The sequence below is a fragment of the Drosophila erecta genome, unplaced genomic scaffold (genome assembly GCF_003286155.1).
Source record: "Drosophila erecta strain 14021-0224.00,06,07 unplaced genomic scaffold, DereRS2 tig00000021-arrow-pilon, whole genome shotgun sequence".
Taxonomy (NCBI): domain Eukaryota; kingdom Metazoa; phylum Arthropoda; class Insecta; order Diptera; family Drosophilidae; genus Drosophila; species Drosophila erecta.
Window position 1 is genome coordinate 23,934,714 of NW_020825198.1, and position 72,089 is coordinate 24,006,802.

General features: G+C 39.3%; 1 protein-coding gene across 9 annotated transcripts; it reads left to right on the top strand.

Moving 5' to 3' along the window:
* The first annotated feature begins 222 nt into the window (after window positions 1–222).
* LOC26527012 (cholesterol 7-desaturase) lies at window positions 223–45,155 on the top strand. 9 transcript variants are annotated; one of them, XM_026977353.1, is made up of 8 exons: window positions 223–304; window positions 460–621; window positions 14,783–14,921; window positions 15,060–15,176; window positions 38,728–39,031; window positions 44,531–44,642; window positions 44,709–44,882; window positions 44,943–45,155. In XM_026977353.1, exons 1-8 carry the CDS (start codon window positions 230–232, stop codon window positions 45,099–45,101), a joined length of 1,242 nt encoding a protein of 413 aa, XP_026833154.1. In that variant the 5' UTR covers window positions 223–229; the 3' UTR covers window positions 45,102–45,155. The 9 variants fall into 9 exon arrangements, with proteins under 9 accessions (XP_026833154.1, XP_026833152.1, XP_026833161.1 ...); XM_026977351.1 differs by having other exon boundaries at window positions 14,783–15,176; XM_026977352.1 differs by having other exon boundaries at window positions 242–397; window positions 14,783–15,176.
* The last annotated feature ends 26,934 nt before the right edge of the window (window positions 45,156–72,089 follow it).

A 72,089-nucleotide genomic window follows, 5' to 3' on the forward strand; every position in this document is an offset into this window, starting at 1 on the left:
CAATAGGTACTTGAATACTAAATATATTTACGATTACTAGACCCGAATTCTAGAACTGTAAAAGTCTGGGTTAGATGTTAATTTTCAACAATATTTTTTATGACTATTCTTTAACTAAACTTCGGCAGACTTCAGTAAAAAATGCTTATATATAAAGCCAACATAATTTAAAAACGGTAAAACATTAAATAGCTTTATTCCCTATCCAAGGTCCACCCTAACAAAATTGATGAATTTTAATTTTCGTTTTACTGAAACTGTAATTCAAAACCACAATTTTAAAACAGTTGTCAGCCAATGTAGTGTAAGTTGTAGAGGAGTTTTCAGACAACGAGGACTTTAACTGAATTATAAACATAAAAACCCTTTTTTATTATTGCCGGACCTCTAATATTATGTATAACTTCTGCTATATAGTTTAGCTTTATATACGATTTAAATTACTTTTATTATATGCAGATACTTATTAATAATATGGCGAGCTACTCTTTATTTTGGATGTCATTGCTTAAGAATTATTGGAAATCGATCGGTAATGATTTTGTTATTTACCTATGGATTTTAGCTGTGACTGTCTTATGGATTTACTGGATATTTTGTGTTCCACTGATATGGAAAAAGGTATGTATTTATTTACTGTTAGTATGCTTGAGTAAGATATATTAAATTATTATATAGATCAAGAGAATATAATAATATTTTCAATGAAGTCCCTCTGTTTCCATAATTTACCGACTGGCTCTACATATTGGCATGTAGATCAAGGCCTTATATTCCAAGTGATTTTGATTAAAATTCGCCAAGCTTAAAAGCTATAAGGTATAAACTTAGTTACACTATTTAAGTCGATTTGGTCATTTCTGTCCTTACGAACGTTAAAATCTCGAAAACTGTATTTGCCAGAATGCTAATATAAATAATATGTATACCGGTTTCTCGTAAAGTAGAAGGGTATATAACCATCGTTGGAGAGTATGGAACAGGTAGAAGGAAGCGTTACCGACTATATAAATTATATATATTCTTGATCAGGATCAATACACGAGTCGATCCGCCCATGTCCGTTTTTCCGTCCGTATTAACGTCGAGATCTCAGGAACAATATTAGAATGTTGGGATTAAGCAAAGTTGAGATTGCCACGCCAATCCAACCCAAAAACTCTTACGCCCACACTTAAATTTTTTTTTAATTTTAAAAATTTTTTTTTTTCATTTTTTTCCCACTTTTTACCGATATTTCAGAAATTTTTGAAATTTCACGTTTGCACTTCCACTAGCTGAATAACTGGTATCTGTTAGTCGGGGAGTATATAAAAGTGATAAATAAAGTATAAGTATATTAAAGATTGTTGAACTTTGCTAGCTGCGTATTGTCGTAATAGGGAGTAGTACAATCAGTCTAAGTGTACTGTTGAGCTAAAAATACTATTCATTAGTTTTTTTTAAAGTATACGATTTACAATACAGCAATTTTCGAAAGAATGCATTTTGCTTCATTTGGTTACAGCGATAATTGGTACGATCGATGCGCATTTACATAGGTTAAGAAAGGAAAGGAACATGTCAAGAGAGTCTTAGCATAGAGACTAAGCAGAGACTGAACAGCAGACCGCTAGGCCAAAAGTGCCAGCGCAAGTTCAAGAGAGAGAGCGATAACGGAAGATACGTATAAATGTAGAACGATATTATTGCAAATCTGAGGTCCAGTAGATCATAATTGTGTCTCCGAAGTTTGCATGTTAACAATAAGTAATCTTAAGAGCTGATAGTGACTATCAGATCTCCAGATACTCCTCCGTGTAAAGCGAGGCTTTCAGCATTATCCTTAAGGGGTAGCAGGCACAGTTTATTCACTGCCCGCTTCATGAATTCTGTTGCTTTCTTTAGAAGAGCAACTCCAGGTAGCAGCTAAACGACTCCTTAAATCCTTAACAAGTACCAAGTCAAGTTGAATTGCGGCTGCTGTTAGGTTAAACGTTCTTCCTTCCGTCGGGACCAAAAAATAGGCGATGCGCTGCCAGCCATCTCTAATCGATGTAAATTTAAGTTCGTCACATCCCGCTTGATAAGCGATGAAAAAATACTTTGGAGTTAAAACATCGAGACCGGTGAGGTCTTCTGATATTCATACTAAAGGTCGAGAATTAACATCCGCAAATATGTGGTAAAGAACATTTCACAGCTCATCGAAAGTCAGAATTGAAGAGCTCTCAGCCTCCCAAAGACTCCTAAATGAATGAAACGCCACTCGGTGATCTGCACCAGGCAAAAATCCAACACTGTTTTGGTGTGGTCGTCAACTAGGAATAGCCATCTCGTTCTTGTGTTTAAGACCCAGCAAGAAAGCTACTGTATATAAATCAGCTTCAAATGTATCGCCTTGCTTGCAAAGCAAATGGAAATATAAAATAGGGATCAAATTACGCTAAGAAAAGCACGAGCAGTATGCTGGTTGCTTTCATGAGTGCAAGTTATAATAGTCATAGTAACTGGGTGATCCTTGATATTTAAAGTCAATTCTCGCTCATAATTGATTGGGCACAACAAAGCAAATTACTAGATGCATTATCGTCATAGTTTCCGGAGCAGCGATGCAGGACGCTGGAGACTATGGATTTCGACATGGCAAGCTATGTTACATATCCAATGTGATGTACTTAAAATTAAGTTTAGCTCAAATTACTATAAATTAATTACAAATATTCCTAACACAGATCATGAACACGGCAATTACTTTATACATTTACATCCGAAATCTCTATTTCCTTTTTATAAAATGTTTTTTAAATGTCTCAAAGAAATGTTTCGGCCCACAAAATTTGTATTAAACTTTTCGTTTCGTTGATCTTTATCTATCCCTCGTTACACTGAGTTGATTGTCCGTTGTGGGATTCTCCTTCGCCCTAGGTACTAGTGTTGCCACGCGTGATTGGAGGCGAGGAGATGGGCTGTTGGGCTTAGGGAAGCGTCACCGTTCCCAGACTAGGGTGAACAGGAGCTGGGGTCAAATGATTTGATCAAAAAGTTATGCTGCTCCGAATTGTTAGAATTGTTGTTAGAAAGAACAGAGACTGGTAGAGTGGGGACGTGCAGATGCTTCTGAAACCATGTAGTGAGTAAGACAGTAAGGATGCCGATAGTTCCACCGTAGCCATGGGGAATGGTCTAGTTGGTGTAACCCGACTGCGAGATGCGAGTTAATTTGTATGAGTTGTCCCGTTCATGTCCACAGCTCGGAGCTATGCGCACGCGTTATAGTCGTGCCGATCCGGTAGTCCTCAATGGTCTGAGTTTGTGGTCAAAATACAATTGAGTTTTAAGTCTTAAAAATCGTATATATGTAATACAAAGTTTCTTTTCTTTGTAGCGAAACCTCCTAATCTGCATTTTGTAGGAATCCAGTGTCATCTGCATTAAATGCTATGGTCAGCATTCCCATGGTGGCATTACCCGCGGGGTTTGGGGGGAGGTGACGGAATACTCAGGCCGTCACCGATAACTCCTCCCCCTCAAGACGGAACGATGACTATAAGGATGGGATGACAGGAGTTCTGGTAGGTGGGGTGGAATATAGTTTAGCTTTTCTTCAAGATCCAAGCGACGATTGCTAACACGGTTGATATAGAGATTAATATGCGGAGGTGGATTGTTGCTCTGTTTTCTATGACGGTAACAGCCCACCCATTTTTAAGGGTGTAAATGTGTAGTTTGTGGAGAATGATTGGCTCTATTGCAGGTATTATTTTTAAGATATTCTGCGTCGTTGTAATTCTTTTTATAGTGACCAATACCGTGGTGGTAATATCAGCGAATTAAGTCCCATTAGCGAAGACGGAGAAATTGTCGTAAGTTATTATCATTGAACCACTGAATATTTTTTCCGGAATAAAATTTGATGTGACATTCAGGTTTTCTACTTTCAATATGAGTATCAGCTCTTTCATTGGGCTGTAATTTCGTTGTTGTTGTAAACTCTCCACCGTGCTTCATGTTGCGGTTTTGTCAGAGACGAAGTTCAGAAGACACTCTGCATTTTTAGGGGCGAAAGGGTTTCGCAAACATAAATGTTATTAATACATTAAGTACACCTTAAGGATCTTATTTTTTTTTTTTTTTTAATTATGAATTGTGGTAGACCCACAATTTCAGTTTTGTTAAATTTTAATGAGATAGGTCGGTAAACATTGAAATCGTTTTTTGACAAGATTGAAATTTTAATTTCGAATGTTAATGTATTGTTTATCGAACTTGTTTCTAATGACAATAATTTGTAAACGTCTTTGTCCGACAATATTTTTATGTTTTGTTTTCTTAATGAGTCTTTAATCTTTTTTATTTCGAAGTCATTCGAAATTTCGAAGTATATACTAGAACTTCGGTATTAGCTTAAGCTTCGCAAACAAAAGACTCACTCCCGTTTTGAATAAGCTCATTGCTTCTATAATTCTTCTATAATTCCTAAAAATATGTTGTTGTCATTTGTGCTCAAGAAACTATTTCCTAGTCTGTTATTTCCTTAAACCTAATAAAGGTTGTTAGGACGATCTAAATAAACGACGTCTACATTTGGTGAGTTATAATTTCAAACTGCCTTTATTTTGTATAAGACCTAGCTTAGGTAGCTAACATGAAATTCGTAAACTACTTATCTACAGACCGACTCGTCGCGGGGCACTTATCTCAAAAAATATGCTACAATATGCTAAGGAGGTTCAATTACGTATTGAGTATTTTCAAGTATACAGATATTTTGGTGTTACAAATTACAATTGTTAATTTTAAATTTACGGTGTGAGGCAAACAATAGTATCTTGTATAAATTAGGAAAGGTTGGCCGGCGGTTAACGCGCGCGGCTTTTACTAATCAGATGTCAGGCGGAGCCGTGACAATAAAAGATTAGGAGTTTACTTTTTAAGCTTTATTATACCGAGCCAAGCGGAGCTGTAGCGTCGGAGACAAAATCAGAACTGAATATAAAAATACAAGAATTCAAACTTATGAGCTAGCATGAAAACGAAACACATTGTTGCGATCCCATATTCGTAGCGGCCACGCAAATCTGCAGTGTCTGCCGGCTACGTATCGACTTCCGGCATAATGCTTACGTTGCAGTATGCCGATGTCGTCGTATTTCATGCGCCCGTGGGAGCGACGTTAGCTTTAGTTAACTACCCCCCCCTCAAGACGGAGGCCGCCCTCGGCCGACCTTAACTCAGCAATTGCCACGTTCAGTCGTCTTGCGGACCTCTTGGCCTTCCAGGCGCGCCAGCCCACAATGGCAACACATAACAGGAGGCAACATGATGCTGCTACGGTCAGTGCCACTCGCTGGGGTAGTTCGGCGTTGAATTCTTCTCTGAACCTCTGGATTGTCTCTAGGTTACCTTCATTTAGGCGATGAAGGTACGGGAGACTGAGCACGCTTTGGTGGGAGGTGATGTTCAGCAGAGGGAATTTCGCTACCCCCGGTACTCTGCTCTGGATCCCGTTCTGGTTGACGTACAGGGTTCCGTTAATGACGGCACGTCGGGTGAAGGTAACAAGATGCGTACCATGCACCCAGATTTCAGAGCCGTTGTCCACTCGTACCTTGGCGGCCCTGTCGTTGATGATGACGATCCCCTCATCTACATAGGTGATGGGGTCCAGGCTGCTGGGTTGTATTTCGCAGTGCGCCTCGCCGCCTGCATGGAGTTCTTTCGCACAAGAGCTGCCTGATGATAGCTGGCAGAAGGTGGCGCTGGTTGATGCGGTGCAAGCTTTGACGGTGTAGACCTCGTTGTCGCATTCTGCGATAACGCCATCATCTAAACGTAGCATGGCTCCTTCGTGACTGACGGGGAAGATAGTAATTTTCTTACAGGCGAACTTAATTACCGGAAATTTAATGATAAAGTGTAATGCGTTATTGGACTGCAGAACCTTTACGGACGATACGGACATGAGGTCCCCTATGGGGGTGTTGGTGGGCTCCTCTAGCCAAACTGAACTCAAATCTGCGTGATCAAGAATATTTGGGCTAACAATGTTCATTTTTGCAAGTGTCACGGACAACATTAAATTTTGAAGCTCCATCATGAGCATTCTATTTCTCGCGAGCAACGTTTCATACAAATGACCGGAGTCAATTTGCGACGCTTTTGCTGTTTTGAGGATTAAGTTGACAGTGGCAGTTAATTTATTGATTTGACTTTGGATTTTTGTGTTGATTTCTATCTGCCTATTGTTCGCGTCTATCAATCGCGCCTCTACGACCCTACTGTTTTGCAAATCGCTGGCATCAGGTGTACCGGCTACAACCTTAAGTATAGAGCCCAGGAAGTCCAAGCTTCTGGCCACTCGATGGTGCGCGCCCAGCGCATCCAGCAAGTCCCGGAGGTGTGCTGAATCTACTTTCAGCAAATTTCTCATGTGTGACTGCGGGAAGTGGCTAAGCAGACCGACCGTCTCCTCTACTACACGTGCGTACTCCGAAAGATTCGCGGAGTGTCTCACGTAGGCGAAATTCTCCCACACCAAGATCTGGCCATCGACTATGGGAATGTATTTGGCGCGCGAATAATCGGTGATGTGAGCCGATGCCAATGATAGAGACACGAGAAGGATAAGATTGGTCCTGTGGGTGAAAGTTTAAATGGTTGATTTTTCTATTTTGTAGACAAGGGGAACCCAACACCAATAATAATAAAAATGCTTAAGAATATAATGTGCGCGGATGGCGCTACGCTTAGATCTATTAAAAATTACGCCAAGTGGCTAGAAAAAATTTAAAATTAAGCGAAACACTGACCTCGCTGCTGAGCGCGTCATTTTAAATTGTCCTTGTGGACCACCCTCCCCTCAATGAGGACCGTGGTCCCCATGTCCGCTTCTACAGCTCTTTCCTCGCACAACGGCGTGAGCTTGTTGCCGAGTCTTCGGTTGGATTTTACCAACACTTTTTCGCCAACATCGAATGTCCTATTCTGCCGCGAGGCGTTTTCTCTGGCCCTCAGCGCGGTCTGAGCCTTCTGGATCCTTTTGCGGATCTCTGGCTGTGGCTCATCGGGGTGTGTTAGGACGATGTCAGCCGGTCTCCTGTCGATGACCGAGTGAATCGACTTATTATACTGGGTAGTGGCCAACATTACTATTTCGACCGTATCACTCAACCCCTTGTCTATCTTTATGCATCTGGCTAGCTCCAGCAACGTGCTATGGAAACGCTCCACCTGCCCGTTGGAGGTGCTGTGCAGTGGTGGTGCGTTTGTAATGCTTACACCAAAGTTGTTATACAGCATGGACACGATCGTGTGCGACTTCAACGACGGTTCGATGTCGCAATAAATGGTCTTTGCCCTCGGGAAAAAGTTCATGAGCTGAAGCAGCGCTGGCTTCAGGTCTTCAATAGTTCTCGAGGTGATTGGTTGTACGACGGCAAATTTAGAGAACTTGTCGACGCAAGTGAGGAAAAACTTTTTGTCGGTAGAGAAAATGTCGATGTGCAACATTTCCCCTGTGTGTGACGGTATTGGTGTTTCACCGAGTTCTTGTTTTCTCGAGTGCCTGTCATACTTTGCCCTCGCACAAGTCCTGCAATTCTGCACGATCTCGTTGGCCAGCTTGGCCATTTTGGGGAAGTAGTATTCCGACAATACCTGCTTTACATTTTCTTGCGCTGCTCTATGCGCCCTATTATGTTCAGCAGTTAAGATTTCCCTTCTTTCTTCGATTCTGAGAACGTCCACGACACGGTTCCTGCAATGCCAGAACTTTGTGGCTGGGAACCTCCGGACTATCTCATCTTGTATCATTGCGAGCGTGTGCAAATCGCAATGGAAGGCGTTTACGGCCCTTGGGACGATTGTGTCTGCCAGTTCGTCTAATAAGGACCCCCTGCAGACGAAGTTAACCGTGTGGCGCCTTTTATTCCCAAATAAAATAAAGGTATTTTTAGACGGGAAACGTGCTTCTTCCAGTATTATCTGGTTCTGGAAGCAGTTCAATGGCTTGTCCGTTGACTCGATTGTGTGGGTGAGAGACACCTCACTGTGAATCGTTGCTGCGCAAGATTCGGGCTCTTCTTGCTCCAGCACATTAAGCTGTTGTCTGGACAAGGCGTCCGCTACCAGGTTCTCTTTACCGGGCTTGTAAAATAGACGAGCATTGAACTCGTCTATGCGGGCCTTCCACCTCTTAATTTTTGCGTTCGGGTTTGATTCTGACACAGAAAATGTTAACGGCTGATGGTCAGTGAAGATATTTATATCTTTCACTCCATACAAGTAATGCCGCAGTTTAGCCAGGGCCCAAACGATAGCCAATAACTCACGCTCGTTAGTCGCGTAGTTGGCTTCACTGTCTTTAAGAGTTCTTGAAATCATTGTTATAGGGCGGCCCTCTTGAGACAACACCGCACCTATACCATGGGCTGAAGCATCTGTCGTTAGATCAAATGGCTTCTTATAGTCCGGGTAGCTGAGCATGACATCTTCTGATGCCAATATATTGCGCAGCTTTTGGAACGCTTCTCGCTGGGACCCAGAGAAATGCACCTGAATGTTCCTCGATCTATGCCTACTAACTGTTCCATTTTCGCCCTTTAATATGTTTGAAATGGGCCTTGCTATAGCAGCGAAGTCTCTGATGAAACACCTATAGTAGCTCGCGAGGCCCAGGAACGACCTGACTTCAAATACCGTCTTAGGCTCTGGGAATTCTTTTATGGCCTTTACCTTTTCTGGGTCCGTTGTTGCACCGTTACTGGTGACAATGAACCCGAGAAAGCTCACGCTTTTCTTAAAAAAACGCGATTTCTCGATCGATACTCTCATGTTAGCTTCTTGTAAGCTCTTTAGCACCCACTCTACATGTTTGATGTGAGCCTCCTCGTCTTGCGAGAAGATGATCACATCGTCAACATAAACATAGCAAAATTTGCCTATTTGTTCCCGTAGGATGTCATCGATCGTTCTTTGGAAGATGCCGGCGGCATTCCTGAGGCCAAATGGCAATCTCTTAAACTCATACTTTCCTCCGTTTACCGAGAAGGAAGTTTTTTCGCGATCGCGCTCCGCTAGTACGACTTGATGGTATCCTGATTTAAGATCCAGTGTCGAAAAATAGTGTGCTTTGCCCAAATTGCCTAATATCATTGATATATTTGGCATGGGGTATTTATCGGAAATGGTGTGCTCATTAAGCTTGCGAAAGTCTATCACCAAGCGCTTCTTGCGGTTTCCCGCATCATCGGTGCCCTTTTTATCTACTACCCATATGGGGTTGTTGTAGGGGGATGCCGATTTCTGAATTATATCGTTTCTTAGAAGATCTTGGATCTCCTTATTAACGAAGTCAGCTACGCCCATGGGATATGGGTACAGCTTGGCATAGATGGGCTCTTCGCTCACCGTTCTGATGGTGGCGACCACCGAAGTATTGTATGGCAGAGCCTCGTTTGGGTCTGCAAAGGCCTTTTTTCTGGCCTTTAATAATTTCCGAAAAGTCTCCCGCACTGAAGCGGGTGCATCTGAGCAATCCACATCGGTGAAATTGACATCAGTGCATTTGTGGAAGGAGATTTTCTCAACTTCCGTACCCCATTTGAGCTGACCGGAGGCCAAACAGAGTGACGCCCCAGCCTGAGCTAACAAATCGAGACCGATTATCCCATCGAAGGTTGACAAGTCTGGTAAAATAAAAAATGTTGCTTTCACGTTGAACAGCGCAACAAGGCATTTTTGTGTGACGGTGGTTGAGCCATGGATAGAATGCAAGGTGAATTGTGAGTTAACCGGACGGACGCCACGCAACCCCTTGTGTGGTTTGATGTAATTTTTGGACGTGCCGGTATCAATAAGGAAGCTCATATCCTGCCCTGCTACTCTTCGTCTGATGACGGGTAGCAGGGATTTTCCCCTAAAAAATTGAGGGCGTCAGAATCACTTTCGGCATCGTCCTCGATCTGCGCCACAGCGCCGTTGGCGGCTTCGGCGTACGAGGTCTGCCCCTGCCCGGCATCTTGGGTTACATGATTCACCCTTTGTTGCTTGCCCTTTCCGTTAGAGCGATCGGACATGGCCGACCGCTTGCTGACGCCAGCGGAGGCCTGGGTGGGCTGTCTATATCTTGACAGCGAAGGGTCTACCTCCATTGGTTCTGGAGCACTGGCGCGAGTTTGCTGCTCGGCATTTCGCAGGCCGAATTGGCCTTGCTGCTTGTTCTGTCTACTAAAATGTGGGTTCTTTGACCCGCTTGCCTGTGCTTCTTGTTGGGGTGGCTTGACCCGCTGTTTGGTACTTGCCTTGTGTTCTTTTTCCTCAATGCTTCTCGCGAAGTTGGCAGCGAACGCATATCTTTCATGGTTCGATTCCACCTCTTGCGCGAGCGCCAGAGCTGACGGCAAGTCTCTTGGCTTTGCTGAGAACAGCACATCTGTGAGACTACGCTTGAGTCCCGAAACAAACACACGTAGTGCATCTTCGCGGAACTTTTCGCAGAGGCCCTTTGCTAGGACCGGCTCGTATGACATGTTGACTTTATTAGTCAACAATGTAAGCTTTTTGCCGACTTCATCATAGTATTGCAGCAGAGACATGCTGCCTTGTCTCAGCGTGGCCAGCTCTTGCTCGATTACGTGAACTGGACGTTTGTCGCTGTACGGGAAGTCGAGGCGACTTATAATCGCGTCGAAGTTAAGAGCTGTGCCGAAAGAGGCTAGAATGATGATTTTGTTTCTTATAATTATGACCGCCTGATAATGGCGTGAACTGCCGTCGTACGGCCTAAAAATATGATAGGCTGCGAGAGCCGCCTGTCTCCATGAAACATACGATTCATGTGCGCCTGCAAACTCGGGCAAGCATTTGACGGCATCTAATGGCTCGTCGCAGCGGATATCATTTCTTATCTCTATGGGTGCATAAGCTTGCACCTCTGGTGGCGTAATATGCGCTGCGGCCAGCTGCTGGGCCATTGACTCGACTTTGTCAATCAAGACCTTATTTGTAGCGGCTTGCTCAGCTAAGGCAGCGGTGACGGCTGCCTGTATTATGAGTCTCAACTGGTCTGGGTCCATGACGCTGTCTGTAGGACGAGGTGAGGGTGGGGGTGAGTGTGTGCGTCTTGGCACTGAACGGCGAATGCGATGGTCGTCGCAATCAGAGTCAGAATCACTACACTGTCGGCGAGTGGTTCTATAGAGGAGGAAGGGTGAAGTCATATGCCTCTAATATAAACAACGAAAACTTGAACACAACGCTTGAGGATGGAGGCAACAAAGTTGCCAAATTCCACGGATCGTATTACGTTGAACGACCAAACAAAACAAACGAAACAAAGGCAGACGGAAAAAAAATATTTGTGCGCGCATGCGTTTGGTGCGCCGCTTTTTGTAATTATTCAACAAATATTTATGTATTTTTGCTGTCAATAGTTTACTATTTTCTGTCAACTTAATCCACTACTAGTTTCACGTATTTTAAGACTTTTTATTATTTAATTACATTTAAGACAAGACACTTGCAAAAACTGTGCTTATGTGCTTATTTTTATTTCGCAGGTTTTAGGGCAGTTTAAAGAAAGGTTCCCACTTACATTTTTTGGTGTTGTGTTGCGTCCCAAACTGAAGTCGGTGTCTGTTGTTGTACACCGCTTGTCTCTGCCTCCCCGTTGTCCAGATAGCTTGCGCGCTAATCTGATAAGTCGCTGCCCGAAGAGCTCCAGCGGCTTCGGTGTTACGTGAAATTAAATTTGCGCTATAGCGCACCTCGGCCAACTGCACTCAAGAGGCGAGTTCAATGACGTTTCCGCTGTGCTGCCTGTGTTGACGTAGGTCAGCAGTAGCCACTTGTCAGATTGTTCTGTTGTAAGCAACAGTGGTCACAAGCACTTGTTTTTGTTGTTGGCACTTGACGTTTGTCACTACAGCCCTGTTGACGTGGCTGAGTTTTATTCACTTTTAGTTAGATTTTAGATTTTTAGAAATTTTTAAGTTTGTGGGTAATGACTGACGCACTGTCAAATACCACTGGTTGGGCGCCAATTAGGAAAGGTTGGCCGGCGGTTAACGCGCGCGGCTTTTACTAATCAGATGTCAGGCGGAGCCGTGACAATAAAAGATTAGGAGTTTACTTTTTAAGCTTTATTATACCGAGCCAAGCGGAGCTGTAGCGTCGGAGACAAAATCAGAACTGAATATAAAAATACAAGAATTCAAACTTATGAGCTAGCATGAAAACGAAACACATTGTTGCGATCCCATATTCGTAGCGGCCACGCAAATCTGCAGTGTCTGCCGGCTACGTATCGACTTCCGGCATAATGCTTACGTTGCAGTATGCCGATGTCGTCGTATTTCATGCGCCCGTGGGAGCGACGTTAGCTTTAGTTAACTTATACAATGTGATTCTCATATGTTAACAAAGGTTTCGTAGTTGTGCATTTATTTATAATTTTCGCTAAATTTCCTTTAATTTCGCCATATTTCTTTCTTCATCAGTAGAATCCATGTCTCCGGTTGGGGATTTCTTATTAACTCAAATAATTTGTTAGTTGTGTCCTAAAGGTTGTAAAGTAAAGGTTGTAATTAGTTTGGCCGTTCCCAGATCGATCTTTACAAGGCGCTGGTCTTCGCCTAGTACGTTCCTTATAAGTCGTTGGGCATACCCTATGGTTAATCTGTAAGATTGTAATTGTTATTTTTATTGTAATTGTTAGTTGTTTGTTTATGGTAACATAATCTTCATAATTTTTTGCTTGTGTAATTATTGGTTCCTTATGGTGTGTAAGGTGAGTCCGTTGTCTTTTTGAAGGGGTTATTTTGTTTCTCCCATTTTCCTTACGAAATATTTGTGTACCAATAGATAAAACAGGGGGTTCCTTTCTGAATTCGTTTAATCGTTAAGTTCGTTTTTGAAAGGTGTATCCGAATTGTTGTTCTACGCCGGAGTAGAGATCGGTTTAATACTCATTTAGCTTTATCAAATAATCGTGCCCGTTATTGAGTTTGAAAGTTTTTTAAAAACGTGGGTACGACCACTAAAATGCTCAAACGGTTTAAAGTTTGTACTGGAATGAATTGAGTTATTATATGTTATTAGCGTTTCTGCAAGTTTTTCGTCGTGGTCTAATGATAGATTCCTTTCCTTCGTTTTGGCTAGGACGATTCTGTAGATTTTCGTTAGGGTTGAGTGCTGTCGTTCTACCAGTGGAATTACTGGTAGACTGTTGAACCGAAGTGGCATGTAATGTAACGTTGTATTGATCCAGGAAGTCTCTAAAGACAGCCCCAACGAACTCAGCTCCTTGATCGAGGACAATTTTCTTAGGTATTCCAAATTGCCAGAAGAATTTCTTAAATTTCTTAAGTGACACAAATTGAATTCCTATCGAGCAAAGGATATACCTGAGCGAATTTGGAGATTTTGTCGATGACAGTAAGGTTGCGGTTGTTGTTAATAGTATCTGTGTGTATTTCTATTTCTGGAAGTTCATAAGGTGGTTTGGGTCAGACATATTTTAGGGTAAGGCACGTTTCATAGTCAGAAATTGTATACAATATTAGATGTTTTAACGTGTTACATAGATTTCCCTTTTCCAAAGGTGCATACATTTCATCTATTGCTCGATGGCTGTTTTTATGTGGTGGTCCCTGATTATTGAATTAGTTTTGTCCTTGCTTGGTGGTTCATATAAAAATATTATGCGTCTAAAAATTGTATTAGCGTGAAGTGTTTTTCGAAATTTGGGTATTGGTGTGTAAATGGGGTCACTGAAAAGTGTTTTGGAGACTTCTAATGCTTGTTTAGTGGCCAAAAGTCCTAAAAATGATTTGATCTGTCTACGTCTTTTATTGCCTTAATTTTATTTGATGTGTTCCTGGATAATAATGTGACCCAAAAAATTTATTTCTTTTCTGGGGAATTGTGACTTGGTGAATTGAATTTTTAGGTTGGCTTGACGCAGTTTTTGGAAAACCGAACCGATGTCCGACAAATGTTTCTGAAGGGAAGCAGAAAATATAAATATGTCGTCTAGATAGACCAGGCAAATGTCCCCAACTATTGGCGGCCAACCTTCATCTTTTTATTGAGCCGGATTTGATACACTTAAACTTCAATCGCTTGGATAGCTGGCAGCACATCGGCTACCTGCAGCAGATCTTCTAGATCGCTTCACCAGCGATCGAAGTGGGGCACTCCCAAGCCTAGTTTAATTGTGAGTGACATGGTTCATGTTAAGTATGAAAACTTGCCACCCATGAAGTGGCCATGAAGTCGTTGAGCTGCTACCCGGCAGAAATGGAGTCGCCCGAGGTGCTGTACTGAGGACAGCAGTGAATAAGCTGTATCTGCTACTCCTTAAGGATGGTGTTGAAAGCCACGCTTCCAACGGGGAAGTATGTCGGGTCTCGCGGCCGCCGACAGTTTCTTAAATTTGGTTTATATTCTTTGCCAATCTAAGCATCTAAGCTTGCCTTATCTAAGCATATAAGCTTCGTGAGCATCTGAGCTCTCCACGCGCTCCATCTCTCTCTCTCTTGTATTCACGCGCCAGCACTTCTGTCTTAGTGCTATGCACTTTATTTCTCAAAAACACTCACTTTCGTAACTCATACATACGCGCATCAATGCTCTAACAATCAACATAAGATCTATTCGTTCGAAATCGCTAAATACAAATAGTAACAAAGAGTAACGGGTATTTGATAGTCAGGGAAATCTACTTAAGCGTTTTCTCTTGTTAATACTTAACCAGTAAGTTCCTTACATGATAAATAACTTGTCTTTTTAACCTCTTTAGGATCTGGACAACGAAAAATATTCATTTTTAAGAAAAACAGAAAATGTCATTCGATACAATCCCAAACGAGATACAATAAATCGGTTAAGAAAAGTTAAAATTCAAAAAATCATCGAACTACCTCCCCCTTATCCAAATGGTTGGTATGGTATCCTTAAATCGTCTCAGCTTAAAGCTGGGGAAACAACTTGTGTATCATGTTTAGGGGAAGATCTAGTCATCTTTCGCACACAAAAAGGTATCGTTTTTATACTGGATGCATATTGCCCTCATTTAGGAGCTAACTTGGGTGTTGGTGGAAGCGTTGTTGACGACTGTGTTATATGCCCTTTTCATAAATGGAGTTTTCGAGGGACAGACGGATTATGCATAAATATTCCATATAGCACATCAGGTATGTTATGTCTTAAAAATTTAATGTAATTATTTTTATTGTTATTAGACTACTATTGTCCTTGTACTACTATAGTCCTAATAAAATAAAACTCCACTTAACATTTTTGGCAAATACTTTTTTCCAAACCGATATTTTCATTACTGATAAAAAATCAAAACATTTTTCAAGAGTATGTTTGTGGCAGTTCTGGATGGTTTGAATCTGCATGCTGTCTAGCTTTTATAGTTCGATGATTTCTTTCTATTATTATACCCGTTTCTCGTAGAGTAAAAGGGTATACTAGATTCGTTGAAAAGTATATAACTGGCAGAAGGAAACGTTCCCGACCATATAAAGTACATATGTATATTCTTGATCATGATCAATAGCCGAGTCGATCTGGCCATGTTCGTCTGTCCGTCCGTATGTCCGTCCGTATGTCTGTCCGTCCGTCTGTTCATCTGTCCGTATGAACGCCTTGATCTCAGGAACTACAAAAGCTAGGATGTTGAGCATTCAGCTTCCAGAGACTTAAATGCAGCGCAAGTTTGTTTCCAAATGTTGCCACGTCCACTTTAATGCCCACTTACCGAATAATAGAAAACAAAACTTTTGAGAAATGTTGGGATATTTTTTCATTTTTTAATACATCTTGTAAATTTCTATAGATATGCCAAACAACTTTTTGCCACTCCCACTCTAACGCCCACAAACACACAACACTCACACTCGAAAACTTTTTAAAAACTTCGAAGTTTTATTTAATTTCTACCGATATTCCAGAAAATTTTGAAATTTCCCTTTTGCACTTTCACTAGCTGAGTGACTGGTATCTGATAATCGGGGAATTCGACTATAGCATTCTATCTTGATATATTTTCTATTACTTTCAATATAATATATATACTATACTATAGTATACTATACCTAGTATATATATATATATATATGTATACATTATGTATACATATATATATATATACTAGGTATTTAAGTGGGCTTGCAAGGCGAGAACCACAAGCACTGTTTGAATTGTTTTTTTTTTTAATTTAATTTTAATTCAAAGTCATCTTTATTTGTGTTAATCGATATAAGTGTTAAGCTCTTTGTTTTTTTTTGCGATATTGGTTTTCTCCATTCTGCTTAGGTTTTTTGTGAACTACCCATACTAGGAGATTATTCCACCACGCATGAGTTCTACAATTTGTTTATCCACCTCCTCTCTTATGTTAGTGGGGTAGGGATAACTATTGGTGTATGATCTTAGACGCTCGATCGAATCTCAGGCTCGATGGGTTGTCCTGTTTTTCTTGATCGTCTCTATCCGTGGTATATCCAGCTTTAATTCAGCTGCGCCAAGCTTCTCCACTGCCTCGTATTGGACGTTGTTCACCATTGTCTTGCAATGGCTAAATTTTATTAAGGCCGATCCATTCAATGTCCTCTCCGGTCCGCAATCTGTTTGTAGTTTCACGTTTTCTCCATTAAATATCGCGATGTACCCAGCCTCTGGTTCGAATATCGCGGTGATGAATCCTGCATCCTTCGTCTCACATTCCGCCTCTCTTCCACCTATCAGCCTTCTTATACATTTTTCATTAGCTTGGTTTACAATCTTGTCGTTCTTACATATATATATATTCCTTATAAACTGACATTTTTTCTTATAATAATACATTTCGTCTTCATAAATCGCCAAATAATTTGGTGTTATTACAAATTCTGTGTTATTCATTGGGAGTGCGATTATTCTTCGCAGCGAAAATATTTCTTTCTTAAAAATAGGTAATCTAATTGAAAATATGATATCCGTTCTGTTCATTATGGCTCTTAGGTCTAAGAATTAATACATGTGTTCCTCTGAAATTAAATGTACATCCTGCTCTTCTAGCTCTTGCATACATTTGCTTGCTTCTTGCCTGTCGAATATGAATCTTGAAATTACACCTATCTTAGCCAATAATAAGCTCTCGGCAACATCATTTAAGTTTAACCCTAGCATATCAATCGTTAATGAAATTCTATCAATGTATTCTAATCTATAGATCCTCTTGTCTTCTTCAATAAATGTCTTGCTTATTCCGTTTCTATAATTATTTAAGAATGTATTTACCCTAATTTGCTCCTCATTTATATATCTTGTCAAGTTCCTGAACATAATGCTAACCTTGCTACTTGTCTTTTCCTGCGAACTCATGCTTTCTCTTAATCTCTCTTTCTCTTCTTTCATTTTCCTTATTTCTTCCTCTAACCTTATTGCGTCTTCCGCATCTAAGTTTCCTGTTACTGATTTTATAACTGACCCTAATCCATTGATTAATCCTCTTGTTTTCCTACGTTTGGGACATATGCTTTCTAATCTTGCTTTTATCATCTGCAGTTTGTTCTGCAGTGATTTAACTAAATCTCTGGTTTCGGCTTCTTCTACGATGTGATTATGTGATTATTTAATTAGTGAGTCCTCAAGTGTCCGTGTGTGAAATGGAGCTTCTGTAATTAATTATCATGAATAACTCTTCAACATTGAATATTATTTTAACAAAATGGGCTTTCAAAATAAATGTCGCTTGCTTTATTTGTCTTTTTATTGGGTGGTGTTTAATATGTACTATTTTGTTATTATTATATTTTATTATTATTATTATTACTTTTATTATTTTTTTTTTTTTTTTTTTTTCGATACTTTATTCTTTAAAATACCCTGCATGCTGAAGCTAGCTGTTCAGCTGTGCCATACAGCTTCACAGCCAATTGCGGACAGTCATTGCTAAGGCATCCCCGTCTTGTCTATTCCACCGTGCATGCTGAAGCTAGCTCGTCGGCTGTGCGATACAGCCTCGGAACCAAATGCGGACAGTCATTGCACTTCGGTGTTTCCCCTTTTCTCTCACGTACTGTGTAATTTTTCCAACCCCCAGCAATACCTACGCTAGGCAGCCGCCCTGTGCGTTACAGTGCGCCGCCCAATACATGTGCATGGCTGGATTGCTTAATTTCTTTTTTTTTTTTTTTTATTATTATTATTTTGTATGTGCAGTAATTTTTATTATTATTTTTTCGATATTTCTTCCAAATTTATTTATTCCGTTGTATTTTCTTTATTTCGCACCTTTAATTTTTCCTCAATATACGAATATCCATTCCTACGCTAAGCGGCCGCCCTGTGCGTTACAGTGCGCCGCCTAATACATGTGAATGGCTATCCTATTCTTTAATTATTTCTTTTGGTCTCGTCCTCACGCTAAGCAGCCACACTGTTTTCACAGCGTCCTGCCTAATACATGCGAACGAGCCTCAATTTACTTAATTTCCTCTACTTCAGGACCCGCGGTGTTTTTCGATCCGCCCCTGTACTTGTATGCAACGTTCGATTCCATCGAACCGTTACATACGACCGTTCTCCTACCGCATCGTACCATCGAACTTTTGTTGCACCGACCTTCTAACTCCGAGCGCCCGAACCGTCTGGCCTGACGTCGACCGACGACCGTTCGCTCGGCGAACTTCTCGTTGCATCGAACCGCCGACAACCATTGTCGCTTGCCGACGGTCGTTCGTCTGCTTGAGCCGTTCGACGCGAACCGCCTGCCAACATCCGCCACTGACCATTCGTCCGATCGAACCAAACTTTTTCCCGTGCATTTTATCGTCGACCGTAACTTTAAATTGATTTATTTCTTCCACAATTTTTTTCTTGTATTTTTATTTTTTTTTCATAATGAATTTCGTTTTCTCAATTTCTTCTTGATTTTAAATTTCCAAATTACTTCTCTTCTACTCCCTTTCACCTTGTTATTTTAACTTATTATTTCCATTTAATTCTTATTTTTTTTCATTTGTTTTTTGCTTTTATTCTTTTCCACATTTGTATTATTTTTCTTTAATTGTGATTTTACTATTTTATTTCTTCTTGCATTTGTTTGTTTTATTCATTTCGTTTGCCATATTTTGTTTTACTTGCGATTTATTATTATTATTTATTTATTTTTTTTTTTTTAAAAAAAACCTCCATTTCACTCACAACACTCTACTCACTGTTTTTATTTCTTCCTTACAATGCTATTGTTAAAATAATTTTCCACATCCTTGGTCGTCACGAATCCTTCGTTCCTGTTGAATCCGTCCTTAGGCCAAGGGCTGCCGACTGCGCCAGTTATGATAAGTAGGTTCTTATTAAGTTGCAGGGAGTTGCAGAGTGTCTTAAGTTTGGGTATTTAATTTGGGATTTTAATTAAGAATCAATACGTCCGTTCGGCTTGCTTTCGATTTTCAGAATGAATCTATATTTTATTCGTTGGTTATTCTCAGCTTTGCTTGTTACATTTGTTTACTTAAAGTGCTGATCTGGCCGAAAAGTGGAATTGGAGCGGATGCAGTTCTGTGGTGAGGGGTATCGGGTGAACCCCGATGTTTGTAGCGGCTCAGCATTTCAAGTGCCTTCCGATACCAAATACTTGTGGACGTCATCTGAATCTTTGATTGTCGAAGGGGGGTCTCGGCGGGGACCGCCGAGGGTAATTGCTGAGGCGACACTTAAGCCTCTGGCTGTCGAGGGGGTTTCGGCGGGGTTTCGGCGGGGGACCGCCGAGGGCGTATGCTGAGGCGGTAACTAGCTCCGTACAACAAAGAAACGGATGTTACTCTTACTTCTCAATACGCGATATCAACGTAGAAAACAAATCAACAAAGAGCAACCCGGCTCTACTGACCGTCGACAGCAAGAGAGCGAGCTCTTTTTCACCCACTCTGTTCACCCCAACTCCTACATTATGGAGTTACTAATGCCAAACCCCACCATCGCCGGCTTCGATGGTAGACGCTTCAACAACTAGCAGTGCTACAATTTCTGCTATCGCAGTAAAAGAACCACCAACAACTACACCAACTACCAATATTGCGAATTCGTTGTCAACTGCTGTAGCGCAAAATGACTTGTAAGGATCGCTACATCCAGATTAAACGTAAGCTTAGCCCATTAATATGCCAAAGATCAACCGTAACAACATAAGAAGCGAACAAACTAGGAGTACCACTGATAACCATCTTAGCAGAGGCGGAAAACAACCAAGCAGAGCTGGGGCAAGAGACCCCACCTATTAATATACGGGAAAAAGCTCAAAGCGACCTGATCAAAAAAATTGTTGCGCTGGTCGGGGACGAAAATTTCCATGTTGTTCCGCTTATTAAAGGGAATATCGTTGGTCGATAATTCGAGTTAAAGGATGATCCGAACGTGGGGAATTTCGGTGTGGGGTTTCTTGTCTCCATTTTGTGCAATTTTTCAAATTGAGAACGTCTTATGCCCGCTAATGAATGAATTTAATGCATTTCTCTTGGCTTATGAATAAAAGCGTTTTCCACCTTTGTGGAGAAGTTCATGCTTTTAATACGATTCATGATAAGAGAAAAGTGGTTATTAATTTTAAAATAGAGAAGTCATCAAGTTGTTGATTCCCTTGAGTCATTCGTGTGAGTTCGTACTCCAGGCGTTTATTTGCATAGCACCCACTTAATCTTTGGCCAATCATCACCTTGCACAGTGTAGGCATAAAGCGCTGAATCAGCGCTTAGGATCGACCCATAAATGGACTTCTCACGAACCACCTGATTGGTCTGTATCAATCCAATAAACGTAATTCTTGGGATACACCTCGAAAAGTAGTAGCTTGATTATGCTTCTCGTTATCCGTCTCTAAGGTACTAACCCTGTTGCCGGGGTCGTCAAAGCCATGATCGTGGCATCTAAGTGACTTAGAACTTCCTATATTCAGGGAAATTTGTGAAAAAGTTTCACTCACCCCCTATTTGCCTGGTTCCTTTCCTTCTTCCTTTATGTTATTTTTCCGCATTAACTTCTTACAGTATTCTAAAATTAAAATTTAATTCGTTTTTGTTGCTTAGATTGCTATATTTTATTTTTTATTTGTGATAGTGTTGTACGTTGTGAACTGTTGTTGTTTGTGGTTAACTTTCCTTTCTTTTCATTTGCGTTAGTTTTCCGTTTTGGCTTTTCGCCTACTAAGGTAATATTTTGTTTTGTCATAATATTTTTCCGCTCGCAAATTTATTTATTGCCGCAGCGGCTATCGGATTTTTATAAATTTTTTATGTTGGCACCACAACATGGTGGGTAGCTTAAATAACCTGCAGCGGATTATCGTGGTTATTGATTGATCGCAGCCTTTTGGGACCGCGAATTCAGTTCGGTTGCGAAAATCGCCGCGGCAGGTTGGCTAACTTTTTATTTTATTTTAACTTTTGCGAACTTTTTGGGAATGCCAACTCCATAGGGTAGCATCCCTACCGCATCGGGTCGTTGTCACAGAATCAAATGATTCACGTTTTAATCATTATTCTTCGTTTCCAATATCATAATCTTATTTCTTACATACTCACACTTTTTTCTTATTAATTATTTTATTATTTTATTTATTTTTTTTTTTCATTCATAATTTTTATACCTGTTACTCGTAGAATAAAAGGGTATACTGATTCATTGAAAAGTATGTAACAGGCAAAAGGAAGCGTTTCCGACCAGATAAAGTATATATATTTTTGATCACGACCAATAGCCGAGTCAAACTGGTCATGTACGTCTGTCCGTCCATCTGTTCATCTGTCTGTCCGTCGTATGAACGTCGAGATCGCAAGAACTATAAAAGCTAAAAAGTTGAGATTAGGCGTGCAGATTCCAGAGACATAGACGCAGCGCAAGTTTATTAAATGATGTTTGCCACGCCTACTTTAACGCCCACAAACCGTCCAAAGCTGCCACGTCCACACTTTTGAAAAATGATTTGAAATTTGTTAATTTTCAACTTTTCTGGCCATGTCCGTCTGTCCGTGTGGACGCCTGGATCTCTACAAAGACGTCTGAGCTGGTCCGTAGTACCGTAGTGCCAAGCTGGTCCGCAGATCTTATGAAATAATCCTTCTCAAGGAGTTGGATGCGAACTTCTTTGGGGTTTCTGTGAGCTCTGTGATGTTCTCTATCGATGACATTGCAGATTTCTTCCTCATCGGTGAGGTCTGTTATAAGCAGTTGCGTAATGCAAATCTAATATTGGGTTTAGCCAATGAGCTTTTCTTAAGCCCTTGATTTAATAACACTTACTGTTTAAATAATATTTTGGTTTGGTTTAGTTTATTTGACAGCAAAAGGGCCAAATCAGCGGAAAAAAAACGTTTTTATGTAGGCGGAGTATGTAAACGACTGAGATTAAAGATGAGAGAGAGTTTATCCCTCCGAGCGATCTGTGCAAAGATGAGCGTAAAGATAAGAATGTATACAAACGGTTTCTTAGATAAATAACGAAATAAATGAGCAAGAGGAGAACAATGATTGATTTACGATAATTTTAACTATTACAATTGGTTTTGTTTAATGCTGCCGGCTGCGTGGCCCGACACGGTCCCCCCGTTGGAAGTCACGCTTTCAACAGAGTCCTAAAGAGGCAGCAGACACAGCTTGTTCACTGCAGATCTTGTCTCTTCTGATGATGTTTTTGGTACGGCATCTCAACCTAGGGGCCACTTCATTGGCAATAGACTTTCGTCCATAACAAGAACAATGTCGTTCACCGACCGAACAGGCCTTGGAGTTCGCCACTTTGACCGTTAGATACTCTTTCTTCCACTTAGACTAGAAGATTTGCTGCAAATAGGACACGCGCTGCCATGCATCCAAGCGGTTGTATGATGCTTGGCCGTTTTCACCTGCCGCTTCCCAAAGCCCACCAAAATGGGGCGAACTTGGAGGGATGAAATGCCAATCGATAGTTTCAGATAGATAAAAATCAAGCACCGACTTCTGGTGATCACTGCTAAGGAAAAGGCGCTTTATTTCCAGTAGCTCGTTTCTGGCGCCGACAAAATTAGTGGTGTTGGCTGACCAAATTTGTTTAGGCTTTAGCCTTATGCATATAAGGCGCTTGAGACGTGGAGAAATGCTATTGTGGAGAGATCCTGGATAAGCTCCAGGTGCACAGCATTGTAAAATATACATAATAAACATAAATACGCAAACGTAGCACTTTATTGAAGAAATCGACTCCAGTTACCTGAAACGCATGCGATCAGTCAAGTCGCTTATTCGGAAGATCCGCCATAATGTGTTTCACATTAGCCGAATAGGCCAATATTTGGACCAAATCGTACCAAGAAGAGCTCTAGGGCCGGTACGAAGATGGTAATGTAATGCAAAATAATTGCCGTCACTGGATGGGATCTTGGCACTATCGTTGGGTGCTAGCCATTGAAATCCAGCGAAGAATTCCTTAGTCGCCCGTCTACTCGAAGAAGGTCGAACTGATCCAGGAAAGGCGACAGAGAACCTAAAGAACTGGATGGGGAAACAGTTCAGTTAATCCTTAATGATTGTATATTATGTCCTCCCATAGATGAGTGTGCTGAACTAGCCGCAGCATCAGCTGAATTCCTTTTTCAAGGTCCGCTACCGTGCAAGTTTATTGCAAAACTTGTAGGCACAAGCGAATACACGCTGCAGCTAAATAAAGGAGTTTGCAAATTTAGAGCAAATGGTTATGTCCACATACGGAGATTTTGTCAGTAATACACTTCGACAAAGCTCAGGCAGTGGCTTCTCAGTGAGAAGACCGGCAGATAACAAATCTTATTCTGACCCGATTAGAAAGGACGGTCCGTGTATCCAGACCGGGAACTCGCAGTGCTCAGAGGGAAGAGCACCTCTGGAGAGAGCAATGGGCTGGAACGCTGTTCTCCTTTCACACAAAGTAGACACAAGCACTGTAAGCCTCCAGGCTAGCATCGCAAAACCCATGAATTTTAAGATCTGGATGTGAGTCCAGCACAAAACGTGGGAATTCAACACGTCATATTCTTCCAAGTCTTCTGCAAATATCGAGCCATTTGGTATTTTGAGCCTCACTTTTCCTTACAGAGCTGATGCAGGAAGATTTTACAATTTGCGATTATATAAATTTCAAGTATAACTCTCTGTCCTCCTTGGGTACATCCTCTAGTACTAACGGAGTATTGGAGCACCATTTCCTCAGCTTACAGTGGCCTCTAGCAAGAATTTTAGCATCATCCACGTAGAAGTCGCGACGAAGAACTTCTGCTTCAATCGTAAATGCTGTCTGCTCATCCATCGACAGACAAGTAGGATGCTGGCTTGGTGCCGTACGTAACTGTGTTTAGTTTATACACTTTAATCTCTTCTGTTGATGAGTCTCTCCATAAAATGCAGTTGAAGTAGATGTCCTCGTGCGAAATCCTTACACAGAGATACGATACCGGATTAATGTATGACACAGCTTGGGCTGGATGACTGGACCCGACATCAACAGATCATTAAGGGAGTAGCCAGAAGAAGTAGACGCTGATCCGTCAAAGACGCCTGGAAGCTTAGTTGTAGAGCTATCTTCTTTCATGACACAGTGATGCGGTAAGAAGTATCGGCAAGAACTGATCGGGGATGAAATACTCCAAATACTCCTTCATGAATGCAGAATACTGATCCTTCACGACAGGACTCCAATTAAGCTTCCTCTAAAGAGATAGAAAGCTCCGCAATGGCTAGCTCAGAGAATTTGTTTGATCTGGCTGCCCTTGACTCCACCTGCATTCCAGCCTTCTTCGCTGTTGCTAGGCAGCTCTCCTGCACCTCGATTTGTTGGGCACTAATATTTGGCAATTTACACAAGGCGCTAAGTCAACAGTTCTAGGGTGTAGGGCTAGATATCATATTAAAAAATAATGTACTTAGCCTTGCTACTATAGTAAATCGACTCCGAAATGTATTAATTTATATAAACTATATAGTTTATAGGGTCGAAAACGCTTTCTATTACTGTTGCCATACCATACCCTTCGAAGGACTTGTTCCGAAGAAGTTGCGTCAGGCATGCTGGCTGGAATAATATATAGAAATCGTAAAGTCCGTCTGTCTTATGTCCACACTGCCCCCTTACCGCAAGCTAAGCGGTCTCTTAATCGTAACATAAACGGGCTGTGTTTGGCCACATACCTTCCCCTTCACTCCTTCGTGCCAAATAGATTGTTGCGGTACGCGCCATACTTTTCTGTTCATGTTGTTAGTCAAAAGTAATGCCATGTTTATTGATCTCCTTCCTCAAGATATACCAGTTCCCCCTTATTATTGTTTTACTTATGCAATCTTCGATATTCTTTCTCACATTATAAATTCATTAAAAAGAGTACTTGTGAATGAACTGTGAAAGAACTGTTTTCGTAGATGCGTAAAATATGTAGCAGGCCAATTAGGATTAACATGCTCTGGGCACATTATTCGTGTAGTAACGCTCTTTTTGAGGGAGCATGTGTCTCTCTGATAAAGAGAGTATGATAAATAAAATCATACAAAAACTGAAGAACAGCTACATTCGGCTACAAATAGGACATCAAAATGTAGTTATAATATTATTGTACATACTGATAATAATATATATAAAAAGCGCATGGTAATGGTATATATATGTATTTAAAAGTAACAGGAACTAGGTTCCGGAAAACTCACCCCTTTCTATCCGGGCGGTGAGATTACATCGCGATGGACCCTGGGTTAGGAAGATATTAAATAAAACAGATGTAAAAAATATACATCTGTGCTTTGTCTCAAAATATCACTCCACAGCTATGACTTTCGGGGTATGTGTTACGTCGGCATATTAGTGCCCGTGTCTGGGCCGAGCGAGAGGCATCCGATGTTCAGGCACCAGGTTGCCAGCGTAAGTTCGTCGTATTTGGTCGTGGGATATTGGTAAGCATCTCGCCTCTCCAACATAACGAGCATAAATATATGAAGTGCCTGTAAAAATAATTACATTCGTACCGTTCGTCAGTGCCCCACAAGCTCCACAGTGCCCCACAAGCTTAGCTGTTAACTTGATGGTAAAACGATCGGACAAAGTTTCGGCCACATTCCCTCCTCTACACACGCAAAACGATATCCTTTTGTGAAGGCTGTCCGTCAAACGTTATGTCATCACTTCTGACCTACCATACTTCTCGCCTAAGAACCTCATACTCTTTTTGTTGTAGTTAAGTTAATGCATTTCTTTATTGGTTCTATATTGCTGGCTTGTGCCACGAATAATACAAAAATTAACGGCTAGTATACAAATGCTTTACGAAGTTTACAACAATTGCCTTTGCGGACTCACCACTTGACCACGGTGCACACGTCAACAAAAATTGTTGGTTATTCACGACTACAAACATCGCTCGGAGGGCTCTTGTTTTTGCATATCAAAAACAAGACTGATACTCGCCGCTGAGAAGTTATCTTAATTTCTACCATTTTATTTTTGCCATTTATTTATTTTTATCCATGAGATATATTGCCTTGGAAGAGGCTAACAATTAAAAGTATCCCTTAAGGCTAATCCCTTTTTGGTTACCACTAATACAAGAATATGTATATAATATTAGTTTGGCAAATATCTCCCTTCCGCCTTTTTGTCTTTTGAATTTCGCGGCTATGTACAAAGCGCTACAGAGCTCGTATCTGGCAATATATAATTTGAAAGGTATACATAATTTGAAAGGTCTTGACATAACCTACAAAACGACGCTATGCATGATTAGTTTGGATATTGCGTTCAACAGTTATAGACGTGTAAACATGGAGTTCACTAACGCCGAAATTCGCGCTATTTTAAAGTTTTCCTTCGTTAAAGGCAAATCCGCCAGAGAAACGTTCCGTGACATTAATGGTGTTTTGGGGGATGGTACTCTATCACTTCGAACCGCGGAGGAATGGTTTCGACGATTCAGAGCCGGTGAAAACGACACCATGGATAAGCCAGCCGGCGGAAGACCTGTGACGACAAATACCGATCAAATCATGGAATACATCGAGTTAGACCGGCATGTGGCATCTCGTGACATCGCCCAGAATATGGGAGTTAGTCACCAAACCATTTTAAACCATCTGCAGAAGGCTGGACACAAAAAAAAGCTTGATGTTTGGGTGCCGCATGATTTGACGCAAAAAAACCTTCTGGACCGAATCAACGCCTGCGATATGCTGCTGAAACGGAACGAACTCGACCCATTCTTGAAGCGGATGGTGACTGGCGACGAAAAATGGACCACATACGACAATATCAAGCGAAAACGGTCGTGGTCGAAGGCCGGTGAATCGTCCCAAACAGTGGCCAAGCCGGGATTGACGGCCAGGAAGGTTTTGCTGTGTGTTTGATGGGATTGGAAGGGAATCATCCACTATGAGCCGCTCCCATATGGCCAGACGCTTAATTCTACCAACTACTGCGAACAACTGGACCGCTTGAAGCAGGCGATCGACCACAAGCGTCCAGAATTGGCCAACAGTAAGGGTGTAGTGTTCCACCAGGACAACGCCAGACCACACACTTCGTTGATGACTCGTCAGAAGCTACGGGAGCTCGGATGGGAGGTTTTATCGCATCCACCATATAGCCCGGACATAGCGCCAAGTGATTACCACCTGTTCCTGTCCATGGCGAATGCCCTTGGTGGTGTAAAGTTGAACTCAAAAGAGGTTTGTGAAAAGTGGCTGTCCGAGTTCTTCGCAAATAAGGAGGGGGGCTTCTACGAGGGAGGTATTATGAAGTTGCCATCTAGATGGAAACAGATTATCGAACAAAACGGCGCATATTTGAACTAAATCCGATCACTGTAACACTTTTTATAAGGCATTGAAAAAGAGCAAAAAAGCGGAAGGGAGATATTTTCCAACCTATTATATATATTTGTATATATAAAAGATACATAAAGAACATGCGGGAACTGTGGTTCGTTAAACTTACCCCACCTTAATTCTGAGTGATGAGATCTCGGCGCGTTGGATCCTGGTTGTTATGCATGCTGATATACATATTTATTTGTTGACCAATAATTGTAGGGTAAGCAAAAAATGATAAGTAATACACATAAAAAAAATACACATTTATACATTATATATGTATAAAAGTATGGTGGTATGGTATGCTTCCCTGCGGCATGCTCCGACCGCTATCTGATTCTCAAATTACTTGAATCCCACACTTGTTTTTGGATGCTATTGTTATTATTTTGTTTTTGCTGGTATTCGTAAACGGGAAGAATAGGTTCACAATTTTTGTTTGCTGGTTATTATTATGCAAGTTTAATTTGCTTATTTTTTTATTGTCACTGCTCACACATTCTAAACGGACTTCGCCTTTCCCGATGCAACTTATTGAGGCTGCTGAATGCTCGACAATCTTTTCCAATGCATGGTTAACGTCACTACGCCGCTGCACTACCTCTTGTAGGCCTTTACTAATCTGAATATCGCCATAAGAACCAACAACATCGCAATGAAATCAAGGATACGCTGTACGCCCAATATCTCGACTTTGTGGTCAATCACTTTTACGGTGTTGATCACATTCGCTGTATTGTTGGACTCCTTGCCGCCCATCTTGAGACTTTTTGTACGTTGCTTTGAATTGTCGATCTTCCTTTGCAAGCGCCCTCTTTACTTCCTGTCGGTTGAACTGAAAAAAATTAATCTTCCTTTATAAGGTGTCCTTTGGCCCGCCACTTGTCATTCCAGGACAGGACCCTGGAATCCTAGAACTTTGTACAAGATTGGAGTGAATATGTCCTCTCCGGGTTCTCTGGACTTATTGACTACGAAATCACGACCTTTTACTTTAGACGAACTTCTCCCAAGTATGACACCTTCCAGAAGAAGAAAGAACTCCACTCTCTCGAGACAGAGTTGGCTAAAGGCTTTTTATACCGGCTCAGAACTTTTTCTTGGCTACTTTGGTCATCGGTCTGATAGGCCAAGTGTTTCCACTCAGGAGACATATTTCATATTTCCCCTATTTTGCGAGTCAATACCGTGTTGCTGAACTATGCCCGTTACTGGATAGAATTTCCGTGGGATCGATTGCGGCCGTTGGACTGGTTATCTGACATCCGTTTATTGCCGAACTGCATTTTCTGGGTTGCATTCCATGTAGTTTAACGAAATGGTTGTACCACTTCCCCTGCTTTAGATTCTGGCTGGTCTTATGTGCGAGTCTTCAAAGTCTTATGATTTCACAAATAGGGTGTACGTAACGTAACATATTATATAATATGTTCAGTTTTTGTGGTTTGCGCTCGTACGTATTGTTTTTGGATTTATTAAAAACATGCATGTAACAGGTGACCATATTAACTATATAAAGTATATATATTCTTGATCAGGATCAAAAGCCAAGTAAATTTGACCATGTCTGTATGATCTTAGGAACTGAAAAGCTAAAACGCTTAATCATGCAGGTTCCAGGGACATTAACGCAGCGAAAATTTATTTCCAAATGTTGCCACGCCCACTCTTACATGCAAAACTGCCACGCCCACAAGCTTAAAACATCTTTTAATTTTTTTTTTTCATTTATTTCGATATTCCAGAAAAATGTGAAAATTTCTAGTTCGCACTTCCACTAATTGAGTAACGAGTACCTGATAGTAGGGGAACTCGACAATATCGTTCTCTCTTGTTTGTTTTTGTACCTACATTTTTGTGTGACTTTACAGATCACGCGCTAATGGGGAAACTTTATTGTTTGGTTAATATTGGTTTGGTTTTTTGCTTAATGTATCGCTGTACATTTTCATATGTATACAAAAAAATTATTGTTGTGCGCTCTAGGTAGCGCTGTCTCTTTGTACAGTTACCTTCGCAAACCTCCGGGCACTTATATTTTAGTGCTTGCGGGTTCATATTCATTGAATATTGTTTCGGCGGTTGGCGCAACTTGGTAGCAATTTTCTCCATTGTTCAGTTTGATTGCAGGCTCCGCAAAAATTCTTTTTCTGACTCTGTTGAAATCAGAAAATCTTTTTGAAAAACATTACTTCCAAGAAAAAGTGCCTTTATTTAAAGTACAGTTGGTAGAGTTGGCATGACGAAAATGCCTTGTAGCTGTTATAATGAGCGTAAGCGTCACTAAAGTGCATACCAGGTCTTGAACCTGCCACAGCTTCTGAGAAATCAATGATCATTCCCACAGTCAGATGGACAGATGTCTCGGCTTGCAGTCATCACCAAGAATTTCTACTTAGGCGCTTCCTTCTACCTGTAAATTACAAGTTGCTTTTTAACAAAATAAGTATGCCCTTATAAGGAATAAAAGTTCTACTGTTCGTGGGCATGGCCACAATCTGTAATCTTGCTAGCTCTTTTTTTTTAAGATGTCGACTTTTTACAGATGAACATGCCTAGATCAACTTGCCTAGTGATCCTATTTAAGGTTAAGGCCGGAAATGCCTCTCTTCACCTGTTTTCAACGAATAAAATACTCAATTTCGCTACAAATAACGGGTATAATGGGCACATAACATAATTAAAAATTATTTTAATAAAATATTGAAAATTTAAAAACCTATAAGGAACTTCTTCCCACAGCCTTCTATTTTATTATTTTCTAGTCAGTTTGGAAACAAACTAATATACAATACTGAAAAATAATTATATTTATTTTGAAATAAATCTTTTTATGAAATTTTGCGTTCGGTAGCCTTGGCTCGCGGCCTTGTGTCAAAAACGTCGTTGAGTTTCTGCTACTGTGGCCCAGGGCTCTTCCAGGATTTGTGTCAACACTTTCCTCGCCGCCTGCCGTTGCTTCAGTATGAACCTTGCGCACTCTTCGCATTTCCGTACGTATGTCCCTGCGTCTAATCTAGGGCTGCTAGTCGAGATATTGTTTTTCGACTGCCCACATGGCCGGCTGATGGGGAGTTATGATTCTCGCGCAGGACGGTTTTCTTTAGTTTCCGCGGAACGCACAATTTTCGGGTCACCACATCTTTCCCGCGCATTTCTGCGATACAGGTGCATTCCACTTTGGCTCTGCCTCCTGCGTTATCGTTTCCCACGCATTTCTGCGATACAGCTGCATTCCACTTTGGCTCTGCCTCCTGCGTTATCGGTAATTGATTGCCTTCATCAGCCATAACGTTCAACTAGCCGTTCCTGTACTCTAGTGCCCATATGGCAATTCTTCCCGAATTCCCACATACAGTCTCCATTTGTCCGTTTTCTGCTTGACTATGGGCGAGCTTTACGGGCTTCTCGTGTGCTCTATGAGTCCCGTTTCCAGGAGTTCGTATACTTTTAACATCTCTGTAATTAAATGTAATATCTGCTTAATCGGTTATCCTTCATGGTTATCGTATGGTCGGTTATACTTGATGTTTCAGCCATAGAGAATAATTCCGCGAGTTCTGTTTCCAGGACCACTGCGTCCACTTTTCCTCGAGCCACTCTTTGTGTCTGTTCCTGGCCGGTATCCAGACCAGCATTGGTCATCCGTTTCTTCACACCTTCTACACGAAACCTGTACCGTGGCTGGGCCTTTTTTTTTCTAAATTAGGCCTTATTATGGTCTGCATTACTTCGTTGACCTTCCTGCTGCATTTCCTACATGCTCAGAATTGCGATAAGGTCTTCGCCCTCGGAGTTCCTCAGCTTTATGCTTTCACCTGGTCTATCTGAGTATGCTGCTTCCAAATCTGTCTAGATTGAGTTTTCCGTTTCGGAATAATAATATTTAGGCAGGGCCTTTCCCATGTTCTTCCAGACAGCGATAAGCGCATCTTCTGTGCGACATATGCGAAATCCTCTTTTTTAAGAGGATTCTAACTTTAGCTTAGCGGATGTTTGGGAGCCAGATGTAACGAACTAATTTTTTTTGGTCTTCTCGCTACAAGACACGTGCGGCTAGCTCAGAAGATATCGTATGTTCGTCTCACCAACTTTATATTAAACGTGATTACCCGCTTACCAGTAACAATACTTCTCGTTTCCTTGATCTTTATTTGTCTCGTTTACACATTGTGGAAGTGATCGCTTCGCACAGGTACTTCCGCGGGTGGCCTGTGGGCTTAGGGAAGCATTATCGTTACCGCAACTTCCTGACACTTGTACAGTTCCCACTTACGCTCTGTACAAACTCCCGGTTTATGCCGCAGTTCCTGTTGCAAGACGCCTAGTGAAAAACCAACGTATCACCCTAACCTTTCCTTAAGCTGGTGCGGACGTACCTGGACGGGTATGACCGACGACCCCGTTTCCTCGCTGCCCTTCTGTTCTCGTTGTCTTTGATGGTGTGGACTGCGTTGCTGGTGCTTTATACTTGGGCTGTCGTATAATTGCTGTCGTATGCGGACTGAAGGTAGCTAACCGCCGTATTCTCGGTTTCCCTGATTGTCCCGCTTCCAGCGCTCGACCTGCTTATATAGGCCTCCTTTAGCCTTTACGCCTTGATAACTCCATTCTCCGGTTCCAAAATCCACAGTCCTACCAAAGACCCTAGAATAATAAGATGCGTAACGGCCATACATTGGTTTTGCACTATGCAACCACTTTTTTTGGTGATGGTCAATTTCGTGGTAATATGAGCTAATAAAATATTATTTAAAAGTTGATGCCCTGACTATTATTTTTTTTAAGAAGTTGTTTTAATGTTCTTTAGTTTAAATCGCCGCTCGAACTAGCTACCGTTTACATATAAATATTAATTATCTGTAATAATAGATTGGCAAATATCTCCCTTCCGCTTTTTTGCTCTTTATTCAATGCTTTATAAAAAGTGTTACAGTGATCGGATTTAGTTCAAATATGCGCCGTTTTGTTCGATAATCTGTTTCCATCTAGACGGCAACTTCATAATACCTCCCTCGTAGAAGCCCTCCTCCTTATTTGCGAAGAACTCGGACAGCCACTTTTCAAAAGCCTCTTTTGAGTTCAACGGGCTATATGGTGGATGCGATAAAACCTCCCATCCGAGCTCCCGTAGCTTTTGACGAGTCACCAACGAAGTGTGTGGTCTGGCGTTGTCCTGGTGACACACTATGGACATTTCATGGGGTTTTTGTCAGTTAAAACTCTGCTATTCAAGCAATCAAAGTAATCATTAACTTTTTGGACAAATGCAGCAGTTGAGGCTGCAACTTCGGGTCTATTGCGATGAAATTGCTTGTTTTGATTACAAGTATTAATTGCCGCTGCAACAGTGTGATTAAGCGTCTGAGTTGCCAGACATACCCGCATAAGCTCAAATCTAGTTGGATTAACGTGACTTCTTGTTAATTTAGTCATTCTCGTTACTGATCTCTGATCTAATTCGTATACCTCTCGGATGACATCAAAGGCAACCAGTCCGTCAGAGGTTTCAAAATTAGCTTTCAGAAAATTATTCCTTATTGACTTGAAAAGATGCGGAATGTCATAAAACATATAATATTTTTTATTATTAAAGGTAAAGTAAGGTTTTTCATTGGTGACTTCAAGTAGTCTGGTACATTTTCTATTGTTACCTCCTTGATCATATCTACAGCCCTCACTTTGAAACCAATATTTTCAACAATATTAATGTATTTATAAATAAGCTTTTTCAAGCTATCGCCTTTAATATTTGTTTCGGGGACGAAATAATTTAATATAAATTTCCATTTTTTTAAAATACCCCGAATAACAAATACGCAAATGTGGCTTCCCATTTTATTAGAGTGATCAATTAAATGCTCTAGTCCATCTATTATATCAACAGATACAGACATTGTAAGTCAGGTTTTTTTTTTATTGCTACTTCATCACAAGTTAATATGCATTCTTTCTAAGATTCATTCATTTCTTTAATGGTTTCTTTCAGGGCTGAGTACAAAAATTCTTTGTCTACCGGCTGTAATTTTTTTATGCTGTTCCACTTTTGTACCGATAATGGACTGGGAAAATTTAATTTAAGCGAGTCCCTTAAAAACGTATATGTTGAAGTGGACCTGTTATATATGCTCTGAGCAAGTAATTTTTCCGAATCATTCCATCTTGTATTTGCGCCCTTTTTTTCTTTAAGAAGCATTTTCGCCAATATTTTTTCATTTCCCGTTAAATTCATTTTGTCAATTTGAGAAAGTAGGTTTTATTCGGACTCTGATTCCAACCTAATCACCTTTCGTTTCAAATTTCAATTTTCTCTTCTTAGCATTCTAATTCGAATTTGTCTTTCATCAGACAATTTTTATAAGGTAACTATTTTTTTTTTGAAACATTTTTAATGTTTTCGTGTTTTTATGGCACTGAAGACAAACTTCACCAGGGGACTGTGAACGACATCTTTTTTGTGGAGGCGATCTTACAGCATTGAAATATAATTCATAATTTTTCCAACTCTCATATTTAATTAGGTTGCGATCTGGAATTGTTCCTTTCCTTAGATATTTTACCCCAATATCATCTGGCGTGAAATGATCTTGGCATAAAAACAGTGATAAAGTGCTCGCCACAAAATCTTGGCAGTTTCCGCCCATTTCAATAAAATTGTTGGATCCTTTTCAGAAAACCTAAACAATTTAAGAGCGGGGCAATATTGCCTAGATTTCTTACAGTGGGGAAGGCTGCACTTGTTCCCACTGATATTTGGTCTTTTTTTGTCGGCCATAGCAACGTACTAGAACAGTTGGCTCGAGTTCACCGACTATTAGGTACCCGTTACTCAGCTAGTGGAAGTTCGAACCAGAAATTTCAACATTTTCCGGAAAATCGGTAGAAATTGGGAAACAAAATAATAAAATGAAAAATAACTTAAAATTTGTTTAAAAGTGTGGTCGTGGCCATTTTATGTGGTTTATGGGCGAGGCAACATTTGGAAACCAACTTGCGCTGCGTCTATGTCTCTGAAAACTGAATTGCCTTATCACAACTTATAAGTTTTAGTATTTCTGTAGTATTTAGTATTTGTAGTTTCTGAAATCTCAACGCTTATTCGGACGGTCAGACAACCGGATAGACGGACATGGCTAGATCGAATCGGCTATTGACCCTGATCAAGAATATATAATAGGTTGTCAAATATCTCCCTTTTTTGCTCTTTATTCAATGCTTTATAGAAAGTGTTACAGTGATCGGATTTAGTTCAAATATGCGCCGGCAATAGACGGCAACTTCATAATACCTCCCTCGTAGAAGACCCCCTCCTTATTTGCGAAGAACTCGGACAGCCACTTTTTTTTCACAAGCCTCTTTTGAATTCAACTTTACACCACCAAGGGCATTCGCCATGGACAGGAACAGGTGGTAATCACTTGGTGCTATGTCCGGGCTATATGGTGGATGCGATAAAACCCCCCATCCGAGCTCCCGTAGCTTCTGACGAGTCATCAACGAAGTGTGTGGTCTGGCGTTGTCCTGGTGGAACACTACACCCTTCCTGTTGGCCAATTCTGGACGCTTCTGGTCGATCGCCTGCTTCATGCGGTCCAGTTGTTCGCAGTAGATGGTAGAATTAGCGTCTGGCCATATGGGAGCAGCTCATAGGGGATGATTCCCTTCCAGTCCCACCAAACAGACAGCAAAACCTTCCTGGCCGTCAATCCCGGCTTGGCCACTGTTTGGGACGATTCACCGGCCTTCGACCACGTTTTCGCTTGAAGTCACCATCCGCTTCAAGAATGGGTCGAGTTCGTTCCGTTTCAGCAGCATATCGCAGGCGTTGATTCGGTCCAGAAGGTTTTTTTGCGTCAAATCATGCGGCACCCAAACATCAAGCTTTTTTTTGTATCCAGCCTTCTGCAGATGGTTTAAAATGGTTTGGTGACTAACTCCCATCTCCTGGGCGATGTTACGAGATGCCACATGCCGGTCTAACTCGATGTATTCCATGATTTGATCGGTATTTGTCGTCACAGGTCTTCCGCCGGCTGGCTTATCCATGGTGTCGTTTTCACCGGCTCTGAATCGTCGAAACCATTCCTCCGCGGTTCAGGGTGATAGAGTACCATCCCCCAAAACACTATTAATCTCACGGAACGTTTCTCTAGCGGATTTGCCTTTAACGAAGGAAAACTTTAAAATAGCGCGAGTTTCGGCGTTAGTGAACTCCATGCTTACACGTTTATAACTGTTGAACGCAATATCCAAACTAATCATAGCGTCGTTTTGTAGGTTATGTCAAGACCTTTCAAATTATGTATAGTATTGCCAGATACGAGCTCTGTAGCGCTTTGTGCTTAGCCGCGGAATTCAAAAGACAAAAAGGCGGACGGGAGATATTTGCCAGCCTTATATTACAACTTTTTTTCAAACGTGGGGGAGTGACAGTTTTGGGGTGTTTGTTTGCGTTAAGGTAGGCGTGGTAAGAAATGTTTACAAAATATACATATATAAACAAAAAGGAAAAAATATCAAAACTTTTTTTAAAGGTGTGGGCGTGATAGCATTGCGCGATTTGTGGGCGTTGGATTGGGCGTGGCTAAAAGTTATTTGACAAACTTATGAAATTTACAAAATATATAAACAAATTAAAAAATATCACAACATTTTTCAAAAGCTAAAGTTAGAGTGGGTGTGGCAACACTTGGAAACAAACTTGCGATGCGTCTATGTCTCTGGAAGCTGCAATCTTAACATTCTAGCTTTTGTAGTTCCTGAGATCGAGGCGTTCAGAGGGACAGACGAACGTGGCCAATACTTGTATTGAACAGTCTGTACATTTTATTTCTTAAATGTGGCAACTGTTTATTAAACCAAGGAGTTTAGATAAAACTAGACGATAGTACGGAACACAAAAGTTAATTCAAGTTTTAATTGTAATATTTAAAAAAATGTGTAATATTTGTAATTGTAAAAATATTAATGGCATAATATTTCAAGTGGGGCCAATGAAAAAGCTGTAAAATTATTAGGCCTCAGAAAAACCTACAGTGCAAAAACAAAGTATTTTGTTGATTCACTTCTCGTTAGTCACCTCAAAAATAGGATGATTTGGATGTCTTCTCTGTACACTTTGATTTATTTGTTCCAGGTATATTAAAACAAATTTCTCCCTACCGGACAGCTTATTTCTGGTCTGAATAGGAACCAAATCTATCAAAATCTGTCATCAAAATTCTATTAATTTCAATCGTCAAAACATGCAACACATTGAACTAGTCTGTATGTTTCAACAGACAATCTGACATAATATACTTCCCGTTTTAATTAATTTTGCTGTAAAAAAGATCTTTCACTTGTGCAGATAACTCTTCTTCAATATCTGAAAATATACGAATACCCTTACAAAATAAACCACATTGAACTTGACAACCCCTTAGCATCAATGGTGATATCTGTACTTGTCGCATGAGGAAAAATATGTACATCTCTAAATCTCTTTTCGAGAAAGTAATGGAACTTTAGTGCAAGTCAACAGAATAACAACAGATATTTCCAAAAGCAATAATATCGGATGAAAAGGAACAATACAATTTTTTGAGCCACGATTAAGGTCTCACGGGCACTTTTTTATCTTTTTAATCTTGACCTGGAAATCCTTAACTTTCATAATATATGATTAAAGCAATCATGCTATATTTAAGTACTTGCTGCGAATGATGGCTGATTAGCAGTGGAGTACTGCTGATCCCCTGTAAAAAAGCATTATGTCCGTATGAACTTGAAGATCTCGAGAAATATAGCAGCTGGAAATTAGATTAAACATGCAGATTCTACACAGGGCAAGTTAGTTCCAACACGTTGCCATGTCCACTACAACGCCCACTACACCACTACAACAAATGTTTTAATTTTTTGTCGTTCTATTATTTGTTTCACCAATTTCTATCGGTAAACCGAAAACATTTTGGCCAAGCCCATATAAAATTAATAAGTGACATATATGGAAATGCCCTGGATACGAAATCCAACCAGCAACCTGAATAGCGCTCAAGACATAAGTCCAAAGCCATCGTTTACACGTTTTGATAGAGGCACCCTAGTTATAAATATACCACACGCCTGTACTGTCGACGGCAGACAATTTTTAGACAAAGAATTCAGTTTTTGAACCCACTCGTAAACATAAAAGCTTTAATTATACAAAATACAAAGCCTGGAAACGTATTCACAGCTTGGGAAAAACGAAAACGAATTTGTTTTTCTAGTTTTTATCTGAAATTGTTGTAAAATCATAAAAACATATGCTGGAAGGGGATACAAATAAAAAAAAGCAACAGTTTCAAGAACTTTTTTACATTTTTCTATTAGATGAAAAAACAAGACTTCCCGACTATCAGAGTGCGAACGAGAAATCTCAACATTTCCTGGAATATCGGTAGAAATTGGGGAACCAAAAAAAAAATAAATAAAATGACAAAAAAATTAAAAATGTGGGTGCCTCAGTTTTGGGCGGCTTGTGGGCTAACGCCCACATTTAGGTTGGGCATTTGTTGTAAGGTTTACGTAAACAGTTATGCCCAAGTGCAATTGTATCATGATCAATCACCCACTTAAGGACCACTCTACATAAAATCATAGTCAGCAAATAGCACTCATTCTTTGTTAAGCGTTGAGCAGCAGCAATACGTGTATGATATATAAGAAATATATAACATCGCAGCTTTTGCTGGCGTCACTGAACAGGAAGACATATTAAATAAATTGATGTACATAAGCGATACAGACGTGTCACTAAAAAAACTAAGTGTTCTTAACAAACTAAATCAACTCGATATATAGCGCGCGGTACTAAACGAGTACCAGGTACACATATTGTCCTTTATTGGTAATTTGTATATTTTATTATTGTAGTTCCTAAAGGCTCAAAAGTGAAAAAGTGGATTTCGAAGGAAGTGGACGGATTTATATTTATTTGGTATCATGCTGAACCAACAGAATTACCTTGGGATCTTCCTTTACCTATGGGAGAGGTTGACAATACTTTTATCTATCATGGACACAATGAGTTTTACATTAATTGCCATATTCAAGAAATACCGGAAAATGGCGCTGATATTGCTCACTTTAATGCTATTCATAAAAATAGTTTTCTTAATGACACTTGGGTTCAAAAAAAAAGTGTATTTGGACTTGGATCTCATAATTGGAAAGCGAGGTAATTCATGAAATAATTTTTTAATCTATGCACCTAATTCATTTCCATTGCTATCACATAGCTAACTTGTAACCTGACCATTTTCGTGGGCAATCAACAGCATTTATAAATGTAATTTTGTTGGATTACATAGTTAATAATGATTTTATTGCATTACATAATAAGAACATTATTTAATTAGATTGAGGGGGATAAACAAAATCGATATATTCTTGAAGCAAGAATTCGATGATTCTTCAAAGATAAAAATAACCGTTTTTTTTTTTTTAATTTTGAACACCAACAAGAGGCGATTGAATTATTGAGAATTATTTTCTCAATGATGCTTAGAGTATTTCGGTGGATAGTTTGTATTTTTAACGCAACTATCACACAATTTGTCTGTGCTTTTAATATATTCATAAATGAATGCAGTCATTTTGACGATACCTAAGTAAGCGGTATGAAGTTCTTCTATTGTTATCTTCCCTAATCTTCTTCGCTGTGCTTAAAAATTAAAAAGCCAGTTGAGATTTAAAAGTTCTGTTCTGGGACATACTTTACAAACTTTACATACGAGTATAGTATACCATTTTACTCTACGATTAACAGAGTATAACCAGTAGCATAAGAGGATCTGAAGTCTCAGTGGCAGTCTCTGTTGAGTGAGTTGGTAGTAAGTGGCTTTGTAGTGAGTGGCTTGTAAAAACTTTTAGAATGTTGGATAGAGTGCTTAATTGCTTAAATTGTCATTTGCCAACTAGACTTCGTAAATATTGTATGCCGGCACCGCTCGCAATTCATGTTGAGGACGACATCTTCAATTTTCGTGTAGTGCTGTGACATTTGTACCCTTCTCTGCCCCATTAATTTAAAAAATGTATCTCGCTTCTTTTTTCCCGCGGGCCCTTCTCCAGGGTGTGAACCCCCCTCCTTGTGCTCTCGTATATTCCGGTATTGTGTTCTTATTCGTATTGTGTTACCTCCATGTTTCGCGTTGAGCGCAGCCGCGAATCCCGGAGCAACGGTCTATAACCGATAGCACCCACCTTTACCCACACGCAGGCTACCTGACCTCCACGAATCTCCGCACATCTACCGAGTACTCGATCGTCGGCACGAAACTATTGCTGATATAAGTTAGTAGGAACTGTACAGGCGTCTGGCGGAATTTAGGAACAGGAGAGTGCAGCTAACACGGCGTACGACTTATGAGCCCAGAGTTCCTGGCCGTACCTTACTCTAAAAGCCTTACTGTAGCAATTTTCCCCGTCCAAGGGGAGAAGAAAGATATAGGAAATAGTAAGAGAAGGAGGAAATTTGTAAATATTAGTACGATCTAAATATGTGTTGAAAAAGTTTGTATTGATCGCTTTAAGAGCAGCTGAGAGTCGGGATTAGAAACAATAGGATAAAGTTTATTATAGTCAGAACATAATACACTGTAGGGGTCATGCAACAATGCATGATCGACAATGATTTAAAATTAGGTGTAAGTAGTTTCTAGTGAATCTGCTCGGAACAGAGACTAACTTAGCCGACTAACCAAGCCGGGACTGTCAACTTCCACGAATCAGATTATAAATAAGGACTGTTCCAAGCATTGTTCTACGGTTAGCTAGGCAAGGATTTACCTGATTAAATTAATCAACTAGAATAAGGAAGTAATATAAGGTTTGCATCCCAATTTAGGCACCGTAAGGCAAAAAGTAAGTAAGCAAAAGTTGTTTTGTACCGATTCATTGCGGTCCGAGTGAACTCCGTATTGCGGACTCAAAACGGAAGATCCATACCTAAGAATCGGACAGACTAGCAAAATTAATAAGGTTTCGGTATTGTTAGGAGCATTAAATTGCTTCGACCATCTTTTTATAAAACCAAGCACACCCCTGTCCTTATTGACAATAGACGAAAAGAAGGGTCTAGAAGAACACCAAGATCATTAACACGTTATTCTGTCCAAAAAGCACCCACTTAGAGTGTAGAGCGTGTCTTGGGCTGACACGACTAACTAACTTTACACTTGGAGCCATGTAAGTTTAGTAAGTTATCACGGCATCATATTTGAAAGCTATCTATATCAGATTGTAAGTCCGTATTGCAAGAAATGTCCTTATATTGCAGGCATAATTTAACATCGTCTGTGCACGCGAATGTTTTATTACCAAAGGAAGGTCGTTAATAAAGTAAAAAGGAGCGGACCAGGGTCGCTCCCTTGTGGGACGCCGAATGTGACTCGGAGAATAAAAGAAAGAGAATTTTTAAAGAGTACCCGTTGCGTCCTGCCATTTAGATAACTTAAAATGCAATTTAGAAGATCAACAGGGAAACCTAATAAATCATGTTTAATAACCAAAAGTGCATTATTAGCAAAGTCAAATGCTTTACTAAGGTCAGTGTAGATGACATCTGTTTAAAAATTTTTTAAAAGCCTTGTATTAGAAAGAAAGTTAGCTCTAAAAGGTTAGTGGTATAGATCTGCGTTTATAAAACCATGCTGACACGGTGATATAACTATCCTACAAAGGTGCTGAAAGGTGCTTTTTGAAAATGTTATCACTCTTCAGATAACATTTTCAAAAAGCTTAGGGATAGCCGACATTTTAATGATTCCTCTATAATTGCTTGCATCCAATTTGTTGCTTTTTTATGGAGGGGGATCACAAATGACTCCTTCCATATATGGGGGAACTGTGATGACTCCAGAGATAATGTTAACAGTTTCAGTAGAGGCTTGCACAGGGCTTTCGCACAGAACCTAAGCACACAGCCAGTAATTCCGTCGGGACCTGGCAAATAGACAGGCTTAAAACGATGAAGATCGTAGAGCAGAGAGCTTCCATTTAGAATGGGACAAAATATTCAATTCGATTTTGATAACACGTGTAATGCTGTTCGGAATGAGGTAAAGTAAAATATGTTGTTTGAAAAAACTGTGCAAATAGATCGCCTTGCCAGGGGCTGCGGGGCATTCTCCTTAGGCAGCCTACCACCAGCGGCTTTCTTGCGCCTTGACGATTCCTTAGGCTATCAAATAGCTTAAGGATATTAAACTGCGAATATAGTGCGGAAAGGAGATCATCAGCTCGAAGTTAACTATCTCTACCCAGGCCTTTCAAGCCACCTTTAGTTTGTCGCATAAGCCCTAGGCAAGCATTACTACAGTAATTGAAATTTGGGACCTTAGCTAGGTCATCACTTGTTCGGCCGCTAAAACCTTCGCACTTAGTGTGCACCACTTTATCACACAGCGAACAAGTAATTTTTGGCTGCTCAGGCTTTATTATTGCATTTGTTTTAGAAGCAGAGAACATTAGTTATCATTTTTGTTTGTTTCAGACCACCATATCACAAATCGAAAGTGAGCTGTCAAATGTACCGCAAGAGCGCAGTTAGCACACTTAGAACTTTGGATTTTGTGTGGGTGAGCGAGAGAGAGCGGGTGCACAGTGCAGTTAACGGGCATACAAAAACGCACAAAAGAGAGAGTAAACAGAACACAAAGACAAAAAAAATACCAAGCTCAGCATAGTTCGATCCCAATTTTTGGCCTATTGGGGGAGTCAGGTGTTTTCGAATAAAACATCGTTTAGTTAAGCACATTACGCCGGAAGTACAATAGAAACATCACGATGGATACATGCCTTTAATTACCATTAGTATACATTTCAGTTGATCTGGATGCTTTAACTTCAGCTCATTTTTTGAGTGGTAGCCCGAGCCGGATGTGCTACTTCAATTTCTATTCACTCTACAATTAAATCGCTCAATACTTTCGCTTTTGTAAGCTATGCATGTGCGCATCGATGCCAAATTTCGCCGTGACAAACAAAATAAAATCTATTCATTCGAAATAGATACATACAATTGGTCGTTTTCTTTCTTAAAAAAAAGTTAATAAAAAGCTTATTAGCTCAACAGACATATTAATATTTAAAAAATATTAATGATCAAATGGATATTTAATGGTATAATTATAAAGGGCACGGAAATATATATAAATTTCGATCAGCAGCTACTATTGCTTACACTACAGTTCTTCTGGTGGTCCTTGAGGGCGGTAATGCGGCCCAGTACAGAAGAGCACTTTACTAGGTGTTCTTAGTGTATAGTTTTGATATCTTCTATATAAAATATGTCAATATATATATTTACGAATTCAGACCGAGGGTTTAATAAAAAAAACACACGATTGAGTTTTATGTTATATTAAACCTTTTTATTTATTCCATTTAAGGAAAGAACTAGATCCTTTTGATTATCACTAAGTTGGAAGTTTAAATTGGCTTTAGCGGAGTTATCGCGGTTGATAACGTACTCAGTACTGAACTGTTTTATAGACAATTTGGGGAAGCCAAAGAGCGAAGCTTAAGAGAGTTGGGTTGTACATCTCTATTTTCCTGTTGGAAGAGAGTCTTCTGAGAAATAGGGATAATTGGAGAATCCAGAGACAACTGCGTAGGTGTAGGCGCCGATCGCGAAAGTTTATTATTTTAGTTGCCTCGCTAAGTGGTCGAATGCAAATGATTAAGCGACGAGAGTCTTGCTTATTAAGGCGACAAGTGTCTATGTTTATGATAAAGCGACAAGTGTCTGTGTTTATGATTTGCGATCTGTGAGAAAGGGTGGCTTTGGAACATGACGCCGTGTCCAAGGTTAATCGAAGGGCTCTCGTTCTTTGATTACATTTTGTGCTTAGACTTAGATATTTTGTGTTTATACATTAATGTGTGTATACTAGTGTATGTTACTTATAATTATGTTATGGGGAGTTGTAAGTGTAAGATTGGATATGTTACTGTATAAATTAATATAAGTAGAGTGCTGCAGGGGGATCCCTCGCCGCAGTAACTGGTATATTGCCGATTGGCCGATGATCTCCAGGTGTCCCTCGTACGGAAGCGGGGGGTAGTGAATTCACTTGAAGATTTATGATGATTATGTTGGGAAGATGACTGTCTTCCTTTTGGCTTTGGCCTAGGGACTCAGATAGCTATGGTAGTGTATGATGATAACGACAGATGCCGGAGTAAGTTTTATGAGATTGTGCTCTTTATTATTGGATCATCCAAAACGAACTCACTTAAAAGCCAACATAGAAAAAGCTTTATAGCGGCCTCTGCCAATGTGCAGAGCTTCTGCCGGCTATGTGCGAGATTCCAACTAAATGCTTGGTCAGCAATTTGACCGGTGCTGGTGAGCGGACGATCGGTCCGGTTAACTTAGTTAACTTATATATATAACAAGAGAGAATGCTATAGTCGAGTTCCCTGACTATTAGATACCCGTTACTCAGCTAAAAATTAGTTGCAATGCATCTAAGCCACCAAGTTTTTTGTCGTTGTATATATTTTATTTGTTTAGATTTCTAAAGATAGAAGCCTGGGAGACATTCAAAGCCTACGGAAAATCCACTGTGCCTTCCGGAAAAGATAAAGTTCAGTAACATTATATAACATAAGGGAATCGGCTGTTTTGATAAAAAACATAACCATTAAACTGCATTATTCCTTTCTGAAGGTGGTCTCCTTTTGTTGGAAAATTAAAATACTTGGCGGAAGTTAACCTAAGTCATACATTGCAACTGTTTGGAAAGTTTTGCTGTTTTCGTATGGAAGTTTCTGGCAAGCAGGTAAGCCATATGCATTCATGTTGTTTTAATATACATATGAAAGTGTTTTTAATTCCATTTTTTTAGATTGGACCATCATGTGTTTGCCTCGAAGTTAATTCATATACATTTGGAAAGATTATAGTTTTTCAATATATTACACCAATCGAACCGTTGTTTCAAAAAGTTGTTCATCAGTTTTATGGTCCTCGTTGGATTGCGCCACTTATGAAAATTTTTATTTATGGAGAAAGTCTCATGGTAAGCAAACTGTATAAATAATATACCACATCAATTAAATCGACATTTTTATACCATTAGTTCGAACGCGATATTAACATATGGAATCATAAAGTATTTCATCGGAATCCTATATTAGCTAAGGAAGATACATCGATAAAGAAGTTTAGGTTGTGGTTCTCCCAATTTTATTCGTCGAACAGCAAATCATATTCCGAAGCAACCAACATGGGTTGGTAACTAAAAATGTACTGAAATTTAAAATTTTATTAAACGATTACTGAATATTCGAAATAAAAATAATCACTTTTTAAGTATTGTACACGAGCTGGTCATTTTCCCCGGATACAGATAGTGACCAGGCAAGAGTGGCTTCGAGGCTGATGGATACAGTGTCTCGAATGAAATAAAAGGCAGCGAGAAAAAGCTATTTATTGGTTTTTAAATTTTCAATATTTTATTAAAATAATTTTTAATTATATTATGTGCCCATTATACCCGTTAGTGTAATTGAGTATTTAAGATTCATTGAAAACAGGCGAATGCATTTCCGGCATTAACCTTGAAGAGGATTACTAGTCAATTATTATCTTAAAAAGAGCTAGCAAGATTACAGATTGTGGCCATGCCCACGAACAGCAGAACTGTTATTCCTTAAAAGGGCATACTTAATTTGTTAAAATAACTTACAGGTAGAAGAAAGCGTTTAAGTAGAAATTCTTGGTTATGACTGCAAGCCGAGACGAGCCTACTATGTACATCTGTCCATCTGACTGTGGGAATGATCATCGATTTCTCAGAAGCTGTGGCAGGTTCAAGACCTGGTATGCACTTTAGTGACGCTTACGCTCATTATAACTGCTACAAGGCATTTTCGTCATGCCAACTCTACCAACTGTACTTTAAATAAAGGCACTTTTTCTTGGAAGTAATGTTTTTCAAAAAGATTTTCTGATTTCAACAGAGTCAGAAAAAGAATTTTTGCGGAGCCTGCAATCAAACTGAACAATGGAGAAAAGTTGCGCCAACCGCCGAAACAATATTCAATGAATATGAACCCGCAAGCACTAAAATATAAGTGCCCGGAGGTTTGCGAAGGTAACTGTACAAAGAGACAGCGCTACCTAGAGCGCACAACAATAATTTTTTTGTATACATATGAAAATGTACAGCGATACATTAAGCAAAAAACCAAACCAATATTAACCAAACAATAAAGTTTCCCCATTAGCGCGTGATCTGTAAAGTCACACAAAAATGTAGGTACAAAAACAAACAAGAGAGAACGATATTGTCGAGTTCCCCTACTATCAGGTACTCGTTACTCAATTAGTGGAAGTGCGAACTAGAAATTTTCACATTTTTCTGGAATATCGAAATAAATGAAAAAAAAAATTAAAAGATGTTTCAAACTTGTGGGCGTGGCAGTTTTGCATGTAAGAGTGGGCGTGGCAACATTTGGAAATAAATTTTCGCTGCGTTAATGTCCCTGGAACCTTCATGATTAAGCTTCAGCGTTGTAGCTTTGCAGTTCCTAAGATCATACAGACATGGTCAAATTTACTCGGCTATTGATCCTGATCAAGAATATATACAGTGGTGGACACTAATTTAGCACACTATGCATGGTCGATTTTCTTTTCTTATTTTCTCAGTTGTTAAAATGATTAGATCAGTAATAATTTATTGTGCGGGTAGGTACTAAGTAGAGAATAAGTACCGTTATTTTCACCTCTCTAGCTTTTGTATTCTTTCTTTGCCATTCGATTTTATCCAGAAACCCCCAAAATTGGCTGGACACGAATTTAGCACACTTGAGCACTTTGATCGTTATACTTACAGTTGTTGGAAGCAAGCGAATTTTTTCGATCTTAAATTAATTAATTGTGCTTTATTACTTCGGTAAATACAAAAAACTTCGGTTTAAAATGGCTAAAGGTCGCTGGTGTACTGAAGCACAGCGAGATGTCATCCAAATCCTGAAATCGGCGGGAAAATCAATTTCATATGTTTCAAAGGATCTTGGCTGCTCTCGAAAAATGGTTTATAACGCTTTGAAACATATTGAAAACAATAGTAATGCAAAATGGCAAAAACAAATACGCCAACCCCGTAAAACCACAGCCTGGCAGGACTCATTCAAAAAGCGTCCAGTGATGATCCCTTTATAAGTTCAAGGGCGATTATAAATGAAATTTCATTAACCCAAGGAGTAAATGTGTCTTCCAGGACGATAAGGAGACGTTTTAATGAAAAAAATCAACGTGGATGTATAGCACAGCAAAAATATATATAGCACAAAAAAAATATAAAGGCAAGAATTAAATTCGCCAAGGAGCATATGATCAATCCTCTTATTTTTTGAACAAATGTGCTTTGGAGCGATGAATCCAAGTTTTGTCAATTTGGATCAGACGGAAAAAAGTATGTTTGGCGTCCTCTGAACATGCAACACCATCCACGATACAGCATAAAAGACGGTCAAGTATGGTGGAGGAAGTGTAATGTTGTGGGCAGCATTTTCTTGGCATGGTGTGGGTGAAGTACACAAGATGGATCAACGGATGGATCAACAAGTCTATACAAAAATAATCTCTGATGTTATGATCCTCTTTACCGTTACAGTGGCGTTTTATGCACGATAACGATCCTAAGCATACTTCACGACTAGTGAAGAGTTGCCTTCAGGATAGCATTATTGACGTTATGAAGGGGCCAGCTCAGTCCCCCGATCTCAATCCTATTCAGAACTTTCGGGTGGATGTTCAGAAGCAGATTGGACTTGTAACACCCAGCAATTTAAATGAACTAAAGAGCACAATAAAAAATGCTTGGTCTGCCATACCGCAGTAGCGATGCGCAGCTTTGGTGGAGACTTTGCCACATAGACTTCTTTAAGTACATAAGCATAAAAGATATCCAACATAATATTAAAAGTTAAAAAAAAAAAAATAATTTACTGTATAAAAATACACTGTTTTGTCAAGTGTGCTAAATTCGTGTCCAGCCAATTTTGGGGGTTTCTGGATAAAATCGAATGGCAAAGAAAGAATACAAAAGCTAGAGAGGTGAAAATAACGGTACTTATTCTCTACTTAGAAACCTACCCGCACAATAAAATATTACTGATCTAATAATTTTAACAACAGAGAAAATAAGAAAAGAAAATCGACCATGCATAGTGTGCTAAATTAGTGTCCACCACTGTATACTTTATATAGTTTATATAGCCACCTGTTACATGCATGTTTTTAATAAATCCAAAAACAATACGTACGAGTGCAAACAACAAAAACTTCAGGTTTAAACAGATTAGTGCACAGGCCCATTGACGACTAGCTGAACATATGTTACGTTACGTACAATCATAAGACTTTGAAGACTCGCACATAAGACCAGCCAGAATCTAAAGCAGGGGAAGGGGTACAACCATTTCGTTGAGCTACATGGAATGCAACCCAGAAAATGCAGTTCGGCAATAAACGGATGTCAGATAACCAGTCCAACGGCCGCAATCGATCCCACGGAAATTCTATCCAGTAACGGGCATAGTTCAGCAACACGGTATTGACTCGCAAAATAGGGGAAATATGAAATATGTCTCCTGGGTGGAAACACTTGGCCTATCAGACCGATGACCAAAGTAGCCAAGAAAAAGCTCTGAGCCGGTATAAAAAGCCTTTAGCCAACCGAGACAGAGAGAGTGGAGTTCTTTCTTCTTCTGGAAGGTGTCATACTTGGGAGAAGTTCGTCTAAAGTAAAAGGTCGTGATTTCGTAGTCAATAAGTCCAGAGAACCCGGAGAGGACATATTCACTCCAATCTTGTACAAAGTTCTAGGATTCCAGGGTCCTGTCCTGGAATGACATGTGGCGGGCCAAAGGACACCTTATAAAGGAAGATTAATTTTTTTTAGTTCAACCGACAGGAAGTAAAGAGGGCGCTTGCAAAGGAAGATCGACAATTCAAAGCAACGTACAAAAAGTCTCTAGATGGGCGGCAAGGAGTCCAAGGCTTCCAACAATACAGCGAATGTGATCAACACCTTAAAAGTGATCGACCACAAAGTCGAGATATTGGGCGTACAGCGTATCCTTGATTTCATTGCGATGTTGTTGGTTCTTATGGCGATATTCAGATTAGTAAAGGCCTACAAGAGGTAAAGCAGCGGCGTAGTGACGTTAACCATGCATTGGAAAAGATTGTCGAGCATTCAGCAGCCTCAATAAGTTGCATCGGGAAAGGCGAAGTCCGTTTAGAATGTGTGAGCAGTGACAATAAAAAAAATAAGCAAATTAAACTTGCATAATAATAACCAGCAAACAAAAATTGTGAACCTATTCTTCCCGTTTACGAATACCAGCAAAAACAAATTAAATTGGGGTAAGTTTGACGAACCACAGTTCCCGCATGTTCTTGATGTATCTTTTTTATATACAAATATATATATACATATTCTTGTATTAGTGGTAACCAAAAAGGGATTAGCCATAAGGGATACTTTTTATTGTTAGCCTCTTCCAAGGCAATATATCTCATGGATAAAAATAAATAAATGGCAAAAATAAAATGGTAGAAATTAAGATAACTTCTCAGCGGCGAGTATCAGTCTTGTTTTTGATATGCAAAAACAAGAGCCCTCTGAGCGATGTTTGTAGTCGTGAATAACCAACAATTTTTGTTGACGTGTGCACCGTGGTCCGGTGGTGAGTCCGCTAAGGCAATTGTTGTAAACTTCGTAAAGCATTTGTATACTAGCCGTTAATTTTTGTTTTATTCGTGGCACAAGCCAGCAATATAGAACCAATAAAGAAATGCATTAACTTAACTACAACAAAATGAGTATGAGGTTCTTAGGCGAGAAGTATGGTAGGTCAGAAGTGTTGACATAACGTTTGACGGACAGCCTTCACAAAAGGATATCGTTTTGCGTGTGTAGAGGAGGGAATGTGGCCGAAACTTTGTCCGATCGTTTTACCATCAAGTTAACAGCTAAGCTTGTGGGGCACTGTGGAGCTTGTGGGGCACTGACGAACGGTACGAATGTAATTATTTTTACAGGCGCTTCCTATATTTATGCTCGTTATGTTGGAGAGGCGAGAGGCTTACCAATATCCCACGACCAAATACGACGAACTTACGCTGGCAACCTGGTGCCTGAACATCGGATGCCTCTCGCTCGGCCCAGACACGGGCACTAATATGCCGACGTAACACATACCCCATGGCCAACATTTTACGAGCTGTTCTCTGAACTAATAGACAACAGGAAGGATCTCAGCAACACAAGGAAGCTGGGATATTTAAGAGCCTGCTTAAAAGGAGAAGCTCAAATGGTGGTTAGCCATTTGATAACGGGATCAACAGCTAGCTATGCAGCAGCTTGGGAGCTTATCTGCAAACGCTATGAGAATAGCAGAAAAATATTCTCCCAAGACTTCAACAAATTAATGGAACTGGAGTGCTTCCTGCCCCATGATGAGAAAAATGATGAGCATATTCATCATAAAGCAAAAAGGAAAAATAGGAAGCTCTGCTGACGTAATTTTAGCAGAAATTCTGCTGCGGAAATTTTCGCCAGAAGCCTTGCAGCTGTATGAACAACTTGTAAAAAAGGCAAGAGCTATACAGTCCTTACAAGATGTACTGGAGTTTATTGAGCAACAATACAACTCAGTAAATGCCATTACCAAAAATACCGCTCAGCTTGCTACAAGAAAAGTGCAAGTTTGATCGTGTGCCTTTTGCTCTAAGGATGGCCACGATATGATAAAGTGTCTCAAATTCAGAGCACAATCAATCGAAAAAAGAAAAGAATTCGTTCAAAAGAACAGCATGTGCTTTAGATGCTTTGGAAAGTATAATGCTATCGACTGCAGAAAGGAAATTACATGCAATCGATGCTCCAAAAGACACAACAGCCTTCTTCATGAAGACACAAAACGCAGTATCAACAGCAATAGCCTTAAGCAAGCGCAATACACACTATTGGCTACAGATGTTGTTTTAGTGAAAAACAAATCTGGAGGTTACAACGAGTTGAGGACGCTTATTGACGGTGGATCCCAGAAGATGCTGATTTCAGAGGAAGCAGCACAAATATTAAGGATTCCCAGAGTAAGGAGTACTATAGAGGTCGAAGGTATCTCCCAGACTACTCAATTATCAAAAAATAGTGTCCACCTGACGATCAAACCAAAAATTCCAAGCAGCTTCAAAGCATCAACGGAAGCATTGGTTTTACCAACACTCCATAGAGCCCTTCCCAGCAAAAAGTTTGATATTGATATCAACAAGGAGTGGAAGGACTACAGGCTAGCAGATCCACGATTCAACGAGCCAAGCAGAATTGACATGGTGATAGGTGTGGATCTATTTCCCCGGATTATGATGGAGAAAATAAAAACCGTGAATGGAATCTTGGGACAAAAAACCAAATTAGGATGGATTGTGTCCGGAAATGTAACTCGAGCAGCAAAGCATAAAATTATAAGTTCCACTACAACAATAAATCTAAAGGACCTGGAACGCTTTTGGGAATTGGAAGATGAAGCCGATGAGACGATTACAGACAATGCAGAATACGAAAGAAAATTCCAAGAAACAACTGTCATCAACGAGGAAGGCAGATTTGTGGTTTCAATTCCATTCCACCAAGAGGCAAAGCTGGGGGACTCTCGCAAACAGGCAATGGCAAGGCTTATGCAAATGGAAAAGAAGTTTCAAAGAAACCCAAAGAACTGGGCTGCATACAACGAATTCATGATACCTTAATACCTTAAGATGGGACATATGGAATCTGTAAAGACAACGGGTCAAGGTAAATACTATTTACCCCATCAAGCAATCATCAAGCCTGGAAGCTTAACTACGAAGCTACGAGTAGTTTTTGACGCATCCGCAAAGACGACAAATGGACTAAGCCTAAATGACGTTATTATAGCTGGTCCTAAGATTCAAAAGGATATATTCGATATTCTAATTAAATGGCGCAAGTGGCAATATGTTATGGTAGCTGACATTGAAAAAATGTATCGCCAAATAAAGGTTGCTGAGAAAGACCTAGAATACCAATATATCCTATGGAGAGATGATCCAAAATTGCCGATCAGTGAGTTTAAGTTAACAACCGTAACTTATGGCACCTCGGCAGCACCTTTCTTAGCACTTCAATGGGATCCGAAGAAGGATACATTTACGTTTTCGGCAGCAAACCCAATGCTAACACGCATAACAAAGCGGTTAGTGTTATCACAGTTGTCCAGAATTTTCGACCCACTAGGATGGTTGGCACCTGTAACGATTCAAGGCAAATGTTTCATTCAGGAACTGTGGAAGTTACCGATGACTTGGAACGTTGAATTGGAATCCAACTTAGCAAACTGGTGGATGGAATATGCTAAAGGTCTATCAGATTTAGAAGAAATTAGCATTTCACGCTGGACTGAATGCTCCAAAGGTATTATGGAGCTACATGGATTCTGCGATGCATCAGAGAAAGCATATGCAGCGGCTGTGTATACAAAAGTAGGTGGCAGAGTTACTTTGCTAGCAGCAAAAAGCAAAGTAAATCCTATAAAAAACAGGAAAACAATTCCAAAGCTGGAATTATGTGCTGCGCATTTACTAGCAAAGTTATTAGCGAAAGTGCAGGCTATATGGAGCAACAAGATTACAACGCATGCATGGAGTGATTCGCAAATTACTATTGCTTGGATACAGAACAAGCGTAGCAAAGATAAGTTCGTCAGAACTAGAGTGGAAGATATCAATAAACTAATTCCCAATGTCAAATGGAATTACGTTAAGTCGGAAGAAAATCCAGCAGACGTGGCATCAAGAGGGATATCACCGCAAGCTCTTAAAATCTGTGAAATTTGGTGGAGAGGGCCGAATTGGCTATCTATAGATGCACAACACTGGCCCACTCTAAAGGAATCGGAAATTGTTGTGGTATCCACATTGATAAAATCCGAATATCTGCATACCATCTTTTATCGAAGTATTCATCGATCGATAAACTTCTTAGAGTAATGGCGTATGTATTACGCTTCATAACAAAGCTGAGAGGAAAATCGCAACAGCCGTCACATCTTACGGTGGAGGAATTAAAACTAGCGAAGATTGCTGTGGTAAAGATACAACAACAGCTAGATTTTGGACACGAAGTCAAACTACTCAAAAACAAAAGACCATTAGACCCAAAGAGTAAGTTACAGGCGCTAAATCCTTTTTTGGATAGTGATGGCGTACTTCGAGTTGGTGGACGACTACAAAACGCAATGATACCGTATAATGTAAAACATCCAATTATACTGGATAAGTCACATTTGACTTGGTTAATTGTAAAGGATTCTCATAAAGAAACTCTGCACGGCGGAATTAACATTAGTAACGGCTGATTACTCGTTTCAAAATACTGGAATCGACTACGCCGGACCGTTCCAGATTCGCTGCTCAAAGGGGAGAGGTCAAAAAACTTATAATGGATACATTTGTGTATTTGTTTGTATGGCAACAAAAGCGATACATCTGGAAGCTGTTAGCGACCTTTCATCAGACAAATTCCTGGAGGCTCTTCGACGGTTCTTTGCAAGACGAGGCAAGAGTGAGAACCTATACTCAGATAATGGAACAAACTTCGTAGGAGCTTCAAGAGTATCGGACAAAGAATTTGTAGCTGCCATTAAAAACAATAATGAGTTAGCACCTACACTAGAAAAAGAAGGCATCAAGTGGCACTTTATTCCCCCGGGAAGCTCCCACATGGGAGGTTTATAGGAAGCCGGTGTAAAATCAGTGAAGCATCACCTTAAACGAGTTATTGGTGAAAACAGCTTTACATATGAAGAATTTGCATCGCTGCTATGTCAAATCGAAGCAGTGCTAAACTCGCGTCCATTAGTCACTGTAAGGAGTGAAAACGATGGTGAGGACATATTAACGCCGGGTCATTTTCTGGTGGGAAGACCTCTAATTGGAGTTCCTGAACATTTTGACGAAAGTAAGACAATCAGCTCTTTGGATAGATGGAAGCTTATTCAACGCATCAGAGGTGATTTTTGGAAGAAATGGAAAGAGGACTATCTGGTGTCATTGCAACAGCGAACCAAATGGCGCCAAGTAAAGCCAAATCTGAAGGAGGGACAGCTGGTTCTTATAAAACATGAGAACACTCACCCTGCAAGATGGCCAATGGGAAGAATCATTAGTACGACTAAAGGACAAGATGATAAAGTCCGGGTAGTCACGGTTAAAACAAGCGATGGGGAAGTAAAAAGATCGCTAAACAAGATCTATCAACTTCCTGTTAGCGAAGCAAAACCAGCTGGAGCTGTAAAGCATAAATGAGAGACGACTACTGGCCGTACATTTTTCCCCCCCGGAGAATGTCTAAACATGTGTTTAGACATGATAAGTAGACAAACTATAAATATGTTCTATTTAAGGGCTGCAATAAACATGTCACGGGACAGCATAAGTGGCAACTACAGATAAGTACGATTGCAGTGGTCTATTGCCGAAGTGTCAAGAGATATGATCACGCGGGAGGTGACTAGCGCGGTCATAGGCCACAAACATAGATTTAAGATAAATCTCAGCTACATTGACCAACGCAGACTGCAGCGTCTTACAAGCGCTGCATTATATAATTAGATGATAAGAACCTATGTAAGAATGAATGAAAGGCGATGCCCTCGCAGTAGCGAGTCAGTTAGATTCAAACACCCGAATTGAACTCATTAAGTGTACGCATTAGTTTATAGTGTGAACACCCAGGGTCCATCGCGATGTAATCTCACCGCCCGGATAGAAAGGGGTGAGTTTTCCGGAACCTAGTTCCTGTTACTTTTAAATACATATAGTAATATATCCATTATTACACCCACAACTCCCCATAAGATAATTATAAGCAACATACACTAGTATAAACCCATATACACACATTAATGTATAAACACAAAATATCTAAGTCTAAGCACAAAATGTAATCAAAGAACGAGAGCCCTTCGATTAACCTTGGACACAGCGTCATTTTCCAAAACCACCCTTTCTCACAGATCGCAAATCATAAACATAGACACTTGTCGCCTTATCATAAACATAGACACTTGCCGCCTTTATAAACACAGACTCTCGTCCCCTAATCATTTGCATTCGACCACTTGGCGAGCCAACTGAAATAATAAACTTTCGCGATCGGCGCCTACGCCTACGCAATTGTCCCAGGATTCTCCAATTACCCCTATTCTTCAGAAGACTCTCTTCCAACAAGAAAATAGAGGTTTACAACCAAACTCTCTTAAACTTCGCTCTTTGGCTTCCCCAAATTGCCTATAAAACAGCAAGCATGCCTCCATGCAGCAGTTCAGTACTGAGTACGTTATCAACCGCGATAACACCGCTTAAGCCAATTTAACTTTCCAATCTCGTGATAATCAAATGGCTCTAGTTCTTTCCATAAATGGAATTAATAAAAAGGTTTAATAAAATATAAAACTCAATCGTGTGTTTTTTTTATCAAACCCTCGGTCTGAATTCGTAAATGGCGCAGCCGGTAGGATAAAAAGAAAAAGTTGTACGACTCGTTTACAAATATCAATCTAGTGACAAAAGATCCTTGTACGACCAAGCGTATCTTTTAATGATTGAACCACGCGAATCGGCGCTAAGTGAACGTAAATCGTAATACAATAAAATTCTATTTATCCGCAAAAGAACTACGTATAATCGGTGGTTGTCACACAATAGTCAACCTACTGCATACGATTAATAAAAGTGTAAAAACAAAAAACCAAAAAACTCTACAGAAACAAAAATCAACCATGGCAACCGAACAAATCCAACTATTATCAGAATCCCACTTGAATCAAGCCTTAAATCAAATTAGGCAAATACCTTCATTCAGTGGAGACACCCAAGAGCTCAGTGCCTTCATACGAAGGATAGAGTTCATACTCCAACTGTATCCAACAACGGACCCCAGGCAAAAACATGTGTTCTTCAGCGCAATAGAGATGCAGCTTGCAGGAGATGCCCAACGAGTGTCACAATTATCTGGAGCAACAACCTGGCCCACCCTAATGAACGCACTCATCAGCGAATATAAAACACAAACACCATGTGAAGAATTACTCCGTCGCCTCTACAATACACCCTTCAACGGAAGTATCCGTAAGTTCGTCGAAGAATTAGAAGTCAAATCATTCACAATATCAAATAAGCTTATGTTTGAAAATAACGTTAACAACACCTTATTATACACAAATGCATTAAATAACACAGTTAAAGATGTGATCATGAGAAAATTGCCCGATAGGTTATTTATGACCCTTGCTAGACATGACATAACGACAGTATCTAAGCTCAAACAAATAGCTCAACAAGAAGGTGTATACGAAATAACCTTCAATGACCGAACGAAACACCAAAATAACTCCAATCCTAACACAAATCCACCCCAAACTTCTAAGAATAAAGGAAATTATCAAAATTTCGCGAATTATGTTATGCACAACACAAATAAATCAAATCCCAACAATAATTCAAAACCTATTGTATCAAACCAGCAGGTTATGCATGAATTTAAACAAAAGCTAAATCAGGGTAGAGCCCAGAACCCTTTAAATTACCCACAACATAATAGTAAGGCACCAAACCCTCCCGTCAAACGGCAGAGAGAAAGTGCTAGTGACCAATACAAAATGGACACAAGCGAAAATTTTCTTCAACCAGCCTCGGAATCAGAAAGCGATCCAGAGGAGTAGGTAATCCATTCCTAAAAATTAAACTAAATAATATTACTCTCAAATGCCTAGTAGACACTGGTTCGTCTATCAATATTATGAAACAAAATTTCTTTAATTTCCCAATAAAATTCTCTAAAATGAAAGTCCACACTATCAATGGCACTATAGTATTGAACCAAAGCGTTTCATTGCATTCAAGCAAACTTTGTCCGACTAAACAAACATTCTTTATTCACAATTTCTCAGGAAAATATGATCTACTATTAGGCAGAAACTACTTAGAGTCAACCAACACTCAAATTAACTATTCAACACAAACAGTCAACATAAATGGCTACCCATTTAAAATGTGGTACGATCACATCCAAAAAGATGAGTCAAAAATTACCAATGAGTACCCCAAGTCATCTAACCTAGAGGAAACTCCTCTACATACCCCAAATTAAGCGGAAACCCCACTTAAAACCAGATGAGCCAAAGCCATCCAATCCAGAAGAATCCAAGACTACCAATGAGCGTCCCAAATCTTCTGAATCTGAGGAAAACCCTCTTATTACCCCTTACATAGAAGAAGCCCTTCTAGTAACATCCTCTAACTACGCCTTAAACGACGAGTTAAGAGAATCCAACGTATTCAGATTAGAACATCTAAATACGGAAGAAAGGGAACAACTTTCACACGTTTTGCTCGAATATAGTGATATTCAGTACAAAGAAGGTGAAAATTTGACCTTCACAAGTACGATTAAACACTCTATTCATACAAAGCACGAAGACCCTATCTATAAAAAACCATATAAATACCCCCAAGCATTTGACCAAGAAGTTAATAAACAAATCAACGAAATGATAGAACAAAAAATAATTAGGAAATCAAAATCTCGCTATTGTTCTCCAATTTGGATTGTCCCAAAGAAAAGCGATGCTTCTGGCAAACCAAAATTTCGATTAGTCATAGACTATCGTAGCCTCAATGAAATAACCATTGACGACAAATTTCCTATTCCTGTAATGGACGAAATATTAGACAAGCTTGGACGCTGTCAATACTTCACAACCATTGATCTAGCTAAAGGTTTCCATCAAATTCAAATGGACCAACAGTCAATACCCAAAACCGCATTCTCAACAAAACATGGACATTACGAATATACTCGTATGCCTTTCGGTTTGAAAAATGCACCAGCAACCTTTCAACGTTGCATGAATAACCTTCTAGAAGATTTAATCTATAAGGATTGTTTAGTCTACTTAGATGATATTATCGTTTACTCCACTTCACTAGAGGAACACATAATGTCATTGAAAAGGGTATTTGATAAGCTACGATCAGCAAACCTAAAATTGCAACTTGATAAATGTGAATTTCTAAAGAAAGAAACAGAATTTCTCGGTCACATTATCACGACAGACGGTATAAAACCAAACCCTAACAAAATAAAGGCAATTGTTAACTTTCCTATCCCAAAAACTACAAAAGGGATAAAATCTTTCCTTGGACTCTGCGGATTCTACCGTAAGTTCATTCCCAATTTTGCAAAAATAGCAAAACCCATGACACTTAAATTGAAAAAAGGAGCAACAATTAACACAAAAGATAATGACTACATGTCCGCCTTCGAGAAACTTAAAGTACTCATTACGTCCGATCCGATCCTAATATATCCTAACTTCGAAAAGAAATTCTGATTAACGACAGACGCAAGTAATATAGCTATAGGCGCTGTACTATCCAAAGAACACAAACCTATTTGTTATGCAAGCAGAACTCTAAACGAACACGAACTTAACTATTCAGCAATAGAAAAAGAACTATTAGCTATAGTATGGGCAACAAAATATTTCAGATCTTACCTATTCGGTAGAAAATTCGACATATTAAGCGATCATAGGCCACTTGTATGGCTAAACAATATAAAAGACCCTAAAATGAAGTTACAGAGATGGAAGATAAAACTTAACGAATACGATTATAATATCCAATACCTACCTGGTAAAGAAAATCATGTCGCGGATGCTCTATCCAGAATTAAAATTCAAGAAAACTTCCTAGGAGAAGATGATCCAATCTCCCTTCCCACAGCAGCTACTATACATAGTGCATCAGAAGATAACCAAAATCACATTCCAATAACAGAAAGACCCCTTAATTATTATAACAGACAATTCGAATTCATAAAAGACAATTTTGACGACGTCCAGATAATAAAAGATTTCCAAAAAACTAGAATAAAAATCAGTTATAAAGAAATGACCGACACCCTTGCTAAAGACTTAATTAAAGAATACTTCTGTAATAAGAAGAGTGTTATTTACTTCCCTAATGAAATCGACTTTCAGATATTTCAAAATGCTTATATTCAAATTATAAGTCCCGACAATTTCACTAAAACCATGAAAACCAGTAACAAACTAATAGACATTCAAACATATGCTCAATTCAAAGAAATCATTCTTAAAACACATAAAGAATATTTACACCCTGGCATAGAAAAACTAACACTTCAGTTCAAAGAACTTTATTATTACCCCGATTACCAAAAGCTTATCCAAAACATCATAAATGAATGTGAAATCTGTAACATCGCTAAAACCGAACACAGAAACACAAAATTAACTATCGAAACAACCCCAGAAACCTTTAACCCCAGAGACAAATATGTCATGGATTTCTACTTAATAAACAATAAACAATTCCTATCATGTATTGACATTTATTCTAAATACGCCTCCCTGATAGAAGTAAATAGTAGAGACTGGCTTGAAAGAGCTAAAAGAGCTATTTTACGTATATTCAACGACATGGGTAAACCCATAGAAATAAAAGCCGACAAAGACTCCGCTTTCATGTGCGTCGCACTTAAACTCTGGTTAGATTCAGAAGGAGTAACCTTAAACATAACGACAAGTAAAAATGGAATTTCTGACATCGAGAGATTTCATAAAACCGTTAATGAAAAATTAAGAATAATATCAAGCGAAAATGAACCCGAAAACCAATTCACAAAATTCGAAAAAATACTTTACGTATACAATCACAAAACAAAACACAACACAACTGGTCGAGCACCAGCAGACATTTTTATTTTTGCAGGAACCCCTTGCTATAACACTCAAGAAAATAAAGTGAACAAAATTAACAAACTCAATGAAACTAGACAAGACTTTAGTTTAGACACCAATTTCAGAGAATCCCCTCTAGTTAGATCAAAAACGACTAACCCATTCAAAAAGACAGGAAATTTAAGACAAATAGACGAAAAACATTTTGAGGAAACAAATAGAGGTAGAAAAATAATACACTATAAATCTAAGTTTAAAAAGAAAAAGAAAATTAATAAAAGTAAATATAATAACGATAATTCCAGGCCTACTCCCGAGCATGATACTCATGTTATGCCTCCTATCGACAATTAACACACAATACTTAGAAGTAACACCTATCCAGGCCAAAAACGGTTACCTAATCTTTCAAACCGGATCATTAGATTTACCAATAAACTATGAATATCACTACTTATCTGTTAATTTAACTAAAACCGAAAACACTTATGAAGAACTTATCAAGCAAGCTCAAATCTTTGAAACTCTACAACAAATTCAGTATCTAACAGAAAAACTTAACAGAGAAATGAACGGTATAAGAATTGCAAAACGTAGTAAACGCGGTCTCGCTAATTTTATAGGAACAATGTACAAATACTTATTCGGCACTTGAAATCAAGAAGATAAAGAAGAATTACAACAACAAATAGGTGACATCTCTAAAAATAATGTACAAGTAAGCGAACTCAACCACGTAATAGAAGCCATTAATAAAGGAATTGAATTGACCATTCATCTAAATAGTAACTTTGAAGGAGAACAAATGTTAGCCTTAGTAATTTTCAACCTACAACAATTCACTGAATACATAGAAGACATAGAACTTGGTTTGCAACTGACACGCTTAGGTATCTTTAACCCAAAACTTTTGAAACACGATTCATTAACACACGTCAATTCTGAAAAAATCCTTAATATCAAAACTTCTGCTTGGCTTAAATCTGATACGAACGAAATTCTGATAATATCCCACATTCCGAGAGAAATAATTAAAACACCAGTTTTTGAAATAATACCATACCCAGACGAAAACAGTAACATACTGACTGAAACAATACATGACAAATATTTTTTACACAATAATCAAACTTACACAGCAAGTTCCCAAAGCTTGGTCATAAATAAATGTATAACAGGTATACTAAACCAACTCTCAACACAATGTAGATACAGTAAAACACATTCTGATTTTGAAATAAAATATGTAGAACCTAATATAATTACAACTTGGAACCTTCCCAAGACTATTTTAAACCAAAATTGTATTAATAGAGAAATTATAATAGAAGGTAACAATATGATAAAAACATTTAATTGTTCCGTTCAATTAGAAGATATATTAATTAGCAACACAATGTTAGATTACACTCAAACTATCTATGTAAATAATAACGTAACAAAACTTGAACCACTAGAATATATTCACACAAAAGAAATAATCGAACAACACAATCAGACGAATAATATCTTTCAAATAATAACACTTACAGCATTAATCATACTAGTTATAATTGTTGCATTGTACTTTATTTATAAATATAAAACTATACCCCAAAAATTAATTGTAAAATTCAAAAATCAAACCCCAGAAAACGAAACTATTATACACCCTGAAACAGAAAACGTTGTACCCCAGGTAAATACCCCTGTATTGTACCCTAATATAAGCGCCTGAGGACAGGCTTTTTTTCTTAAGGATGGGGAAGTAACATATCCATTATTACACCCACAACTCCCCATAAGATAATTATAAGCAACATACACTAGTATAAACCCATATACACACATTAATGTATAAACACAAAATATCTAAGTCTAAGCACAAAATGTAATCAAAGAACGAGAGCCCTTCGATTAACCTTGGACACAGCGTCATGTTCCAAAACCACCCTTTCTCACAGATCGCAAATCATAAACATAGACACTTGTCGCCTTATCATAAACATAGACACTTGCCGCCTTTATAAACACAGACTCTCGTCCCCTAATCATTTGCATTCGACCACTTGGCGAGCCAACTGAAATAATAAACTTTCGCGATCGGCGCCTACGCCTACGCAATTGTCCCAGGATTCTCCAATTACCCCTATTCTTCAGAAGACTCTCTTCCAACAAGAAAATAGAGGTTTACAACCAAACTCTCTTAATCTTCGCTCTTTGGCTTCCCCAAATTGCCTATAAAACAGCAAGCATGCCTCCATGCAGCAGTTCAGTACTGAGTACGTTATCAACCGCGATAACACCGCTTAAGCCAATTTAACTTTCCAATCTCGTGATAATCAAATGGCTCTAGTTCTTTCCATAAATGGAATTAATAAAAAGGTTTAATAAAATATAAAACTCAATCGTGTGTTTTTTTTATCAAACCCTCGGTCTGAATTCGTAAATATATATATTATATATATATATACTTACGTAGTTACTATTTTCTTGAGTCAAATAAATGATCCGTCTGTAACGAAGACAAAGATCAACGCTGAAGCCAAGTATAAATTAAAACACGAACGATTTCGGTGAGCGTCTTTATTTTAAAACTGTCAGCTTAAGACTGAATGTACAGAGTTTTGATCGGCTCGAGGTGAGTCGCGAGAAACGGAAATGTGTTTGTCAGCATTTTTATTTATTTGTGTTTAAGTGCATGCAAAAAGAATGATGAAGTTATACAACAATCATGCGTTTTACTTTTTTGTGGATTCAAGTTTCGTTACGTTATGTTGTGTATTTATGCACGCGCAAGATTGTATGCGCGTTGTTTTTGTTAGGTTTAAGTTTATGTAAGCGTAATATGAGAAGCATATTATGCTACTTCCCTCCCCTTAAAAGGAAGCTTATGCTTCTATTGGGGTTGACGCATATAATCTTGGTAATGCAGTTGGGTTTGTATCCTGTGTTTCCATAATTGTTTTTGTTGTTTTTAGTTTTAAGTAGATACAAACTATACAAAATGTGAGGCTAATGAGTGATACAATAATAGAGACTGTAATATTATTATTTGATATTAGTTTTACAATGTCCTTATGTTCTATTGGTTTTATTTTTATTAGTTCAATGGGTGTGTACAATGGGGTTAGATTTATTTCGGGATTTAGCTGGTTTTCGTTTAATGTTATCTTTCCTATTTTAATTTTACATTGTTTTATTGTTATTATTTTATTGCCGTTAATTGTTACATTTTTATTTATTTCTTGGCAATCTTGTTCTATAATAGTATTCTTTATGTTCCAAGTAAGGATATTGTTTGGTTCAACGTATTTAATTATCTGGTTAACTGTTGTGGGGACAAAATTGCAAATTGGTTTAGTTCTTTTTATAATGTTCTTAATACATTCGTTACTTATTTCTTTACTATTTTGATTATAAATTTTGCCATGTTCTTCAAAATAAGTATCTTTTTCGTTGTGATCGAGTTGGTACCCGTTATTATCTGGGTAAGGTATTATGTTAATTGTGTGGACAGTTTTTTGCTTAATGGGGATATGTGCTATGATAAGTATTTGGTTAGTACTAATCCAGGTTGATATTTTAATTTGTAAGATGTTACTGTTGTCAACGTTCTCTAGTCTGTCGTAATTGAGTAATTTGGGATTAAATAGTCCTAGTCGTGAAAGTTGCATTCCCATTGCAATGTCTTCTATATACTCGGTAAATTGGATAAGTTCGTATATTAACTGTTCTCTGTTACTATGTTCGTCTAAGAATTCTTTTGTTCTTTGTATGTTTCTGTTAATGAGTTGAATTATGTCATTTATTTCATGTAGATTTATTGAACTTGTTGCTACTGATTCTAATTGTTTTTCAATCTTTGTTCGGTCATTGTTATCTAATGTTCCAAATAAATATTTAAACGCTGATCCTACTATGTTGATTAGTCCTCGTTTCTGTCTATTTGTCTGGTGTAAAGTTATTCCGCTAAGTTCTCTTCGCATTTTATTGTACAAAAGGTCAATTTGGGGAATATTAGTGTAGTTAGTTATCTTATTGTTAAAATAGTGGGTTAGGTTATCTATATCGGAAAGGTTTATGCGAAGACAATGATGTTCGTATTCTGAAGGGATTTGAATCGATTTATCGGAAAATAGGAGGTATCCGTGGTTAGTGTCAATGTTGTTGATTTGAAGTTGTTGGGTTTGGCATAATTTTGTAGACGTGAGGAGGAGTATTATGATGAACCAGGGGCCTGCAGAATGGGAAGTTCATTAATTTTTTTCTGTTTTTTAAATTGAGTTTTGTAGTAATGTGTCTCTCTATTCCTATTGGTGATTTTATAATGGTCTTCGTCAGTTTGTTCGACGTTTTTTGTTAATTTAAAAGGGTTTTCTAATTTTCCTTTTTGTAATGGTCCCTTTCTGTATCTAGTGTCAACATTGTATTCGGTTCTGTTTTTGTTTATTTCGTTAATTCTAACTTCCTTATCGTGTTGTGTATCTAGAATTGGTTGTCCGGCATAAATGAATATGTGAGCGGGGGTTTGTCCAGTAGTGTCGTGTTTGGTCTTGTGATTGTAGATGTAAAGGATTGTTTCTATTTTACTTAACTTGGTCTCGTTGTCGTCAGAATTTTTTATGAATTTTTTCATTTATAGTCTTGTGTAGCCTCTCTATGTCAGCGACACCTGTTTTCGTAGTGTTAAGTTGTAATTCTACGTCTTCGGTTTCGAGCCAACGTTAAAGGGCTAGGCTGGAGAATGCGCCGTCTCTGTCTGCTTTAAGAAGTCTAGGTTTCCCCAACTGATTAAATATACGCATTAAGGCGTTTTTACATTCTATCCAGTCCTTTGTCTTTATCTGTTCGAGAGTGGCGAATTTGGAGTAAACATCGATACAGCTCAAATAGTGATTCCCTTCAGAAGAATAGATATCTATTACAAACTTATCGCGGCAATGTTCGGGTTTAGGGGTAATTTTCATTGGCATTTTTGTATTGCGGTGTTCTGTCTTGGCTAAGTTACAAACTTGACATTCATTGATTATATTTTGAATAAGGAGTTGGCTATTAGGAAAGTAGTAAGTTTCGTTTTTTGAATTCCTGGGTGTAATAACTTTTCGTGTGTGTTTGAATTTTCTTTGAATTTTGCATAAGTAGGAATGTTTTTTAATAAGACGAGACTTCGGAAAATCTTTGTACACTTTGGATTCATGGTTTCTGTGTACGCGCTTTGAATCACTTCAAAGTCTGCATCGCTTTCGATGTAAAGGGCGCTATTCTTCGAACAAAAGTGGTTGAGTAAGTATTGTTTGGCTGTTTCGAAGGTCATTTCTGCATAGGAGATACGTACTATTTGTTTCTTGAAATAGGTTTCATATTCTGTATTATTATTGGGACCTTTCGAAAAAATGATTTGTCTTTTATGGTAGTTTATTGCTTTTTCAGATAGGCCTATTAGTCCGCTACTATCTTCTTCCGCGCTATGTTGCGTGGATTCTCCGAAAAATGTCTGTTCTATTTTGGTTCTAGACAGTGCGTCCGCGACATGGTTTTCTTTCCCTTTGATGTACCTTATGTCGAAGTCGTACTCCGATAGTCTAATCTTCCTCTAGTCAACTTGGAGTTAGGCTCTTTTAGTTTGTGTAGCCAGCACAATGGTTGATGGTCAGAAGCTACTTCGAAGTGTCGCCCTAATAGATAATGTCTGAAAGTTTTGGTTGCCCAAACTATTGCTAATAATTCCTTTTCTATAGCGCTGTAATTGATTTCATGTTCATTTAGTGTTCTGCTGATGTAACTTATAGGGTGTCCGTCTTGTGATAAAACAGCTCCTAAAGCTACATTGCTGGCATCTGTTGTCAATGTAAATTTCCTCTCGAAATTCGGTATTTTTAGGATCGGATCTTCAGAGATTAATAATTTTAACTTTTGGAATGCTTCTAAGTATTCTAAACTGTTTATATCTATTGTTGCTCCTTTCTTTAGGCACTTGGTCAGGGGTTTGGCAATGTCTGAAAAGTTAGGTATAAATTTCCTATAATATCCTGTAAGTCCTAAAAAGGCTTTAATTTCTTTAGTTTTTCTTGGTAACGGATATTTAACTATAGCTTTGATTTTATCCGGGTTTGGTTTAATCCCGTCTTTAGTAATAACATGTCCTAAGAAAGTTGTCTCTTGTTTTAAGAACTCGCATTTATCTAGTTGTAATTTTAAGTTTGCCTGTGATAATTTTTCGAAAACAGCTTGTAAGGCTTGAAGATGTTCTTCTAAAGATGTGGAGAAAACTATGATGTCGTCTAGGTATACTAGACAGCATTTATTTAAAAGTGGACGGAGTAAATTGTTCATGCATCTTTGAAATGTAGCGGGGGCATTTTTAAGCCCAAATGGCATTCGTGTGTACTCGTAGTGTCTATATTTTGTAGAGAAGGCAGTTTTGGCTATTGACTCTGAGTCCATTTTTATTTGATGAAAGCCCTTTGCAAGATCTATTGTTGTGAAATAATTTGACTTCCCTAGTTTCCCTAATATTTCATCTATGTTTGGTATGGGGTATCTGTCGTTTATTGTTATTTCGTTCAATTTCCTATAATCTATTACGATACGAAGCTTCTGCTGTCCAGAAGCATCTAGTTTTTTAGGTACGACCCAAATGGGGCTACAGTATGGTGAATTACTTTCTCGGATAATGTCCTGTTCTAACATATCCTGGATCAGTTTTTCTACTTCCTTTTCATATGTCTGTTGGTAACTATAAACTTTAGAGTAGACGGGGATATTGTGTGTGGTGTTAATAATATGTTTTTCTTGGTTTGTGAACGTGAGCTTGTCACCTTCGCGAAATTGGATGTCTTGGTATTTTGTCAGTAGATTGGTTAGTTTCAGTTTTTCTTCTACGTTAAGGTGTTCTAATCGGAACAAGTTCTCCTGAAGTGTGGAGGTTTCTAAGTAAGTGGGGTCTTGTGGAAATGAAGTGTCCATTTGAATATGGTTCTGTTCTGTAATGTTGTTACCGTCTTTTATCTTGTATATTTTGTTAAATAGAGTGGCAGTTTTCTTTTTATAGTCGATTATTGCTTTGGCTTCGGACAACAATTTGCGTCCAATCAGCATGTCATAATGATCTGAGAACTGGTGGATCAAGAACTCTTGGGCAATAGGGAAGTAGTTGTTAGGTGGTATATTCGTAAGTTCATTAATTATTAACGGGCCATTACTGGTGTGGATTAGGTAATTGGTTTCTTGTGTTGGTGTTTGAAAAATATTTCGCGTGAGCATATTTATCGTAGATCCTGTATCAATTAGACATTTCAATTCGGTATTATTATGTTTGATCGTTATATATTGGCTTGATCCGGGGCTACTAGCCGAAAATTTTCTGCTTGTTCGGGGTCGTCTGGTTCGTTGTCATTTGTTGTCGGTGTCTCCTTTTCTGTTGTTTCTGAATTGTCATAGTTCTGTTCAGGGGGACATTGAATTAATTCTGGGGTATAGCTCGACTGATAGGGATAAGGCTGAGGTTGAAAATATTCTGGATAGTACGGATAATAGTAATTATAGTTATAAGGATATTCGGGTTGATTAGACGATACTTCTTGGTATCTTATCTCTTCTGTGCTCATTTTAGACTGTCCGCTGTCTGATGGTCTCTGTCTTTTTATTGGGTTATTAGTCCGTACGTTTCCGGTTTGTGGATATGTTGTAGGCATGTGAGTGTGGCTAGGTCCAAAGCGATTTTGGTCAAAAATATTTTGTCGGTTAAAAGCTGTGTTTGGTCTGGGTGCTTGTGTCAGAGGTATGTTAGGTTGTGGGTAGATAGGTCTATTTTGATATTGAGGTATCGGATTTGTGTTAAACCTGGGTACATGAGAATATGCTTGGTGATAGGGTTGATAGACGTTGTTATAGAATGGTTGGAAGGGTGCAAGGGGTCTGGTTTGATTGCTCATTTGCCTGTTTTGGGGAGTGTTTGTTACTTTGTTTGGAATTGAAGTTGGCTTTATATTATCTTTACTTGAGGTTGGTGCCTCGTAAAGACCTTTTTCTTGTAATATGTTTATTAATGATCTCAGGTTTGGAATATTACAGTTAATTATTCTGAGATAAATGTGGCTTGGAAGTTTTTGAATTCGATTTTCGATGCTGGTTTGTATTAATCTAGTATATAGAGTGGTTTCAGTAATATTGTTTTCTAGTTCTAATTTACTTATAAGTATCTGCCGTTTTCTTTCGGCTTCTTCAAGGAAATGACGAATGTTACCTCGATATTGTGTGTTCCTGAATTCCTCTAGAAGTTGGTGGTTCGGTGCTTGGGGCTTGTAGTTAAGTATAAGTTGAGTCCTGAGTTCACTCCAGTTGCTGAGGTTGGTCACTCCGAGGGCGCGGATAACATCGCCACTGATGTTCCGTTCGATGTGTCCAAAGATTATTAACTTCTGCCTTTCATCTGTAGTCTGATAAAGAGCCAAGATGAAGTCGATGCGACTGATGAAAGTGTACAAGGTGTTAGGATCTCCGTTGAAAACCTCGATTGCGTGTATTTGTCTTTCGACTTGAATCATATTCGAGTCAGACAGTTCTATTTGTGTTGGCGCTTCTACTGCCATTGTGGTTTGTTGGCTTTGAATTTTGATTAATGTTTGTGTATTTGCTGTTGGTTTATTTGTCGGTTCGTAACTTGGGTAGGGTTTCTTGTAGTTCGCTCACTTATTATTATAATATTTCACTTAGTTGCACTGTTATCGTTATAATTAGTTTTAGTTGTAATTGAGTTTATTTAGTCTTCATTTAATTTAGCTGTTATTATTATGGTTCACTTAGTTGTAATTAAGTTTATTTAGTTTTCACTAAGTTACACTGTTATTATTATTTTTCGCTTTTTGTTGTGAACCGATTGTACCGATATTACCGACGCGATTTGCGAAAGTTCTTTAGCGGATGATGATTGAAGAATTGAATAGGGTTTCTATCGCATCAACAATGTTTCCTCCTACCGACTGCGCCACTTACGTAGTTACTATTTTCTTGAGTCAAATAAATGATCCGTCTGTAACGAAGACAAAGATCAACGCTGAAGCCAAGTATAAATTAAAACACGAACGATTTCGGTGAGCGTCTTTATTTTAAAACTGTCAGCTTAAGACTGAATGTACAGAGTTTTGATCGGCTCGAAGTGAGTCGCGAGAAACGGAAATGTGTTTCTCAGCATTTTTATTTATTTGTGTTTAAGTGCATGCAAAAAGAATGATGAAGTTATACAACAATCGTGCGTTTTACTTTTTTGTGGATTCAAGTTTCGTTACGTTATGTTGTGTATTTATGCACGCGCAAGATTGTATGCGCGTTGTTTTTGTTAGGTTTAAGTTTATGTAATCGTAATATGAGAAGCATATTATGCTACTATATATATATATATATATATATATATATATATATACTAAGGCAATTGTTGTAAACTTCGTAAAATATTTGTATACTAGCCGTTAATTTTTGTATTATTCGTGGCACAAGCCAGCAATATAGAACCAATAAAGAAATGCATTAACTTAACTACAACAAAATGAGTATGAGGTTCTTAGGCGAGAAGTATGGTAGGTCAGAAGTGATGACATAACGTTTTACGGACAGCCTTCACAAAAGGATATCGTTTTGCGTGTGTAGAGGAGGGAATGTGGCCGAAACTTTGTCCGATCGTTTTACCATCAAGTTAACAGCTAAGCTTGTGGGGCACTGTGGAGCTTGTGGGGCACTGACGAACGGTACGAATGTAATTATTTTTACAGGCACTTCATATATTTATGCTCATTATGTTGGAGTGGCGAGATGCTTACCAATATCCCACGACCAAATACGACGAACTTACGCTGGCAACCTGGTGCCTGAACATCGGATGCCTCTCGCTCGGCCCAGACACGGGCACTAATATGCCGACGTAACACATACCCCGAAAGTCATAGCTGTGGAGTGATATTTTGAGACAAAGCACAGATGTATATTTTTTACATCTGTTTCATTTAATATCTTCCGAACCCAGGGTCCATCGCGATGTAATCTCACCGCCCGTATAGAAAGGGGTGAGTTTTCCGGAACCTAGTTCCTGTTACTTTTAAATACATATATATACCATTACCATGCGCTTTTTATATATATTTTTATCAGTATGTACAATAATATTATAACTACATTTTGATGTCCTATTTGTAGCCGAATGTAGCTGTTCTTCAGTTTTTGTATGATTTTATTTGTTTCTTATATTTTGTTCACACGTCTCTTCCAATGCTAATTTTTTAGTGATCTGCTGCTCGCAGGCAGCTCTCTTTCAACCCACGTTTTAGAGAGGGCCTCTTTATCAGAGAGTCACATGCTCTCAAAAAGAGCGTTACTACACGAATAATGTGCCCAGAGCATGTTAATCCTAATTGGCCTGCTACATATTTTACACATCTACGAAAACAGTTCTTTCACAGTTCATTCACAAGTACTCTTTTTAATGAATTTATAATGTGAGAAAGAATATCGAAGATTGCATAAGTAAAACAATAATAAGGTTAACAATAACTGGTATATCTTGAGGAAGGAGATCAATAAACATGGCATTACTTTTGACTAACAACATGAACAGAAAAGTATGGCGCGTACCGCAACAATCTATTTGGCACGAAGGAGTGAAGGGGAAGGTATGTGGCCAAACACAGCCCGTTTATGTTACGATTAAGAGACCGCTTAGCTTGCGGTAAGGGGGCAGTGTGGACATAAGACAGACGGACTTTACGATTTCTATATATTATTCCAGCCAGCATGCCTGACGCAACTTCTTCGGAACAAGTCCTTCGAAGGGTATGGTATGGCAACAGTAATAGAAAGCGTTTTTGACCCTATAAACTATATAGTTTATATAAATTAATACATTTCGGAGTCGATTTACTAAAGTAGCAAGGCTAAGTACATTATTTTTTAATATGATATCTAGCCCTACACCCTAGAACTGTTGACTTAGCGCCTTGTGCAATTTGCCAAATATTAGAGCCCAACAAATCGAGGTGCAGGAGAGCTGCCTAGCAACAGCGAAGAAGGCTGGAATGCAGGAGGAGTCAAGGGCAGCCAGATCAAACGGAAAATGATGGACCTTGGACCCGAGCAAAGCGGAGAGACCGTGAACTAACGCTACCGCGCTGAACTTTTGACTGTGCCAAGGGCACAGTGGTCGAACGGTAACGGTGTAGACTTTGGTAGAGAGAGAGAACCGACAGTCAGTGCGAACACGCAAGACGCAGGACGCCGCAGGACAACGACGGGTATCAGGCAGGAACCTGTCACGGTCAGAAGCGACTGTGGAGTCATTGGTCGGCAAAGGTGGTCCGGGGAAGAGCGTCAGCTTGACCTAACGGGCGATACACCTCTAAAACACTACCACCATAACATCCTAAGCCCCATTCCAGCCGGCACGGGTAAGCGGTCGAGAACAAGGGAAGGACGAAGGAGAAGGACTTTAATAGTCTATCGATGAAGAAGTCTTTCAATAAAGCTGTTAGAATCTAAAATTCGGTCTTCTCTTCATATATCTGGTGGGACGAAACAAATTCTCTGAGCTAGCCATTGCGGAGGTTTCTATCTCTTTAGAGGAAGCTTAATTGGAGTCCTGTCGTGAAGGATCAGTATTCTGCATTCATGAAGGAGTATTTGGAGTATTTCATCCCCGATCAGTTCTTGCCGATACTTCTTACCGCATCACTGTGTCATGAAAGAAGATAGCTCTACAACTAAGCTTCCAGGCGTCTTTGACGGATCAGCGTCTACTTCTTCTGGCTACTCCCTTAATGATCTGTTGATGTCGGGTCCAGTCATCCAGCCCAAGCTGTGTCATACATTAATCCGGTATCGTATCTCTGTGTAAGGATTTCGCACGAGGACATCTACTTGAACTGCATTTTAGGGAGAGACTCATCAACAGAAGAGATTAAAGTGTATAAACTAGACACAGTTACGTACGGCACCAAGCCAGCATCCTACTTGTCTGTCGATGGATGAGCAGACAGCATTTACGATTGAAGCAGAAGTTCCATGTCGCGACTTCTACGTGGATGATGCTAAAATTCTTGCTAGAGGCCACTGTAAGCTGAGGAAATGGTGCTCCAATACTCCGTTAGTACTAGAGGATGTACCCAAGGAGGACAGAGAATTATACTTGAAATTTATATAATCGGCTTTGGGAAGCGGCAGGTGAAAACGGCCAAGCATCATACAACCGCTTGGATGCATGGCAGCGCGTGTCCTATTTGCAGCAAATCTTCTGGTCTAAGTGGAAGAAAGAGTATCTAACGGTCAAAGTGGCGAACTCCAAGGCCTGTTCGGTCGGTGAACGACATTGTTCTTGTTATGGACGAAAGTCTATTGCCAATGAAGTGGCCCCTAGCTTGAGATGCCGTACCAAAAACATCATCAGAAGAGAC

What these genes read in the sequence shown, in the direction of transcription:
- LOC26527012 (XM_026977351.1), top strand. Translation starts at nt 230, where the DNA reads ATGAATTTTAATTTTCGTTTTACTGAAACTGTAATTCAAAACCACAAT. An exon ending in TATTCCATATAGCACATCAG is followed by an intron (nt 15,177 to 38,727) that starts GTATGTTATGTC and finishes TTATTATTGTAG; the next exon opens with TTCCTAAAGGCTCAAAAGTG. An exon ending in TCTCATAATTGGAAAGCGAG is followed by an intron (nt 39,032 to 44,530) that starts GTAATTCATGAA and finishes TCCTTTCTGAAG; the next exon opens with GTGGTCTCCTTTTGTTGGAA.